Raw genomic sequence first — 72,089 nt, 5'->3', positions numbered from 1 at the left:
GATGTGGACAAGTCGGACACATTGCAATCGGATGCAGGGTAATGATGAATCACAGACGCCAGGCTTTAAACTACAACAAGTCAACCCCTGGGAACGAGGAGTTGGCTCGAGGACCAAGAGTCCCAGAACGGAAATTATAGGAAAACCAAATGAGTTTACAGTTGCCATCAACGACATTCAGTGTACCGCTCTTCTAGATACTGGTGCTACCGTATCTACCATTAGTCAGTCATTTTATGATCAGTACCTTCAAGATGTAGAGTTACATCCTATTGAAGAGGCTATTAATATAGAATGTGCTGATGGACTACTGATGCCATATAGTGGTTATGTGTGTGTCAACCTAACACCATTCGGTATTCCAACATTGGACAGACTCCAGGATTGTTTATTCCTTGTTGTTCCAAATAGCAACTATAATATGCATGTTCCTGTGCTTATTGGAACTAACATAATCCAGAGTCTTATAGATGTCACAAAGGAGGAATATGGATCCAGATTTCTTCAAGAAGCAGCTTTAATGACACCCTGGTACTTAGCCTTCCGCTGCATTGCTATCAGAGAGAAGGAATTAAGTAGGAATGGATATTCACTAGGCTTAGTGAAAAGTGCAGAGACATCCAGAGTGATCATTCCTCCAAACAGCAACATTACCATTAATGGGTACATAGACAAGAACTTTCCTTACCACAGATGTTTTGTTATGATGCATGAATCTAACAAATCCTGTATTCCAAGTGATGTTGACATTGAGGCAACTCTCCATCCTTATCTGTTTGAGGATCATCAGATAATGCCAGTAACCATCAACAACGTCACAACTCAGGATACCACCAAATAGAAATCGAAGAGCGGCATAAAGAACGAACTGCATTTACTGTGGGCCCTCTTGGATTTTATGAATTCAATAAAATGAGTTTTGGCTTAGCTAATGCACCTGCAACATACCAGCGTTTACAAGAGCAATGCTTAGGTGATTTACATCTTAAAATTTGTTTTATATATTTAGACGACTTAATTATTTTTTCAAAATCTTTCAGGGAACATATTAACAGATTGCAGCAAGTATTCCAGCGTATCAGAGAATATGGGCTTAAACTTTCTCCCAAGAAGTGTTCACTCTTCAAGAAGAAAGTTAGATATGTCGGACACATCGTGTCTGATGATGGGGTGGAGCCAGACCCAGACAAGTTGTCGAAAGTCAAAAAACTGGCCAGTTCCAACGAACGCAGAGGAAGTTAAGCAATTTTTAGGCTTTGCGGGTTATTACCGTAAATTTATACAGGACTTTGCAAAAATTGCCAGACCATTAATTGACATTATGGCTGTTGGAAAGAAGTCTAGAGGAAAGCAGAAACCAGACCCAAAATGGAAATGGGAACAAGAACAACAGGAGGCATTTACTTTACTTAAGGACAAGCTTACTTCACCAACTGTTCTAGGTTATCCAGATTTTACCAAACCATTTAAGTTACACACGGATGCTTGCCAGACAGGTCTTGGTGCAGTATGATATCAAGAGCAGGAAGGAAAAGATAGAGTCATTGCATACGCAAGCAGAGGATTGAGCAAGTCTGAGAAGAACTATCCAACTCACAAGCTTGAATTTTTGGCAGTGATGTGGGCGATTACTGAAAAATTTTCCGACTATCTACAAGGAAAGGAATTTACTGTCTACACTGACAACAACCCACTTACCTATGTTCTTAGTACTGCAAAATTAGATTCTACTGGACATCGTTGGATTTCTGCTTTGGCCCCCTTCAACTTCAAAATTTTATACAGACCGGGAAAATCAAACACAGATGAGGATAGACTTTCCAGACTCGACAACACAGAAACCATCGACAGCGACTCTATTAAAGCTATATGCCAAATTGGACAGCCATATGCAGAGACTTTAGCCATAGATGATGCTATTTGCCAGGTTATGCAGCCAAGTTTAGCAGATCATTTGGACATATCAGCTCTTCAAGATAAAGACCCTACTGTTTCTTTCTGGAAAACCCAAGTGGAATTAGGAACCAGACCAGATAGGGATTCTTTGAACACTGAAAATGACTTAACTTTCTACAAGAATTTTTCCAAATTCAAAGTCAAAGAAAACATTCTATTGAGAGAAGTGAAAACAAAAGATAGCACCATCCATCAATCTGTCATTCCCATGTCAACCATTTCAACTGTATTACATCACCTGCACACTAATATGGGACATTTGGGCAGAGACAAGACTATTTCATTAGTGCGACGACGATTTTATTGGCCAAAGATGCAGAAAGATGTCATCGATTGGATTGATTGTTGTGAGAGATGTATAAAGACCAAGTCAAGTGACCAGAGAGCTGAATTAGTTAACATCAAAACATCCCAGCCACTGGAACTTGTATGCATGGATTTCCTAACTTTAGAACCAGCAAAGGGAGGAGTACAAAACATCTTAGTCATTACAGACCATTTTACCCGTTTCGCTGTGGCAATACCAACTAGAAATCAGACAGCCAAAACAACTGCGGAAGCTATCTTCAATCATTTCATTTTACATTACGGAATTCCAGAAAAACTACATATGGATCAAGGAACAAATTTCTGCAGCAATATCATCAAAGAATTATGTACTCTTCTAGAAATTTCCTACATACATCAACAGTTTGAAGGAACGACTACAAGATGCATATAAACTAGCTAACACAGCAATTAAGCATTCCCAACAAAGGCAGAAGGAGAACTACAATTTAAGAGCAAGAGTGGCTACTGTACAAGTTGGAGACAGAGTATTGGTGAAAATTGTATCGTATGATGGAAAGCATAAGATCGCTGACAAGTGGGAAGATGAGCCTTATGTAGTCGTTGCTCAATCTAATAAAGACATACCTGTTTACAAAGTTAGACGAGAGGACGGTGAAGGAAGATTTAAAGTTCTACATAGAAATAATTGCTTCCAATAGGTTCCAAATTACAGAAGTATACACCTCCTCCATCAAAACCACCAAGATGTAGAAGGAAGGCAACAAAAAGAGAAGTATCAAAAGAAACAAATTCTAATGATGGTACCCATTCAGATTCAGATAGCGAATTTTCTTTTATAGAATGTTCTATAAATAATAGAATAGAAAAGAATATTCTTTTATATATAATGCAGTCAGAAAATTCATATCAAAACATCCCCAGTCAAGATGGTGACGACCATTCCTTGGCTGAGGAAGCTTTGGTTATGGCTTAAGGGGAGGACGCTGTTCACCAGGAGCCTTCTACACAAGATACCCAAGTACCAGTACCAGCACCAAGGAGATCAACTAGAAACAAAAGTAAACCACCTTGGACAAAGGACTTTGTGATGATGAGCCAGACACAGCCAGACTGGTTACAGAGAGCCAATTTTATCAAGAGTTTGATGGAACAAGGAACTTTAGAGAGTGTTGACTCCAATGTTTGCCAGTTAGCCTTGTTAAATCTTGTGTCTGCATCATCCAAGTAATGTTTTAATTGTATAATAGAGAGCTTTAGTTACTCGAATACTCCGAACGTGTACGTGTAGCATACACGTACACGTACATAACGGCAACTTTTTATGCATTTGCGTTAAGTTACGCGTACGACCGGAAGTACTTGTAGCAGACGTAAACACTGTAAACATACACAAACATGTGTGAATTAAGGTAAGTAGAAACACAAAGAGAAATGAAAAAGACAAAGTTTAAAGAAATTCAAGTGTTTTTTAATTGTTAATAAAAATCCACACAGGTTTAAATTCAATTTTACAAACTTTTAGCAATGACGACTTGCTGTTCATGCTTGATGAGAGGATCATAGATCAAGAAGAATTATTTATTTTATGGTCGTCTTTTAATTGCCGATCTCCCCAGCTTGCTCCTGATGGTCCTAGGTTAAATTTTGATGCACTAACAGATGAACAAAGTTTTTCGATGTTCAGGTACATGTGTAATAACTAACAAAGGCCTAAACATCAAAATCATAGTAAAGGGTAGATAAATTTTTAAAAACCATAATGTTTTTTGGGGGTGGGTGGGTGTTGCTTTTTCTTGAAATCTGGATCGACAGCTGTAAATTCTTGGAAATGACGAACTAAAGGTATCAGCAGACATAACATTTATTCATAGGTTTGGCAAAGATGATGTATTGCGTTTACGGACTACTTTGGATACGGTGTGTTCCCCGAACGTCTACTGGACTAAACCAACATCTAATTATCACACTCAATTAAGGGGCCCTCTAAGGGGTACATCATTTATGAACTAGCTTTACCTGTATTTAATGAAGGAGGAATTCTACAGCAACAATAAATTTTGGATCTTGAAGGCATCTCTTCTGAAAGATGGTTTCAGCATGAAAAGATTGATAAAAGATATTGTTTTACATGATTTTTTTTTCAGGGGGAATGTAAAAATCTTGAAGATTTTATCCATTAGTTTAAAAAAAAAATAAAAATAATGTGTTTTATTCTCATAAATAATTTTTAATTTAGAAAAAGCTTATCTGATTTTTCTTGACATTTTTTTTTATTAAATATTTATATTATCCATTTATTTAGAGCAAACTTTAAACTCTAAAGGATCTTATTTGCAATTAAAACATTCTTTTCATTTTCTCCCAAAAAAGCCCCCAAAATTCATAAAAATTAATTTAAACTAATATCAATCTTTCCATACTTAAGCCATATTTCAGAGGAGATGTCTTAAAGATCGGTTAAATAAAATTTCCGTGAACATGTACATGTAAGTAGCTTTCTTTCTTAAACAGGAAAAATCTATCGATCATATGTCATTTTTCTTTTCAATATAAGCATTAAATGAGTTAAATAAATGTTGCTTTAGATACTTTTATTTCATTTAGTTTTAATCACCGTTTCAAAGCATTAATTTTAAATATTGTAACAATAAATAATTTCAAAATCTTTGTAAGTTTGCATCATAAAACTCAAATCACAATATACATGTAATTTATTTTTGGTAAAAAACTATCAAGAAACGTAAGATACGATTATTTGAAGAAAAAAATATTTTGAATTTAACCCCCCCCCCCCCAAGGAAATTGGGTTTTGGACAATATTTTTAAAAGATAAGTTGCCAAAAAAAAAAAATGCCCCTCCCCCCTCTTTCAAAAACGATACAACATGTCTGTTTTTGATGTAAATAAAACGCTGCTAACTTTATATATTGCTTCCAAACAAAGAGGTAGCTATGGTTTAAACAGTGGGGGAAGGGGCAACCTCCTTAAGAAATCTGAAAAGTAAAATCAAAATAATTCAAAAAAATCCTTGAAAATTCTATTTTGTGTGTTCGTGTGTGGGGAGGGGTGGACTTTCTCTAACTGTTTGTAATTTTTTTTTTCAAGTACGAGCTGGAATTCGCCAGTGCTCGACCTTAGAGCAACAAAAAGTAAGAGGGGGCAGCATCTAAACGAAAATTTACATATTAGATCTAGAGGAATAGACTATACTACAGGAAAAGTCTATGATCAGAAAAATGTCCTCTCCCCCTTTTCATTCTATGGACCTGCAAATGCTGTGTGAAAAAAGTTCTCCATGATTAATCAGATTAATATAGATTAAACAAAGCTTAAAATGTTAAAATTTGGTGTAAGTGATGCTTCAAGTACCAAGTGTTAAGAAAAAAAAAAAAAGAAGTTATGTTTGCAAATAATTCATCACATGTTATTTGGTAATTTAAAGACGTACAACACACTGGGGGAGATAACTCTTGGGATTTCAATAAAACGTTTAACATAACGTTAAATTTGACGTTAATTACGAAGCGTCAAAATGACGAACGATACGATCCCGATGTAATTAGTGTAAAAAAAAAAAAAAAAAAAAAAAAAAAATAGAATACAGGTTTTTACTGTGGTTTCTTTAGGAATACCAAATCCTATCCTTGATCATTTGCGCAACTGCAATAAATCTCCCCCCTTCATAAAAAAGAAAAAAAAAAGACATGTTCCTTCTTTAATTCAAATTTAGTTAATTAATTCTTTCATATTGTATTTATGATATACACAAAGGCAATGTTTTAATCTAAAAATGTTAATGCTACTCTACATTTTTTTTTTCCCGTTACAATCGGCCGCATAACATTGAGAATAAATATTACCGGTATGTCTAAATATTATCATATTACGAAAATAAACATTTTCTTGTTTTTCTTTTCTTTGAAAAAAAAATGAAAATGAGTAACCGTTTTCAGAAGGTCGCTGATCAAAGAGAAACAACTCTAAAATGTAGAGGTGTATGTCTTTCCTCCCCTTAGCTGAGTTATTCCTCCTGTTTTCCGAAGAATTATGTTTTTTTTAATTTCCATCACAAATACACAGATACATTTACAGTGTGTTGCAAGAAACACAAAAAAGGAAAGCCAAAGTTTATACAAATTAAAGTAAGTATCACCAGTGAAAAATTAATAAAACGGTTGCACCCCATTGAGAAAATCTTTTACTGTAAACAGTTTCAGTTCGCATTTCCTCGAATAAAACCAAAACGATTGATAACAATGTAGATGATACCATTGTAGATGATTCAGACAAATGAATAATTTTAATATTGATAAATAATTTACAATTTGGCACAATTAAAGTTAATAAGGACGAATACACCATTTCCATTTATTGAAACAACAGAAGGATAAGATATCGTGGGGGGGGGGGGGCTCTCGTTTGAAAACAGAAATAATTTAAAACCTATACGTATATATATATTCCATGTTCATCACAAGAAAGCTGTAATACACCACTGTTGGTTCACTTAAAAAATAATAATCAATGCATGTAGAAGTCAAATAAGGTTTGAAACTGCACCCGAGTGCATGAACTCCAAACCGGACACGTGGTCATAAAATCCTTAGAAAAAATAGTTTTACTAAATATAAATCTAAAAAAAAAATAATATTTAGAATAACAAAAAATATTAGTAGTCAACATTTAATCTGTATACAAGAATGAATAACATTACTTTAGGAGTTCAATTAATATGCCAATTATATATATTATGCAGACGTAACCGATGTTGTTGTTTTTTTCAAGCTCGAATGTACTCGAATGTCCTGCATTGCAGAGAATAATAGGGGGGGGGGGGGGGGGGGCTTAAAATTTCAGATATTGCTTATTCATCTTCATTTAAATGCAGATGTAAAGTTTTATATTTGTGATAAATAATGTACATTACATTTTTTAAGTAAAAGATATTTTCCAGCTAGGAATTTTTATCTGTATTTGTAGATTCATAGCATTACTTTCGTCCCAAGTCTGAAAGACGCTGTGAGAAACGTAACTTACGGAGAGAGGGGGAGGAGAGATTTTCCGCTATAAATTCAAAACGCGTCGTTTAAAAAATTTTCAAAAAATTATCAAGAACATTTTGATCATCAGTTACAAGAAGTAATTATTTTTTTCAAAATTAAACGACAGATTTTTTCATAAAAAAAATATTTCATTTGAAAATCACGCATTTTTCAATGCAAAAATGAACCATAGTTTTTCAGTTTAAATTCTTCAAAATCGTTTTTCTCGAAGTGTATCTCTACAAATTCACTTTGTTTGCGTGTTTAATAGTTAAACGAACGATTCGGCAAATTTTGACAGCTAGGTTAACCTTAAATATTTTAAAATAAGGGATTTTATAGTTAGTTGGTTGAAATTTTTTTGTACTCGTGATCAGCCAAAGGGGGGTAACTTTAGGAACTTCCTGTCCGAATTCGGCTCGAACGATTTTGACCAAAATGTACATACACATAGTAGATATTGTCATGTATAAGATATACAAAAATAGCGAAAATTAAAAGACAGGAAATTTTTGGGGTAGGTGTGTTGTACATCCTTAAATGTCTTGTGCAGTTATGTTTCTTTTTCGAATTTTAATTGTATTTTAAATAAAAATATTTGTTACATGTACATATATATGAAAAAATATTTGTTCAGTGCCTTCAGTTATAGCAAGTATTTAATCAATAAATCTGTGCTTTAGTACACAGTTTTATCAGTAAATATTAAATTATTTACATGTAATTTTGACTACTTTGTTAAATCAAGGTAACACAGGTATACTCTACCTGGACCCCATAGAGGGCCTCTTAATTGAGTGTGATAATTAAATAGTTGTTTTAGCAAGTAGACGTTCGGGGAATAAACCCTTTGGATATCCCAGAGAAAATAATTTGCAAAAACAAATCGGTTTCCAGTAGCCTGGAAGCACTTTGTATACTTTTGCGCAGACTATAGCGTACCCTAACAGATTGGCTGATCTTGTTCCCATATTTGGAAGAAGTGAGCCCGAGATGAGCTTGATCTTTAATTCCGTAATTTCTATTTTTTTTTAATGCATATATTCCCTATAAATATTTTTTCATGGCTAAAACGTAAACGGATATTCAATCAATCTAAAGTGTAAAGTGAACTTTAAAAAAACATTAAGGATAAAAATAGACGATTTTAACAATGGATTAAGTATAAATAAATAAAGTACTTATTTTATAGACATTGGATTTCATTTACAATGTGCATGGAGATAAACTGACGTCTCTAAACCAAAGATGGATACAAAGAGATTTGCAGACTTTGATGAATTCAGTGGATAGGCTTTGTCCTCTACAAAATTGTTGGGGATTTATTGATGGGACACTACGTCCAGTATCACGACCATCTCAGTATCAAGAAACTATTTACTCAGGTATATATACAAATACTTGCTTACTCATTTCAGGAATACCGAGGTATTTCAGAACAAAAACAGAACTCTAAAACTACAGTGAAAAGTCATTTATAATTTCCAAATGATGCAGTTCACGTGCCAGTCATACTAGACGTGTATGTATGAAAACATGCACTACTCATTTTAAATAAATTTAGTTTTTTAAACATATCAACATTTACCTTCTTAAAACACAGGGCACAAGCGGACACATGAGTTGAAATTTCAATCGGTGATGGCACCAAATGGTCTGATTGCCAATTTATCAGGACCATACGAAGGAAAACGCCATGATGCAGGAATTTTTAGAGAAAGCAACCTTGCAAATGATCTCTTACGTAACATGAATTCCCCGAATGGCGAACCTTTTTGCCTATATGGCGACGCTGGATACCCCATCAACCAACATCTTCTCGGGCCCTTCAAAGGAATCAACCTTACAGCACAGGAATTGGAATTCAACAGACAAATGTCCTCCGTTCGACAATGTGTTGAATGGGGATTTAATAAAGTTTCTAAGTTATTTGCATTTTTAGACTTTAAAAAGAATCTAAAACTGTACCTGCAACCAGTAGGGAAGTATTAATTGGTTGGGGCTTTCTTGACAAATTGTCATACGTGCCTGTATGGAAGTGTCACGACTAACTATTTTGGAGTAGTACCCCCATCATTAGAGGAGTACGTTAATAACTTGTAGATTTAAACTGATTAAAGAAAAAAATTGATGAAACTTTCAAATACCCCCCCCCCCTTTCCCAAATCATTGTTGTTCATATGTATTGATTTAACTTGAACACCAGATAAGAACCATTGATAGTCATAGTTGTAATTATTTAATTCTAATATTTATGACATCAACATCATAACAACATTAATAAAAGATTTTTACAACAGAAATTACTTGTTTACTTTGTTAATGAGTTCTTTGAACAGATCAATCATTGCTTTCCTTTCTTCTTCTCCAACGCAAACCTCTCTTGGTCTAAGACCTGTCTTTTCTCCTCAACTTCTACCCGTTTATTTTCTAATTCTATCTTTTCTTTGCTTAACTGGTTCTCCGAATCAGTCTTCTTCTGCAGACACTCAACCATACTGATAGCACTATTAGAAGATCTTTTTCTTTTCAAAGCAGGCAGTTCATCGTCTTCACGAGGATCTGTAGTCAAACTGGCAGTTGCTAGAATGAAATTCAAAGGGTAATTTAGAATTATTATTAGTATGACATGATTTATGAATCTATGTACGTCGGACTCCATAAATACCTAAAGAAATTTCCTAATTTGTTTTTACTTTCGTAGTGAATTACTGTAAGAACATTTTAATTAAATCAAAATCCATCAGACATACATACATGCAGTCATGTTTTCCATAGCTTTTTTTCCGAATCAGCATCCCCTTCTTCATTCTCCTTCTGTTTCTCTTTCTTTTGCTGATGTTGTGACTCTGACAGCTCCAGAACTTCCTGCAATAATTGCTCCTTTTTACTGTAATCTTCATCGCAACCGGATCTGTGTGTATTAAAGTCAATTTTAAAAATCTTTCAACTTTAATTCCTTAATATATATTAAAAGAAAGTTTATCAAAGCCGAATGCAACAATTCATACCGGTAGAGTTTTTCCCGGTCTTCTGATTTAAAGTAGGACAATAAAAGAGAGGTCCGCTCCCTGCATCCTCTCCCATCTATGGCGACACCGTCATATATCTCCATAAAACTCTCTGCTATTTCAGACCACTTATTAGCAGCATCACCTGCATAAGGATTTAAAGCAGTCACACATATAAGGAGGTCAATGTCATGCTTCACAGAGAAGCGAAACATCTTCTTCCTTGGAGTTTCAGCTGCTGCCATGTGTCAAGGACCTGTATTGAAATCTGTTGCATTAAATATTTTGAAGACTTATTTTTATTATTTAAGGTCTTCCGCTCCAGGCGGAAGACCTTCTACTGATTCTGATGGTTAAGATTATTCTTATTATTCTTTTTTTTTTCCTAGACGCCAACTTTGAGACCTCATATCTTGCTCATTTCTCAACGGATTTTGCTCAAATTTGCAGGGTTTATAAACGTTACAAAACTCTATCAGAATGCTGTCAAACACTTCAAAAATTCACTTCCGCTTTTGGGTTATCTCCCTTTAAATGAAAATTTAGGACGCTTCATTTCCAGACAAAGGCTCAGAGACTACAAAAGCTGGAGTAGAAATTCTACCGAATTTAAATAATAGAAGCACTGAAGTTGTGCATATCGGTTTTTGTTTTTCAATTTCTGTATTCAAAATGGCGCTAGAGAGGGGTCAAAAATTAGAACGCCTAAAAGAGCGAAAATTTACACATATTTTCCTTTTTATCTTCTAAACTAAAAATATTTTGATAAAACATGTAGAATAAAAGTTGTGCACAATTTTAAGGCCTTTCATTTGACACCACTAAAAAGGGTCTAGCCCCTAAAATTAGGGATCTGGGGCCCTTTAAAGTTTTTGCTTTATAACTCAAAAACGGTAAATATTTCGAAATAGCTGCCGTAATTAAAGTTGTTATTTAACATCTTATTGATCTCAAGAAAATGTTATTTTGTTTGAGTCTTGTGTTCTAAATGAGCTAGAAGCATAACACATATACAGGTAAGTGTTTTCATTCAGCAAGTAAACAAGAGTTCTTCATGCGTGTAATTAAAATAAACTTACTATAAATAATAAACCTAGCTACATTAGATGCTAATATTCTTTAGAATCAGGTTCTTGAAGTATTTTGTGCTTTATTTCCAAATTATTTACTGACAACTTTCCCTTTTATTTCGTTTGTTTTCAAATTTGGATAAATCAGTCTACTAAACAGGGAAAAAAAGATAACCTTTTCTTCTTATCATATAAAAACAAACAATAAAGTTAGAAAATAAAACAAAACTTTAAACATAGACTATTCACAGCCATTAAGTACACGCCTTTTACATTCACTTTGTGTGTTTACAATTATGTAACCCCTCCCTCGATAGCGCGTGGCAAAGGAGGTCACCGAGGATCAATCGGCGTGTGAACCAGCGACCTAAGGTCATACACAAAACAATCCATAGAATCGCCATTCCAAATACATTTTGTTAACTAAGTGATGAGTGGATAAATATGTTGAATCTTTCAGACTATTTCGTAATATCTTTGATTAAGTCGCTAGTACATTTCAATTTACATGTTACAAGAAAGTTGCATATTTATTTTTATAAACATTGTATTTCTCGATGTTGAGATAATTGCGCTTTGTGGAAAATTACTTTAAAATCATTTCGAATCTTTCATATGATTTCGTCTTACTGTTTATCACTCGCTCGTTTTAATCAGCTAGTCTTAACTGCCTTTCACTTATTCACTTCAAATTCAATGCATTTTGAATGCCGAAAAGACCACTTTGTTTGCGTATTAAAGAAACGGTTTATTTATCTCTCTAATGTTATTATTTAACAAGTTGCTATTTCTTTCATGAACATTAAACAGCATGTATATAATTATCACGATAATTGTACGTAGAGGTCACATTTTTAATTGTCAGGAAAATCGAAAATAAAATTAAGTACTTTTGAGTTTGTATTATTTTCTTCCTAACTTACAATATTATTGCATACAAAATACTAGGTCGGACGCAAGTAAGCTAAATATTTCACTTGTATTTGAAAATTCTATCGAACGTCGAAAGAATTTTACCCGTTAAAAAGTGTACCAAAAAACCCTTCCAATGCAGTTTTCTTCGGGAATCAATTGGCTTAGATAGTTTGTTCCGACATGTGTTGACAAAATTCACGCAATGAGAAGCCATACATTTCGAACTTGTGACCTCTTGGTCAGTGCATGTGAAGATTACGCATGGCAGTTAGTGTCTGGAAAACGAAGTATGTTTTATAAATGATTTGACAGACTAAGATTTGTTCTCATTCTAAATTAAATACAAACACAAACCCGTTATTTTCTTTGTTATTTTATACCGTCCCTTATATCAGACAGATTATTTTAAAAACGTGTTGTTTAGGAAGATTAATCTTATGCATTTGTTTTATTTTATCTAATAAACTGAATTTACCCATGACACGAATTACTGGTACATGCATGTAAGTACGCGTAAATGCGGTTTTATTTGTTTGTGTGGAAGAGTGCCCAAAATAAAGACACTTCGAACTCTGGAATTTCCCTATTTTACTGTTTAAATCATAGGTCCGCTCAGCTGACGAGTTGTTTTAATAACGGTAATAAATTATATTCAAGTCCTGGCCAGCGATCGTTACGGTTGGTGACACTGCAATTAAACAGGTCGATACTCAGGTACTAAGATACTAACGGGTATATATATTTTCACCTAATATGTTTTCATTAAGTGTTTTCATAAGAAATAAATTGCTGGATGATATCATGTTCTCCCTGATCACATCGATAGTGTGTAGAAACAGCGGTACATGAACACACGCTTTTGTGTACAAAGCAAACGTGTAAACCAAAAGGATGGGGAAAAAACGACGAAATAAAAACATTTCTCTATTAACTGAAATTATTGTCTTTAGACAGATAAAAATAAATGATTATCCGCCTGAGAACATGTGAAAATTATACCCAAATACAATGTAACGAAGGATTTGGGGTTTAATCCCGAGTACACAATTATAGCAATGATGTGTACATGTACATGCAGAATACCGCTTTTTTATCCTTCGTCCATGTGTTCCTCCTTAACGGAAAAAATTATCAGTAAATTATATTATACCGAACGAGGTTGAAAAATGACGAACTTTATTTCTTAAAATTAACAGCAATTATCAGACTTTTCTCATATCACTGTAAAAATGCCCTAAAAACTAAAACCGTCTTTTTGACTTTGTCAACGCGTTTGATAGATAATGAAAAAAAAAAAAAAAAAAAAAAAACGCTGGCAGATTTAGAGGAGGTTCAGGGGGCCTGCCCTCTTTTGTATCCAAAATATACACAAGATTTAATAAATCAATTTTTTTATGTGGGTTTGGGCCCCTACCCCGACCCAAAACTGGTCGGGCCCCCTTTTCAAGACTCCTGTATCCGCCACTGAAAAAGAATGTGTTGTTCTCCTGGATGTCGATATCTGAATTATGTTTTAATTAAACACCTAGTCTAATATATCATGGGCGCCCATAATAGGACGATTATTTGTTTTTGTTTTTCAAAAAGTGGTTCTTACAGATGTTAAAAAAACTTATAAACGGCTAATTAATTATTTTATTCATCTACAACAAATGTTAGTTTAGTTCTTTGCTTACATAATCCAACTTTTATAAATTAACACGAAAGTCGTGCGATCGTATACAAATACTCAGAAGCAATCTTTCATATTTAATGAACGTATAGGTGAATAAATTTCCTCTCATCACTATACGTATACCCCCATCCTCGAAATAAATAGAAAGTTTTCCTTTCGCAGTCGGTTGGTTTTACCAGGTACATGTCAGTACAAGTGAGGATGGAGCTTTACAGAAGCAGGTGATGAATTCCGAGAGAGATAGGCACTGCCTATTTTATATACATGTACATTCCTAGGGACCTTGTTTTCTGAACCGATGTCACTGTTATTCAAAGACCTAGCTAGAAATTCTCTCTCTCTCTCTCTCTTTGAAATGCAGGCCCGTCGATTGTAAAAAAAAAATGACGAAATAATTTCAATTTTTAATAAGTATCTCACCTTCCAAGCCAAAGACCCAAGGAAGCTTTTCTGTTCATAATTCTTCATCTTTGTTTGCTTTCTTGGTGTATATGAGCGTTATCGTCGTTGTTGTTCTAAAGCTACTTGTAAATTTTTCTCATTTTTATCAAGAACCACAGGACCATAACAACGAAAATTAACACAGAATATTTTTGGTAAAGTTTTATTCAAATGAAGGGTCAAATCCTCTTTTAACGGATACATGTAGTAAAAGTTAGATGGGGTCCAGGCGCGGATCAAGGAATTTTTTCCACGGGGGGGGGGGGGGGGGGGGGAGGGGATCCCCCCCAAAAAAAAATTTCAACCCAGAAATTTCTTGACGACCCAAAAAAAGAAACTCTTTTCCCAAACGTGAAAAACCAATTTCGTGTGTGTGTTTGTGTGTGTGTATGGGGGGGGGGGGGTCGCTGACTTTTAAAGCTTCATACCTAAGACTTTTCATACCATTTTAACACAGATCCGCGTTTTCGAGGAAGGGTCCGCGTTTTCAAGGGGGGGGGGGCATGGTCACTTTTACTTGGCTTAGTATATACATTTAACTGCCCCCAAGCCCCTCTAGATCCGCGCATGGGGTCATTTGAAAATAGTATTCTCAAGAACCCCTGGACTAGAATGAGAAAATTTCCAACATAGCATACATTCATTTTTTTTTTCAAATATTGATTCCAGGGAGAAGGTTTGGGCTGGAAAGAGTGTTCATAATTTAACATAGGAATTTATATATCCCCCCAAACGAAGTGTGTGGGTTGGGGTGGAGGTGTTTTGAGTCTTCTGGAATCACACTGTTCGTCTGCCTAGCTGTCCGTCTGTACGTGATAGTTTGCCAAGGATATTATAACTTTGTTATGAAGAAACTGGAAGGTCAACTTGGTACAAAGATTACTAATGATCCGAGGGTGTGTCATGGTTTTGATCCAATATCATTCCGGCAAGTTCAAGGTTACTGGAAAAAAATAGCAAGTATCATACTTGATACAGGAATTGCTTATGACAAAATTAAATGGTTTGACACGACCTTCATCCAAGGTCATTCCTGTAAGTTCAAGGTCACTGACAGAAAAGTGTAAGATTACTGTATGTGCTATAATTTTGGAAGCTCATACTTGGAACAAAGATTGCTAATGATCCACCGGTTTGAGATAACATAGTACTAGACAGGCAGAAGAAATGGCAAAATTCGTGCCTGGATCATAAATTTATAAGGGGTGGGAAGAACGCAGGAAACTTTTTCTCAGATTGCTTTAGATGGGTTTGTCCTGACCTTGAACAAAGGTTTTTTCGGCAAGTTCAAGGTCACTGGCAGATAAATAATTTTTTTTCCCCATGCTATAACTTTGTTATATAAAATCACTGGAAGCTTTTACTTGATACAGAGATTGCTTATGATCCAAGAATGTGTTTTGACCTTGATCCAAGGTCTTTCTGGCAAGTTCAAGGTCACTGACAGAAAAGTGCAATATTCTTTTTTAGGTATATCTTTGTCATTGAGTATCACTGGAAGCTCATAATTTGTTCAAAGGTTGTTTTTGACCTTAACATAGGTCATTTAGGCAAGATCAAGGTCACTGATATAATAAGTGTAAAATTCAAAAAGGTCTAGTCGCCCACGTGGCGCAGTGGTAAGAGTGTCTGCTCTAGAGTCGTGGATTAAGGAGTTGATCCTTACGTCGCAGGTTCGAATCCCACTGTGGGATGCAGAGACCGATCCTTTGGATGAGACCGTACAAACTGAGGTCCTGTCTGGCAGTAGGTGCTGACACGAAAAAGATCCCTCACTGCTCAATGGCCATGAGTGCCGAGTATAGGTCAAATTTGGAGACCTCCATCGGCAAATGGTGGCGTCTCCATATGATTGAAGAATTCTCGAAGCTGACGTTAAACAACATACAAACAAACAAACAAAAAGGTCCATAATTTTGTAATAGAAAAAATTGCATGCATTTGCATTTCACTGAAAAGTTGATAAATATATCCAGAGTGTGTAATGGCCTTGACTTAAATTCGAGGTCACTTAGAATATGATGTTTTGGATGAATCACAGTAAGAATACGTGACTGTGATTTTTTTTTTTTATGTCGGTGACATACAGATGGTGTTTGCTCTTAACCAGCTGCAGAATTTGTCATGGCTTGACGCAAGGTTATTTGGACAAGTTCAAGTTCACTGACGGGGGAATTTTACATTCCTTAACTGTCTTTCTACTGTTGAAACATTGAAAGTTGATGCCCCTTACAGGATTGTTTATAACCTTAAAATGTTGCATGACCTTGACTCAAGGTCACTATGGCCTGTCCGGAGCTCAGACGGAAGACCTATTCGTTGCATTGCAACGAGCTCGGCTCTAGTTTATCATATTTTTAATTTTCTAAGACTAAATAGGTACGCATAGTCTTAACTAATGAAAGCGAGTTATTATTATTATTATATCATAGGAATAAATTAATGTATTGTAGATTTTTTTAATTCTGTTTAAAAACACAATGTTTAGGCCAACAATAAAAAAAAAAAAAATATTTGTCTGATGTAGTCCAACCGGGAAATGCAGATTGTTCGTTTTATTTTTTAACGTTATCACGATTAATTATCACGGTTAATTATCACGATAATTGTACGTAGAGGTCACATTTTTAATTGTCAGGAAAATCGAAAATAAAATTAAGTACTTTTGAGTTTGTATTATTTTCTTCCTAACTTACAATATTATTGCATACAAAATACTAGGTCGGACGCAAGTAAGCTAAATATTTCACTTGTATTTGAAAATTCTATCGAACGTCGAAAGAATTTTACCCGTTAAAAAGTGTACCAAAAAACCCTTCCTATGCAGTTTTCTTCGGGAATCAATTGGCTTAGATAGTTTGTTCCGACATGTGTTGACAAAATTCACGCAATGAGAAGCCATACATTTCGAACTTGTGACCTCTTGGTCAGTGCATGTGAAGATTACGCATGGCAGTTAGTGTCTGGAAAACGAAGTATGTTTTATAAATGATTTGACAGATTAAGATTTGTTCTCATTCTAAATTAAATACAAACACAAACCCGTTATTTTCTTTGTTATTTTATACCGTCCCTTATATCAGACAGATTATTTTAAAAACGTGTTGTTTAGGAAGATTAATCTTATGCATTTGTTTTATTTTATCTAATAAACTGAATTTACCCATGACACGAATTACTGGTACATGCATGTAAGTACGCGTAAATGCGGTTTTATTTGTTTGTGTGGAAGAGTGCCCAAAATAAAGACACTTCGAACTCTGGAATTTCCCTATTTTACTGTTTAAATCATAGGTCCGCTCAGCTGACGAGTTGTTTTAATAACGGTAATAAATTATATTCAAGTCCTGGCCAGCGATCGTTACGGTTGGTGACACTGCAATTAAACAGGTCGATACTCAGGTACTAAGATACTAACGGGTATATATATTTTCACCTAATATGTTTTCATTAAGTGTTTTCATAAGAAATAAATTGCTGGATGATATCATGTTCTCCCTGATCACATCGATAGTGTGTAGAAACAGCGGTACATGAACACACGCTTTTGTGTACAAAGCAAACGTGTAAACCAAAAGGATGGGGAAAAAACGACGAAATAAAAACATTTCTCTATTAACTGAAATTATTGTCTTTAGACAGATAAAAATAAATGATTATCCGCCTGAGAACATGTGAAAATTATACCCAAATACAATGTAACGAAGGATTTGGGGTTTAATCCCGAGTACACAATTATAGCAATGATGTGTACATGTACATGCAGAATACCGCTTTTTTATCCTTCGTCCATGTGTTCCTCCTTAACGGAAAAAATTATCAGTAAATTATATTATACCGAACGAGGTTGAAAAATGACGAACTTTATTTCTTAAAATTAACAGCAATTATCAGACTTTTCTCATATCACTGTAAAAATGCCCTAAAAACTAAAACCGTCTTTTTGACTTTGTCAACGCGTTTGATAGATAATGAAAAAAAAAAAAAAAAAAAAAAAAAAAAACGCTGGCAGATTTAGAGGAGGTTCAGGGGGCCTGCCCTCTTTTGTATCCAAAATATACACAAGATTTAATAAATCAATTTTTTTATGTGGGTTTGGGCCCCTACCCCGACCCAAAACTGGTCGGGCCCCCTTTTCAAGACTCCTGTATCCGCCACTGAAAAAGAATGTGTTGTTCTCCTGGATGTCGATATCTGAATTATGTTTTAATTAAACACCTTGTCTAATATATCATGGGCGCCCATAATAGGACGATTATTTGTTTTTGTTTTTCAAAAAGTGGTTCTTACAGATGTTAAAAAAACTTATAAACGGCTAATTAATTATTTTATTCATCTACAACAAATGTTAGTTTAGTTCTTTGCTTACATAATCCAACTTTTATAAATTAACACGAAAGTCGTGCGATCGTATACAAATACTCAGAAGCAATCTTTCATATTTAATGAACGTATAGGTGAATAAATTTCCTCTCATCACTATACGTATACCCCCATCCTCGAAATAAATAGAAAGTTTTCCTTTCGCAGTCGGTTGGTTTTACCAGGTACATGTCAGTACAAGTGAGGATGGAGCTTTACAGAAGCAGGTGATGAATTCCGAGAGAGATAGGCACTGCCTATTTTATATACATGTACATTCCTAGGGACCTTGTTTTCTGAACCGATGTCACTGTTATTCAAAGACCTAGCTAGAAATTCTCTCTCTCTCTCTCTCTTTGAAATGCAGGCCCGTCGATTGTAAAAAAAAATGACGAAATAATTTCAATTTTTAATAAGTATCTCACCTTCCAAGCCAAAGACCCAAGGAAGCTTTTCTGTTCATAATTCTTCATCTTTGTTTGCTTTCTTGGTGTATATGAGCGTTATCGTCGTTGTTGTTCTAAAGCTACTTGTAAATTTTTCTCATTTTTATCAAGAACCACAGGACCATAACAACGAAAATTAACACAGAATATTTTTGGTAAAGTTTTATTCAAATGAAGGGTCAAATCCTCTTTTAACGGATACATGTAGTAAAAGTTAGATGGGGTCCAGGCGCGGATCAAGGAATTTTTTCCACGGGGGGGGGGGGGAGGGGATCCCCCCCAAAAAAAAAATTTCAACCCAGAAATTTCTTGACGACCCAAAAAAAGAAACTCTTTTCCCAAACGTGAAAAACCAATTTCGTGTGTGTGTTTGTGTGTGTGTATGGGGGGGGGGGGGGGTCGCTGACTTTTAAAGCTTCATACCTAAGACTTTTCATACCATTTTAACACAGATCCGCGTTTTCGAGGAAGGGTCCGCGTTTTCAAGGGGGGGGGGGCATGGTCACTTTTACTTGGCTTAGTATATACATTTAACTGCCCCCAAGCCCCTCTAGATCCGCGCATGGGGTCATTTGAAAATAGTATTCTCAAGAACCCCTGGACTAGAATGAGAAAATTTCCAACATAGCATACATTCATTTTTTTTTTCAAATATTGATTCCAGGGAGAAGGTTTGGGCTGGAAAGAGTGTTCATAATTTAACATAGGAATTTATATATCCCCCCAAACGAAGTGTGTGGGTTGGGGTGGAGGTGTTTTGAGTCTTCTGGAATCACACTGTTCGTCTGCCTAGCTGTCCGTCTGTACGTGATAGTTTGCCAAGGATATTATAACTTTGTTATGAAGAAACTGGAAGGTCAACTTGGTACAAAGATTACTAATGATCCGAGGGTGTGTCATGGTTTTGATCCAATATCATTCCGGCAAGTTCAAGGTTACTGGAAAAAAATAGCAAGTATCATACTTGATACAGGAATTGCTTATGACAAAATTAAATGGTTTGACACGACCTTCATCCAAGGTCATTCCTGTAAGTTCAAGGTCACTGACAGAAAAGTGTAAGATTACTGTATGTGCTATAATTTTGGAAGCTCATACTTGGAACAAAGATTGCTAATGATCCACCGGTTTGAGATAACATAGTACTAGACAGGCAGAAGAAATGGCAAAATTCGTGCCTGGATCATAAATTTATAAGGGGTGGGAAGAACGCAGGAAACTTTTTCTCAGATTGCTTTAGATGGGTTTGTCCTGACCTTGAACAAAGGTTTTTTCGGCAAGTTCAAGGTCACTGGCAGATAAATAATTTTTTTTTCCCCATGCTATAACTTTGTTATATAAAATCACTGGAAGCTTTTACTTGATACAGAGATTGCTTATGATCCAAGAATGTGTTTTGACCTTGATCCAAGGTCTTTCTGGCAAGTTCAAGGTCACTGACAGAAAAGTGCAATATTCTTTTTTAGGTATATCTTTGTCATTGAGTATCACTGGAAGCTCATAATTTGTTCAAAGGTTGTTTTTGACCTTAACATAGGTCATTTAGGCAAGATCAAGGTCACTGATATAATAAGTGTAAAATTCAAAAAGGTCTAGTCGCCCACGTGGCGCAGTGGTAAGAGTGTCTGCTCTAGAGTCGTGGATTAAGGAGTTGATCCTTACGTCGCAGGTTCGAATCCCACTGTGGGATGCAGAGACCGATCCTTTGGATGAGACCGTACAAACTGAGGTCCTGTCTGGCAGTAGGTGCTGACACGAAAAAGATCCCTCACTGCTCAATGGCCATGAGTGCCGAGTATAGGTCAAATTTGGAGACCTCCATCGGCAAATGGTGGCGTCTCCATATGATTGAAGAATTCTCGAAGCTGACGTTAAACAACATACAAACAAACAAACAAAAAGGTCCATAATTTTGTAATAGAAAAAATTGCATGCATTTGCATTTCACTGAAAAGTTGATAAATATATCCAGAGTGTGTAATGGCCTTGACTTAAATTCGAGGTCACTTAGAATATGATGTTTTGGATGAATCACAGTAAGAATACGTGACTGTGATTTTTTTTTTTATGTCGGTGACATACAGATGGTGTTTGCTCTTAACCAGCTGCAGAATTTGTCATGGCTTGACGCAAGGTTATTTGGACAAGTTCAAGTTCACTGACGGGGGAATTTTACATTCCTTAACTGTCTTTCTACTGTTGAAACATTGAAAGTTGATGCCCCTTACAGGATTGTTTATAACCTTAAAATGTTGCATGACCTTGACTCAAGGTCACTATGGCCTGTCCGGAGCTCAGACGGAAGACCTATTCGTTGCATTGCAACGAGCTCGGCTCTAGTTTATCATATTTTTAATTTTCTAAGACTAAATAGGTACGCATAGTCTTAACTAATGAAAGCGAGTTATTATTATTATTATATCATAGGAATAAATTAATGTATTGTAGATTTTTTTAATTCTGTTTAAAAACACAATGTTTAGGCCAACAATAAAAAAAAAAAATATTTGTCTGATGTAGTCCAACCGGGAAATGCAGATTGTTCGTTTTATTTTTTAACGTTAAAGCTATATATGGCGTATCTGATCTAAAAAATAAAAAATAAAAATACGAGATTGAGTGAACATGATAAATTGTTATTTACGTTCAAATTAAAATTTTCACCGATTTTGAGTTTGAATAACCCCATGTTTCTATTGTTAGATTGACTTTAAACTGTGTCTGATATTTAAATGCGGAGTCGGTGCTACACACGGTTAATTGCTTCTGCTTTGGATGTGTAAGCAAAAAATATATATGATTGATTTAGATTGTAATGTTTTCTTTGACACTGGGAACTTAGGCTTTATAAATCTTTATAACTGTTTTTAAAAAACATCTAGGTATAAAGGGGACGACCAGTTGATTCTGATGGGAAAATGGGGGAAGGGGGTGGATTGGGTGGCAAATTTTGTCAAGAAAGATTATTTATTAATTATGCCCAAGATGACCAGATACAGATTAACTCTTCTTTCTTTGGAAAAGCTACCCCCCCCCCCAAAAAAAAAAAACCGCACAAAACAAAACAAACAAACAATGAAACTTCTTTCGTCAACACATCATATTTTGCATCAGTCAATGTGATACTGTTTATTTTGTTAAAGATGGAAGACATATTATTTATTTTCAACATTACTTATTTCCAAAATTGAAATCTGCCAGCCCCCTCCCCCCCCCCCCCCCACACACACACACACAAACAACTCCCAACACATAGGTCTAATGACACATACAGTTTCGTATTAAATAGCAGCTACGAAAGTTGTGAAAAAAAATCTTATTGCATACATTATTATATAAATTTTCATTGAGCCAACCGACTTTCCTCAATTTCAGGTTTTTCTCTACTTTCAAGTTTTGCATGATAGCGAGTGTCGGTGCACTACAGACAGAATTTGGTCCCTTTGTGAATGAAAATGCATATGATTCTTATGTAATATATGCTTATTTAATCATTTATATTAACATCATTTGTTAAAACTCTCAGAAAATTGCATAGACTTGAAATAAAATTACAAGTTATTTACTTACGTGTAAATCAAACGCAACACGTTCAATACGGGTAACTACACGTCACAAGATTGCGAAGGAACTTCAAAGTACACACATTCTGATGACGTCATACGTACAAGGTCGCTATAAACTTGTAACTAAAGCTCTCTATTATGTATTTTTATGCTTTATATTTCAGGATTATAGTTTCCCATTTGAATGACGTGGACGTCATTCCGCGACCGGGGGGAGATTGTAATAGTGTTGGATTTGTACAAAAATAAAGTAACAGAACTTGCCAGAATATATATTTTAACTTTTATTTAAATTTGTTATTCAAAACCTAGATCCACCCCTTAGTTCTCCCTTACCTGTACATACTTATATATATACCTAAGGGCATTGGTCAGGTGTTTTGGAAGTGGTTATTGTTATTTTGGTTTTTATTAGTTATTGATTTGAAAGGTCTAATTCTATTGGTTTTATTGACTGGGTTGGAGTTTTCCCGCTTTATTATGAGTATTCTTTGTTCAGTGGTTGATTTGACCAGACTATATATATTCATAAAAGACATTTTTGACTTTGGACAGATTTCCATTTCTGATCACCATTCATTTAGATACATGTATAACAATTTGTGGGATAGTGCAAACCAAAAATAAATAAACAAAAACGAAATTATTAAATAAAGAAAAACGAAATTATTAAATAAAGAAAAACGAAATTATTAAATAAAGAAAACGAAATTATTAAATAAAAAGCAAACGAAATTATTAAATTAAGAAAACGAATTTATTAAATTCAGAAAACGAAATTATTAAATAAAGAAAACGAAATTATTAAATAAAAAACTGAAACTAAAATACGGAATTTATAGATGTGCATGGTAAGGGCCTGAACCCATGAATCATTCCATAAAGCACACGTGTTCTATGACCTGATTTTGTTTCGACATTAAAACAAGTGTGATATTTGCATTTACACTCAGCTATTCCCGTATCGATAACATAATAACCAGTTGGAGTTGACAATCATAATAGATGAATAGGGGAGAATTTTACCTTTGGTTATCCAATATGCTTAGATCTATGTTTTTATCTTACATTAACAAGATTAATGTGAATTTAATTTGACCAGTCTCATGAATTGGCCAGTGATGACAAGTTTACGTTAGTATTAGCTTTCTTAAACCCTCAACACAGAAGGTCTAATTATTAGCAAACAATGAATCTGGACATAAAACATCAAAGAGATTATGCTAATAAATTGCACAAATATTTAAGATATACATGTCTGTTAAGATTCCGTTGTTTACCACTTCTGAACCTTATAACATTTAGGAAATTCCCATGGTTATACATCTTTTTTTCAATTATAGCACAGTACAAAAAATGCTGTAAAATGATACGTTACCGATCGGAACCCATTATAAATTATTGTTTAAAGAGAGCAAGTGCAAAAATTAAACAAGACAAAGTTGTTACAATGAGTAGATTTTAAATAATGATTGCTTACTTTATTAAAAATTAAGCAAAACACCTCTAATTTCTTGCACAGGCGCTCCCCATGTAATTCTGTAAATGACGAATGATAAGTATATATATATATATATATATATATATATATATATATATATATATATATATATATATATATATATATATATATATATATATATATATATATAGGTCTACCCCTCACTACCCCTCAATACTTTAAAATCAGATTGAGGGGTAGACCTATATATATATACTTATCATTCGTCATTTACAGAATTACATGGGAGCGCCTGTGATTTCATGGTCATTTATCAAAGCATAATCAGAAGTGATGCACTAACTATTTGTTCTCACATATTCTAAATGACAAATTCTCAGTCTGTATTTATAAGTCAGTGATAGTTTGAACAAACAATGCACACACTTGCATAACAAATCCAACAAGTATTCAAATCATTCTCTTTATTGTTTCAACAACCTAAGATTTATGGGTACACAGATAGGGCACTAGGTTTAGTTCGGGGGGAATTCAGCGATACGATACGCAAGGCCTTGACCTTTCAGCGATTCATGAGCTCTTTTGGAATGTCATTAATTTTATGTAAGCAGAAACAGCCATCCTCGCTACGTCCAGTCTTACAGGCTCAAACTTTGACGTTGTGGGGATACGACACAGCATCAAATTCCCGTAAACAAAATTGAACAGTTATTAATCATTTACTTTACAAATGCGAATTATAGGCTGTGAGCACATAATGTTTTTCTACGTTTGTCAATTTGACATTTATCTAAGTTTTTTTTTTTTTTCATTTCCCCCACACTTGTTTCAATGTCGAAACAAAATCAGGTCTATAGAATTACTAAGTGATGCTTTATAACACGTGCGCTTTATGAAATGATTCATGGGTTCAGGCCTTTACCATGCACATTTATAAATTCCGTATTTCAGTTTCAGTTTTTTATTTAGAAATTTCGTTTTCTTTATTTAATAATTTCGTTTTCTTTATTTAATAAGTTCGTTTGTCTTTTATTTAATAATTTCGTTTTCTTTATTTAATAATTTCGTTTTCTTTACTTAATAATTTCGTTTTCTTTATTTAATAATTTCGTTTGTCTTTTATTTATTAATATCGTTTTCTTTATTTAATAATTTCGTTTTCTTTATTTAATAATTTCGTTTGTTTCTTTATTTAGTAATTTCGTTTTCTTTATTTAATAATTCCGTTTTTTATTTAATAATTTCGTTTTTTATTTAATAGTTTCGTTTTCTTTATATAATAATTTCGTTTTTTTGTTTCTTATTTTTTTTTGGTTTGCACTATTGGGCTTCCGTAGGAAAGCCTATTCCCATAGAATGGGCATACACAATATACTACATATTATAACTATCACTCCACTGTGCAATAAATCATTGAAGAACCCTGACAGGATTGTTCAATTGTATTTGCTCCCATAGTGATACTCCTGTTACAATTTGATCCAGGGTATTTAGTTTAGATGACACATATTCAAATTTGTTATATATCACTGATGGAGTTTTGCGCATATCAATACTCTGAGGGACAGTGTTCGGTTGGTTTTGTATTGGCGACAGATAATCTGCAAATTGTCCTTCTGGATTTTGGATTTTGTACATGTACAGTGTACTTGGTAACCTTGAAACTGTATGCTAGGGGACGAGATTTGAAAAATCCTGTTGGTTCCACTGATCACTCCATTGTTGAATGACTGATCCATGCCAAGTGTGTTTTCTGAAATTCGTATACGTGGTATGGCAATGGCTGACTGGGTTGAATTCACTCGGACTTTTTGTTCACTTTTACCATTTGTATACAGCGTTTTGTTTTCCCGTTTTTTTGTTTGTTTTTTTTTTTTATTTTTTTTTTCTCTCGATTTTCCTGTTTTTTTTTTTTTCATCTTCTCCCATTACATATCATAATAGAAAAATCACTGCATAATGTTTTTAAAGACGAGAAAACTGAGAAAAAATATCCAAAAATATACAGATCGAAAATGTGTGGCTCCTCTATTTCTCCTCTATTTCTAACGCATGCGCTTCATACAGCAGGGTTTTTGACTGCTAGCCTCATTCAGATATAAGCAACGGCGTGTGGTAACAATGTAGATGCGGAACATTTTGTGACGACAAGGTAGTTATTTCTAGTTTGCAAACTTATTTTTTCTAAAATAAGCCTGGCACGAATATGCATTTTCTTAGTCCTTTCCCTAAGGTTATTCAATTTTGGTATGTGCTGGTTTTGCCTTGAGATTTTTAATGCATCATTTTAGTTTTGTTTAACATATATTCAGTGTTTCAATTAGTTCTGTTTGTTTAGACTAAAGTTAACATTTCTATTTTCTCACGGAAAATTTAAAATAAGAAATTATTTCACAAGCTAAGGGCACATGTGCAAGAATACTGATATTACACTGAATTATATGTCATGATAAGATATTTTGCAATATATCTAAATAGAGAGGCACAGTGCAAATGATAACTTGGGGATATAATAAGTTTCTCTCTGATAACTTGTAAAAAAGCAATCGACTTAATCTTAAACAAAACTGTGTGTGTGTGTTTCTAACACTTGGGAGAGTTAAATTATAGTATTCCACCAGTTCTTCTCACAACCCACTCTTGACCCAGAAAATGTTACTAACGTGAAAACAATTGTTTTATTATGAGAATTGCTTACATGTATATTGTATATTTTCCGTCCTACGCACTGGAATAATAGAAAGTCCCTGAAAATCATTTACACATCTGAAATTCAAAATTAACAAAGATCTCAAAAAACATGAACCTTGAAAGTACACGGTAAAAAGGTGTAAGAACTTTCAATATATGTGGAAAATCACAAATGGTGTTAATCACTTTCAATTTCTTAACGCTATATATTTGAGATAAAAATATAAATGCGCAATTTTTTTTATGATTTTTTCCAATTCTTTTAATATCCCCCCAGTTTTCTTCAAGGAAAGCTCGAACAAAATATTAAGTAAGTTTTGCATTTTTTTTTCTCCAGCTCCACTTCCCTGTCTCAATTTACATTTCCTTAATTGTTCGAACAGAAGCCAGATATTAAAGATAGATTAAAAGGATTCTTTTTAAATACATATTTTCTCCAGTTTAAGATTTTCGATGCATTTTCAATCTTCTTTGACTATTTCTATATCACTATTTTAAAACTCCCTTAGAGGAATTTTTCGTTAAATTCATAGGTATATAGGACATAAGCCACGATTTGCAATTAATTGTCATACCTTTAAACTATGCTGACAGATTTTCTCATTTTTTTTAGTTAAGTTTAAATTGATTCTAAAGGAAGTAAAAACAACAACAAATTATACCGAATATATTTAGCCGGTCAGAGATGAGCATGTTGATGACGACAAATATTTTAAACCTTACCAGGAAAAATAATAAAAGTTAATGGAAAAAAATCCATATATTGACATGTATTTTATGCCATTAAAAAATCCTCAGTAAGATAAAAGTCATATATATCTGCTTCTTGATTTATTATTTCAAATGTCGCAAGCTTCAGTGTACCGGTACATGTAAATTGGAAATTCTTGATGCTTTCAAGGAATGTATGTTTCAATAATTCTAGCTGGAATTCATCTTATGATGAAATTATACAATAAAATTTATAATATATAAGCTTTGAAAAAAATGTATTTAGGTATATTACCACTACAGGTAGGACACCCCCCCCCCCCAAAAAAAAAAAAAAAAAAAAGATCAATTCTATTAATTTTGGTATTATTTTCCGTTATTTTAGTTTGAAAATTCGGATTCGCGTACTAGATTTGAAACCTTGCTTTTCATTTTATGAACTGTGCAAAAGTTCATACTTTCTCTTACTTAAAGATAACAATTTTAACAGGAAATGAATTGCAATGTGCCTAACGCTGATGTAAATTATGATTTGTCGTGTTATTATGGCACTTACAGATAAGTGGAAAAAGTACATATCGAAATGGTAAATGTAGTGTATCCTCATTAAAAGTCACTGTAACCCATGTCTACGTAGTAAAATAATGACAATGTTTTCTAACAATTGAGACACTTGAAGTTCATCCGTCTAATACTTTCGTATGAAACTTTACTTAAAATATCTAAATGTATTCTTCAAAAGTTTGTCTTCCGCTTTTTATATCGGTATTTTTGTTGACCGCGATAGACACGTTGGCTCCAATTTAACCTAAAAAATATGAAATGTCAAATTTAACCAAAAAGTTCAAGTGTAACGCAACAAAAAGTACCACTATGTTTGAATGTGTCCTTTAGTATCTATACTAAATAAAAATGTTCTTCTTAAAGCCATATTTTTTATATGATCTAGTTATTGAGAAAAAAATATATATACAAGTATTAAAAAGTATTTTTCACTTTTCCTAGGAATTAATAAATTACGCAATGAACCTCAAGCACCATGCAATAAAATAATCAATAGGAAGATAAATCTACCTCTTGGTTTGCTCCTTAACCTTTGAATTTATTTATCTCAATATCGGAATCTTGAAAATTCCTTCTTATTATATATTATACAGTACCAACCAGACCCAACCTGACACAAAGCAGTCCCAGAGCAGTCCCGGGGACTGCTTTCTGGGACTGCTCTGGGACTGCTAAAGCAGTCCCAGAGCAGTCCCACAGCGGTCCCAGAGCAGTCCCACAGCGGTCCCAGCAGTCCCAGCGGTCCCAGAAAGCAGTCCCAGCAGTCCCAGAAAGCAGTCCCAGCAGTCCCAGTGGGCGGGGTTAATTAATTTAATGGGCGGAGCTTACTCAGAAATGAGATTACCAATAAACAATGTAACTATAAAAGGCAGTTGAAATTGATGATCCATTTCTTTCTGAGCAGTATCAATTCTCATGCGACAGTCATTTTTTAACTGTTAAGAAAATCACACCACGCGTATAGAAACAAATAATAAATATTGAACAAAGAAGACATTCACACCTATAAATAACATGAATATTCAAACACAGTTTTGTGGTATATTAATTTTTCACCAAAATTAATCAATTTCTAAATTACTGTGATTGATATTGGTTTCCATATTTATTTATTTATTTTTTTTATGGATAATTAAGCTTGAGTTATTTATTTTCTATCAAAACTAGCTCTAAATAGGCCTTATAATTATAGAGCAAGGCCGATTTCCATACTACATGTATACTCTGAATGCAGTTTTCTTAAGTATACTGGAGCTTTTGAAAAATTCTTTGTGTATTATATTTCAGTCATGATTATTTTCACTGACTTGCCAATTTGATTATCGTTAAATTATCTATGTAACAGAAAACAATAATACTTTTATTATATAAACGTTTGAGTGTACATCTGTAAATCACGCGAATGGAACCCTCAGATTATGTTCAAAATTAATTAATCCCGAAATAAATTTATACACATTTATTGAAACGAAGATTTTTTGCAGTACATAGATTGAAATTAGTGTCATTGTTGACCAGCATGTTCAGCGATGTGTACATGTAACACTGATACCCAAATAACATGCATTGACTTTCTGCTAATCATGCCCGAAGGCGATTGAAACTTCAGGTGTTGACACCATTTTATACATTTGTATTGCTTTTTATTAGTCGGCCAGGAAAACACAAACAAAACAAATAAGAAATAAGTCACAATCCCCAACATTTTAAAATGTTTATAAATTTACTCTTTTAATTACTTGTTTATAAATCAAAAACAAATTCATAAATAAATCCCCCAATAATTGTTCACAAATATAATGTTTTAAATGACTGAAGAATGGTAGAATAATTTTATTTCATGGTCATTTAATAAATTATTAGGTTTTATTTGAGGGCGGTAAAAAATAGCATGGAATGCTCTTTTTTAGCATGCATATAGTTTAAGCTTTTTCAATTTAAAAAAAAAATCCAGTACAGTACGTCCCTCTGAATGTCTTATTGTAATGACAAGTTTGTTTGTTTTTTTGTTTGTTTGTTTGTTTTTAAATAGTGCTAATGCAAACTTTGAGTACATTCCGTAACTTGACAGCATTAATTAATTAAATATATAGGCCTCGATATTTTTTTTCAAACACCTGTATTAAAGTTTTAATTAACATTAATTAATTAAATAGGCCTAGATATATTTCTTTTTTCAAACACCTGTATTAAAGTTTAATTTAAAGGATAAAAGTCATCTCCTGACTTCCCTTTTAACTACTTTAATTTTTTTAAAATTAATTCTACACTACAATTGTGTAAATTTACAACCTCTGAAGACATTTAGTAATTACATGTATATCTATCTCTTCTTATTAAAATGTTGTAAAAAAAATTCCTTGTTTTTTTTTTATTCTTTATCTTAAACACCTCTCTGCTGAAAGTAAACAAAACAACAACAGGAAGCCTGCAAATTCAGAATACACAAGGGGCGGAGCTATCATGTCACTCAGAACCTTTTTCATGCATGAGTGAACAAAGCAGTCCCAGAAAGCAGTCCCAGGGACTGCTGGGACTGCTGGGTCTGCTTTCTAGAGCAGTCCCAGAGCAGTCCCACAGCAGTCCCAGAGCAGTCCCACAGCGGTCCCAGAGCAGTCCCACAGCAGTCCCAGAGCGGTCCCAAAGCAGTCCCGGGGACTGCTTTCTGGGACTGCTTAGGTGTCAGGTTGGGTCTGGTTGGTACTGTATATGCAGTTTTCAAACACACTTGATCTAAGCTAGCACAGGAGATAAGTATTTGGTACCTGTTTGAGTTTTTATCTCTCAAATGTGAACAACGTTATACCTACAAAATGTGCTACGCTTTATTTACCTAATAAACGTGAACAAAACGGTAAGCTTATAGAAATTCCTAACTTAACTCAGTTTTGTATATCTTCTTCCGTTCCATACACCACATTAGATGTTGCTGATACCTTCCACATTTTCTCGAATATATAGGCTATAGTATATATAACCATATAACAATACAGTTTCAAGATAATGTCCCAACATAAGTAATTAATTAGACTGAAAGTGTTAAAAATAAGAAAAGTTTCACCCATTTCCACTTAACGTGTAGTAGTCCCCAACCAATATTTTGAGAAAGTATTTGATCCATTAACTTCCAAATTTAAGAGAAATCCAGATGAATCTAGATGGTGAATTTCCTTACTTAGTGAGGCTTTTAAATGTTCCAAAACACTACACCAAAATGGAGTTACTTCATGGTATTCGTGTATGTTAAACTTCTTACTTACCATATTGATATTAAACTTAGTGATGTTTTAGGTATGTCACTACCACCGTTTAAAATAAACTTGAAAAGAATATTACTCAACTTCTATAAAATTACATGGGAAAAAGACAGGAATTTACATAAAGATGATAAATTTTCTACCGTCACCTGCCTAAAGACTAGATTTTGTTTTGAACCCTATCTAGATATTTTAACAAACAATCAATATAGATCAGTCATAACAAGGTTACGAATATCAGCTCACAGGCTTAAAATTGAAATTGGACGATATCAGATAAGCGAATTTGATCACAAGGAGATTCAGGCTGAAATTCATTTTCTCCTTGTATGTCCTGATTTTAGTGTACAAAGACTTGAACTCATAAAAATTTGTAATAATAAATATAAAAATTTTCAGTCTCTCTCATATGATAATCAATTTCATCGGCTCATGACTAATAACGACCCCGAAATCTTAAGATCACTTGCTAGATTCCTTGATAACCTACCTTAACTGAAAAAATTAAATATATTTGGGGATGTATATTCACGTACATGTATGGCAATATATCATCTCTTCTGTTCTTTGATATACATATATGTTTCTTTCCAGTTACTTGACTATATATTATTATAACATATACAATATGTATATTCAGTATATCTCTTGTAGATGCATTTATCATTGATTATACAAATAAGCATTGCTCATTATATTTAAGATCAGGTTTGTTCTATCATTTGGATCTTCCTCCTTCTTTTGTTTCATGTTTGTAAATCTTTTTTGCTCCTCCGGGGGCCCAAATTGGACTAATAAAATCTTGTATCTTGTGTACCCCTTCCCCTCCCATACACACATGATAAAAATAGATTTCTCTACAAGGATGACTTTATTTCTATAATGAAATTTCCTCAGAGGCTATCAAAAATAGTGTACTGTTAAGGGATTCTAGCTAAATATAAATTACAGAATGATGTGAGAACACTTGTACTAATATATGTCCTCCTTTCAGCAGAATCATAGTTCCTTTGAGAAAAGGATAATGATACATGTATATATACATGCTCGTTAAAAAAGGTGTATGCATCTGACTTTTCTTTACTAGGATATTGTAGCAAAAATCACATTTAGAGGTGTTTCCTTATTTGTTCCCCGTTTTGATTAACTACATGTATCAACCCTTTACATTAAGGTAGTAGAAAACAGGTACGCCAATTTGTTCCTCAAATTCAATTCATTTGACACTTTGAAACTCTCTTTATCTGTTAATGATTAACATGAAAGAAAGAAATTCAGAAACACGTTTTTGCTCACATAGTTTGATATATGATTGTCAGCATTCTGTGTAAAAGGAAAGGAGAAACTGTATGGCTGGACCGAGAATCGAACCCGAGATCCCTGCATCACTAGTCATGTGTTGTACCGACTGAGCTACCCAGGCCAATATCTACGGCCAAAAACATTAGATTCCACACTCCTTAAATTGTCTTCGCCCCCGAAGACACAACCCTTATTATTGCCCCTGGCAGGACCTTCAGCTGCAAGTCCAGCAGTGGTCAACGGGACCAAATTATGGAACAGGAAAGGAGAACATGTATGGCTGGACCGCGATCGAACCCGGGGCCCCTGCATCACTAATCATGTGCGGTGCTCTACTGACTGCGCTACCCAGGCCAATATCTACGGCCCTAACCATTACACCTGTAAGAAAAGGATGAGATCAGACATTCTTAATTAAAATGAGCATTGTTTAAAAATGACCATTTGATATATAATAATAAATGTGTGCGTTGTTGTTTATATAATCAATTTTTTGGTCTGATACCAGAATACTTAAGTACTCTGTGATGTATAAATTGATCATATATACCTCGGAAATAAGAAATTCACATGGAGCTATGTTTCACTTAACGATCTATTTGTACGATTATGAAGTTGCATAATTCAAATTTCGGAAAAAAAAATCAAGAGAAGAGTTTAATAAAACAATGATTGAATGTTGAATGGCATAAATTGAACCATGAGTTTCAGATATTTGGAGTTAAAAAAATAATGCAAAAAAAAAAAAAAAAAAAAAAAAAAAAAAAAATTAATATGGAATCATTTATGACTAAATAATAGACATGCGACCCCTAAACATTGCCCTGACCTTTATTGTACATACTGCATGGAGACTCTTTATGCATTTGTCAAAATATCAGGCCCCCTATACTATGAAGCAATCAGTGTTACACGTTAGTTTGTAAAAGATGGTTAAATAGTATTTAGACGACATAAGCACCTTTCAAAGGTAGGTTCAATAACGTCCAATATATATAAAAGAAATCTCTAATATTTTACAGAAAGGAGGCATAGTTCAAAGTTTTTCTTGTACATGTAATAATTAATGATTATTGACATAAAAGGGACTCCATTTTTTTTTCTCGTGTGCTTTAGAAGAAATAATTTCAAACCGATTTTGCAGGTGTTTTGTTCCGTGTTGCAGTAGATGCTGGCACAAAAAAGGACCCCTTACGTGACCGTACGTGCCAAGTGCAGGTCTAAATTTGCAGCCCTCTTACCGCACGTGTTGGCGTCTCAAAATGAGTAAAATATTCTCGAAGGGAGGTCAAACAAACAAACAAACAAACATTGTTTTTTATAAGTATGGCACATAAGTAAGTCGAGTATGCAAATGAAATTAAGCGTTTTGTTTTGTTGTTGTTTAACGTCCCGCTCGAGAATTTTCACTCATATGGAGACGCCACCACTTGCCGGTGGAGAGCTGCAAATTTTGACCTATATTCGGCACTTAGGGCCATTGAGCAGTGAGAGATCTTTTTCGTGCCAGCACCTATTGCGACACGGGACCTCGGTTTATACAGTCTCATCCGAAGGACCGGTCTCCACGTCCCACAGTTGGATTCGAACCTGCGACGTAAGGATCAATTCACTACTCCGGGACTCTACAGCAGACCCTACATGTACCACTCCGCCACGCGGGCGACAAATGAAATTAAGTATCTCTTACCATATGTTTGAAATCATCACCTTATCCAAAACGACATATAAGTAGATTTTGGTGATACACTGTAGATATAATAAATCACCGTTTTCATTATTGTATCATTGTGATGTCATAATGATCCCTCTAGTAAATCAAAGTTTCTCAATGATCTCCATAGTAAGTGAAAGTATTAAAGGTACATGTATTACTAAAGTTAAAGTTTTCTTATTGCCAAAATTATCACTACAGTTAACTAGAGTTTACTTTTTATACGGTCCTAGCGATACCATATTTAATTCTTGTAAATATAGCATTTAAATTAAGATCTTTTGTACAAGTACCTGTTACTTACACAGCAATATCACTGCTTGAGTGGTAATGATGATAATTTTTTAATAATGTTAAAATTCATTACATATTAACTATACAAAAATATACATTTGTATATAAATTTTCCCTCTCTTTAGCCAGACCAGCAAATGACAATTTGAAAACGGAATGGAGGGGGGTGAGGGGGGGGTGCGAAAAGTAGAGGGAGGACAAGCCTTCCGTTTGAGTATTTGACAAAATATAAACTTATTTTTTATATAAAAAAATGGGTATACTTCCACTCCTTTCGCCTACAAATGTTGCTTTGGAATGATTATTATGCGTAATCAAGCATATGTCCCTTACAAATCCGATGAGGTAGTCATATCATAATGCATAATATTTTGTACAAGTCATTGATAGTTGTGTTTTTTATATTTTTCAGCATTTATTTAACATATAAATTTACATTTTCTGTGGTCGATCAAACGACCTTATCTACAAAACAATCTAATAGTATCATTAAGTTGAATGCTGGCTGACGATTTTCATACTAATTGTTAAGCCATATTATTATACCTCATCATGATTATTCGACACAACACGTTATCTGATTGGTTCTGGATTATCACGTGATCGGCCCATAAAACTTCATATTTCACGGTCGTCGGCATGCTTTTCATCATATTCCCCCTCTCCGGATACCTAGTGCATTTTCCAGCAATAGTTAATACCAATTCTCTGTAACCACTTAAACTTCTTTGCCACGCATGGTCACCGATTTTGATGAAACTTTGCCCATTATTACAACTTGACACCAGAAACATATATCAAATAAAATTTTGTTGCTATGTGTCTTGGTTGCCATGGTAACAGCCAGAAAAGTTAGAAAAATTGAGATTCTCAGCTACTTTGAATCTTTATTAAGCCTTAATAAAGACTAAGAAAAACAAACAAACCATTCTCACAAAAACCTGACACCTTGTTGCCACTTATGCTATAAAGAAACTATTTAGAATTTATCTCTAAGTAAGTGGTAACCATGGGTACATTTGGAATACATTTTAGATGCTGAAAAATGCAGAAAAATGCTCAATATTCACTAATGATAGGTGTTAAATGACCAAACTCAATCAATAACCTAAGGAAAAAACAATAAAAATATTTGACCTTAAGTAATTAGGTATTGGCAATATTATTCTAAAAATTACTTTCATGGTTGCCATGGTAACACAGTGTAACCATGCAAAATATGTTGCTAAGATTGGGTTAATGCTACTATCTTCAGGAAAAACAATAACATTCATGACTGGCACATATACATCCTTAAGACCTTGCAACACCGACAAAATAAGAAAAATTGGGATTAATTGTTACTTTGCAGTGTAACCATGGAAACAATGTACCAGTTGTTTAAAGTGATATTTTTTTTGCTGCCTTAGGAATTTTCTTACCTTTTATTCAAGAAACATATTATTTGACTCACCTTGAATAGTACTTATCTGGAAGAACTAAAGTTGAATATCATATATTGATAACGTTTGTTGAAAAATACAACACTGTTGCTATGGTAACCAAGAAGGGAAAATGTTCGATTTTGTTAATTTTATATCAATATTAAACCCTATGTGCCAGCTTTTTGCATCCAGTTAGAGATTGGGTGGCAGTCAAAATTTAAAGTCAGGTTAGTTGTTCATAATTATCAATCATAAAAGTTTTGGGAATCTACATACAAGGGTACGTATCCAAGGAAACAGAATATTTTTCAGATTTTTATGCATATTTTTTCGGCTTATTTCCATAGCAACGCTCTATTTAAAGAATTGAATTTGAATTTTTTGAAATGTGAAAATTAGGGTCACATGAACGTCTTTAAAAATTGTTCATTAGTTATTTAGAAATATGCTTTTTAAAAAGATAGGATTAGATTTAAACACTAAGAGAGTAAATTGAAAATCCCTTCTTGGTGTTAAAACCATGGCAACCATTGCCAACCTATAAGAAATACCATATTTCTTCCTTGGTATATGTTACAAGGATCTCTTGTCTATTATTTGCTTGCATTTCAACCTATAATTTATTTTTATTCTTAAGTGTATGATCTTATAAAATTAAATGAGCAAAATTATTACTTGAATACTTTGTTTCCATAGTAACGTATGTAATAGTTGATTTACCAAACATGTTTATCATGCATTTAAGACATCAGGCCTTCAACTTTCAGAAACAATCATTGCCACTTGTTTGCTTTTCTGCAAACGTTAACTGTGGGGCTCTGAACATGTTGAAAAATGCCATTTTTCAAACTTTAGGACATGTTGCCATGGTAAACATGACACGTAGCAACCAATTTTTGCCTGATTTGAGTTTACGGTATAAAAGACTTTTATCGTAGAGAGTTTGGAGAAATTCTGAGACTATGCGTGCCACATTTCCTTTATAAAAGTTCAAGTCGTTACAGAGAATGGCTCTTAAATCGTTCGTTGAAAGAAAACTCCCGAGAGTAGAAGACGTCACAATAGCCTGGTGTACGTCACAAAATTGATGATTAGTGATGTGTCAAAGGGTTTCAGTAACTTTACGTTAAAAATGAAAGTGAATTTAAGAGCGATGTCGAATTTGAAAGTTTATTTTTATTTCAAAGTTTTTGCTTGTTTCGGTATAATAAACAATTCATTGCATGAATGTTCGGGAAACATGAAGATTTATTCAGCCAAGAAATATCATATTCCCCTGGGGCGAAGCCCTCGGGGAATATGATATTTCTTGGCTGAATTAATCTTCATATTTCCCTCACTATCATGCAATAAATGTATAATATAAACACTGAATTATCTACGGGTTTTTCCGTTTGCCCGATAATGACAAGGGATTTGGCTCTGATCCAAATTTGTATTTTTTCAATGGACTTTTGAGATTTATTTCTGTTCGTTATCTTCATATTTCATAATTGAATTGAAATGAAAGAACAAAAACGGGCCAGACACTGAATGTTACATAAAATACATTTTTTTCTTTATTTGGGATTGGAATTATGATTGCTGTCAAATTAACTTGACTCGATTTGAAATGTTGTAAAGTGTGGGGATTGGTGTAGACCCCAAAATTTATACCTATTATAAGCCTGAGAATAGACCATTAAGGACATACGCAACGTAGTTTGAACTATATTGTCTTTTTCCCTGGAGTTGAAGAGTTCCAATACTTAAAGGAACTGTGTGCTACATTTTAATGTCTATATATGCTGTTGTACACTTATTCTAAAACAAGTTTGGGTAAACAAAACATCTAAAATATACGTTTAGTAATTTTGGTATATTTTTCTTTGAATTATACAAAAATTTCCATCAATTGACATCTTTTCAAAACCCCTGGTAATGCATGCTGATTTTTTGTCTACGAACATCTGATGGCACTATAATCTTAAATTAAGAATATCTTTAAAAATTATCAGTAAGCAAGGTACGTTGCGTATGTCCTTAAAATTACCTTCAACTCCTGTATAAATAAAGTTTGACTATGAGAAGTCTAAATGTCCTGTAGAATTATGATTAAGGGAGACTTTTTAATGTATTAATTAATGATTGATTGTATGTTGTTTTACGTCCCATTCGAGAATTTTTCACTCATATACAGACGTCACCATATACCGGTGAAGGGCTTCAAATTTTGACCTTTACTCGGCACACAGGGCCATTGAGCAGTGAGGGATCTTTATCGTGCCAACGCCTGCCGTGACACGGTGCCCCAGTTTTTAATGTCTCATCCGAAGGACCCGTAACTTTCACTTCAAAGTGCCTAGCGCATGGCGAAGGAACAGTTGCTACCCATTTTTTATCGACTTAGATCAGTCGTGGCCAAGATTCGAACTCACGACCTCCCGATCACGGAGCGAGGGCTCTACCGACTGAGCTACAGTGAACTGTCACGTATCAATTAAAGAAACTTAAAAAAAAAATCAAAATACCTTTTGTGGCCAATGTATATTTTAATGCACGGTCAAGAGCTCTACAGAATTTGTGTTATTTGTTTAAAAATCCGAATTAAAATATCAATTTCTGAATCTGATTCTGAATGCACAATAGTATAATTGACAATGCAAATTTCCAACTCAAAATTAAATATATTTATGGAATTTCTCTTTCGTCCATATATTTTTTTTTATATCTGCCACAATCATAAAATTCGGGAAGCCACCTTAACTCCCACTTTGCTATTTTGTAATTTGACATTGCTTTGCCTAATTATTTTTTTATTATGCAATCACTAGTCCTTGAAACAATAAAATATACATTTTTCATTGCAAGTACGATAACTCTTACACCAACAACAGTGCTTTTCAGTGTCCAATAATATTTTTAAAAAACAGACAACTATGTCATGTATGGTATGAAATTTTCGTCTAAAAATTGTTGATAATCTATGATTTTGCTGTCAAAGTTTGACAATTACTGAGTTTTTTGCAATTGTTTATGATCAATCTTAATATGGACTATTTTCCCTGTATTTGTACAAAGTGAGAATTACTGTTGTTTCTTTTGATAATTGCTGATAAATACAATGTTGTATTTCGCATATTGTAGGAGGGAAATATGAGCATAATTTGCCTCATATAATAAGAAAAAAAAGACTTTGTAGAAATTAGTTAATTTATTTGACATCAGCAGAACTAATTTTTTTTTTTTTATTTTAGCATGGATTTTTTAAATGCAAATATATAAAATTTATTTGTCATGATTGATGATTTTGACCAGAAAAAAAAATTGTGGCACTCAAACAAAAGAAAATTTGGATGTATTCAATGTATCCCTTTGGATTCCAAATGATAAGGAGCATGCTTCTTTAAGTAGTTTAATTGGTAATACATGAATAACACAATTCTAACAATCACAGTTTCAATGCTATATTAGTTGAGTTATATAAATCACAAATTAAATCAAGCCAGCTTGAGTACTACAATGATTTTATGATTTAATAAGCAGACAATACACTTGTTAACAGTGTAAGTGCTACATGGTTGTATATATATAGCGTACTTTTAACCACACCTGCTTTAGTGCTTAAATTTAATTGGTCAGATTTGATGTAACACAAACCACGCCAGCTGTAAGCTTTAAGTGTGACATTTTAGACCACAAATGCCACTTTGCCTATATGTCAATACTTAATTTTAACCATAAATTTTAGGAGGACTAAATTTTTTAAAATTCATTTTGTAGTTCCTGTCTCACTGTAAACGATTGAATGTTACAATAATGTGCCTTGCAATGGTAAAATATTTTTTTTCGTTCGAATTGAATTTTATATAAATTTATAAATAAAATAACCGATCAGATTGGTAATGTATATAAACACCAAGTAAATTTATATCTATATTTATATTTATCCTTACTTGTAGTTGAGTTTGTCCACGGCTACAGACATATGACGTGGAAGATCCGAACAGCGATATATATTATAGGTTTAGCAATAATAATATGTTGTCCCGACTTTATTTGGGGTGAAATAACTCATTAAAGCAATTAGGGAAGCAGTGTGTTACAACCAAGAGAGAGTGTAGCGATATTCAGATTGGTAGTAATAAATATAGTAAAAGAATTATATATTCAAGGACAATTTTCTTTCAAATCCATAAATGTGTAAACATATACAGTGAACAGCTAAATATCGAAAACCTTCTACAGAATATAATACAAATGCTTAGGTCTTAAATATGTATATATAAAGAAAACAATATCTAAAATGCAGATTAAAAAAATACACAATCTATCAAATTTTCCATTGCAAAAAGTTATATTGTTAATATAAATCTTGAATTTTCATACATGATATTTTCATTGAAATTTCAAAATCTCTTATTAAGGATAATGCTTTAATCAGAATATTAACCTACTTTGGCAGCTGAGTTACAATATATAAATCTGAAATTCATCTTAAACCAAAACTGCAGTTACCTTTACATAAAGCATGAAATTTTTTTTATAAGAAATATCAATTAAGAAATGGATATGTCCATTAACATAAAATAACCAATAAAAAGAAAAATAAATAAATAATTTTAAAAAATGTGCAAATGGAGGATTTCGTAGAATCTTGTTGCAAGGTTAATGCATTTTGAGATTATTCATGTGAAATATGTTGTAATTTAAACTCTTCTTATTTTTCAGATTTTTACTTTCCAACGCAAGGAAAACTGCCATTTCCCAATCGGCTGAGATGAGAAAATGTCATGGAATTCTCAACCATAATATTAACAATAACCAAGGAAATTTCGTTTTGTAAACGACTTCTCGTTTCACCGAGATTTTATTTCGGGTGTGTTGTCCTTCAAGTATTTATTCTTGCTATTTTTGTTTCCCTAAAGAACTCTAATAACGGGGACATGATGCTAGTCATCAAAGAACGGAAAGCTCAAGATGAGCTCTTTAATAAAACAGTGCTGAATTGTGAGATTCCTTAAATCATATTTATTTAGATTTTTTTCAGAGTATAGTTTAACGTTGGGACAGTTCAAGGTAAAAATCTTTTAAAATCCAGCCTGAAATTTTACATTTTATTCTCCATATGAATCGAAGTTACATTCTTAAATTTCTACCATAGTTTATCATACATTGTGTTTAATGTAAAAAAAAATGTGATCAGAATGATTATTGTCAAATAACATAATTTATGGAGAAATCCCTTAAAATCTTTCTTTCCTCTCAAGGTTTATCATTCAATACGTCAGAGCCACAACCAAAAAGAGAATGTCCAATAATTTCACCGTATCTGAGTAAGTACACCTTTATAATTTTTATCCTTGTGTATACCCTGCATTTCATACTTTATTTGCATACAAAACAATTGTTTCGTTTTTAAACATAATGCCAAAATTCTCCATAAATTGATATTAATATAAAATTCATTTGCATCAGAGCAAAAAGACTCGCATTAAAATTTTCGATAAACTGTTAAAAAAAATTATAAAATCAATAAATAAACAAAATAAAATTACGCTAATCGTTTTGCAATTTAATTATTTCCAGTTGGTCATAAAAAGCCTGACATCAGCGATGACTTTAGCTGGGAGGACACTCTACAGAAACACAACTCTGTCAGGTGTGGTGGACATTTCCGTCCTTCGAACTGCAAAGCACGCCAAAAGGTGGCGCTGCTCATTCCTTTTAGGAACAGATATGCACATCTAAAGATATTTATAAACCATATACACCCATTTCTGATGAGGCAGCAATTAGAATATGGAATTTATATCATTGATCTGGTAAGCAGAATAAAAAGCCAGATGCTTGGTGTTGATATGATCTAATGACAAATGAAAATATTGTGTTTATATCTTTGTGTAACTGAGGTTGAAATAGGACATATTCCTGTGCTGGAAAAAAATCATACCGCATCAATTATGAGTGGTTTCCTATGCAATACTGAAGGAATAATAATAATGTATGTATCAAATATGCTAAAATGCTTCCCGCATATTTTTATTCATTTATTTATTTATTTATTCATATTCATATATTGACTGTTTGTATTTGGAGTCCATGACGGTTGATATATGTCTACCTAAATGTGTATTTATATTGTAAGCCTATATTAACAGGACGATGAAATACAGTTTAACAGAGGTCTCCTTCTAAATGTGGCGTTTCTAGAGGCCAGTAAGGAATATGATTATGATTGTTATATTTTCCACGATGTGGATCTGCTTCCGGAAAACGATTACAATTTTTATCGCTGTTCGGATCTGCCACGTCATATGTCTGTAGCCGTGGACAAACTCAACTACAAGTAAGGATAAATCAAGATGATAGTCACAGAAATTAGTTAATCAATTGATTACTTACTTTATCGTTTGATCCTGCCTTAGTAGATGATTAACGAATGCAAATTAAATGCAAATTAATTGTGACATAAAAATCGTCACAACGGTCAAATATCTTACCAACCGGGTCAACATCTCACTGAATAGTCTAACATCGTATTTATCTGTCTGTATAGAAAAAAACTTCGGATTTCTTCATGTATTGATCCTTGTAAAATATTTTTTTAAGTTTAAATATCTGAACATTTGTACAGAATAATCTCAAAATAATGTGACCATGAGCCCATTTTGCAGACTACCATACGTTGAATTATTTGGTGGGGTGTCAGCCATGACGAAGGACCAAATATTATTTGTCAACGGATTTTCTAACAAGTTTAGCGGATGGGGAGGAGAAGATGATGACATGTTTAACAGGTCAGCATTCTAGCTGTTTAATGTTAATGAATAAGTCAGTATATTTTCTATAACGAAACATTTGCATTTTTATAGTAAAAGTTAGCATATTATAAATAATCTTTTGATCGTTTTATATAAAATCTTCATTTTTCTTGTATTAGTAACATTTGGAACTTACAAAGATTTATCCAGATTTTCTTCTCCGAATTTATCATTTTTTTCTTTTCTTTTTTTTTCTTTTGGAAAATGGGATAATTTTCAAAAAAAAAAATAAAAATAAAAAAAATAAGAATAGTTTATTATTAAAATTCTCACGAATTATCATTTTTACAGGCTTGAATTTCATCATATGACGGTCCTCAGAAGCATATACAACATCTCAAGATACATAATGCTCAAGCATACAAAAAGCCAGCCTAATCCTGCAAGGTCTGTATTCTCCGAACATTCTCTGATTTAAAAAAAGAATGTCTCTCTCTTGTTATCGTTGTTTATAAAATCTTTTATTATTTTTCATACATGCAGTTTTATGTACTATTTGTAAGTTATGTATTAAATCTACAGAAATGAAAAAAAAAAAAAAAAAAAAAAAAAACTTTTAGATATTGTCGCCAGCGTGGCGCAGTGGTTAAAGCGTCTGCACTACAGTAGCATAGTAACGAGTTGATCCTACGTCGCGGGTTCGAATCCCACTGCGGGACGTGGAGACCGGTCCTTCGGATGAGACTGTATAAATCGAGGTCCCATGTCGCAGTAGCTGCTGGCACGAAAAAGATCCCTCACTGCTCAATGGCCGTGAGTGCCGAGTATAGGTCAAAATTTGCAGCTCTCCACCGGCAAGTGGTGGCGTCTCAATATGAGTGAAAAATTCTCGAGAGGAACGTTAAACAAAAAACAAAAAAAAAAAAAAAACAAAAAAAAAAAAACAAACAAACAAACAAAAAACAAAAAAAAAAAAACAAAAAAAAAAACAAATAATCAAACAAACTTTCAGATTTTCTGCTTATGAAAACCTAAGTTTGTATTTTACTGATATTTTTCGTCAAAATGCAATATCTGTCAAATGTTTTCGTTCCTTTATTATGTCATCTTTCCTCTTACGCACCAAGTAAAGAGAGTACGAGGAACTAAAGATTTTCTCTCTTTTTTTGGCATCAGTTATTTACATAATTTATTCTATAGTATATGACAACAGCATGAGGGGTACTTCCTGCATGATATTTGGAGATTAGTGATTCCTACTGTACATCTAAAACAGTGTATCTTTTATTTTGATCTTGCGTTTATACAGTGTCTTCAAACAATTGTACAATGCATAAATGCATGGCATATTTTTTTTAAAAACAGGTTTAAACTGAAGAGCACGGGAATGAAACGGATGAGGCAAGATGGTGTCAAAAACTTGAAGTACCAAATTATGAAGAGGACAGATTATCCACTCTTTACATACATAAAAATCACATTGTAACTTTTTTTCCCTGCTTGTTCCTTTTTGTGTTCCACAGAGAAACCTTTGTTGTTTACAGTTATAGATTAACAAACGAAAATAAAATCAAAAGGAGTATGAATAAATCATAAATGATAAAAAGAATTGTGATAAGCTTCTTTGATTTCAGGAAATGAAACTCTTCTACCTCTAGTTTACTTCAATTAGATGTTCAAAGGAGGATAACAATAAAGAAACAAATATTTTGTAGCTTACCAAACACTCTCAAACATACCTTCACGCACACTAGCAGTCTGCGATAGAAAATACAAATTTTACCTCCATGAACATTTGCACGGAAAACATATTCAAGGATTGGCAATTGGGAAAAATCGGGTGGAAATATGAATACATGCAAACATGTTAACTTATTTATTATATGTTTCATTTATATTTATTTATTTACTTATTTATTATTTCCGTTTTCTCGTTTCAAAATTATATATAGTAACATCATAATCATATTAATGAAAAAAAAAGTAAATAAAAACCTCCATAAAATTCCTGGATAAATGTGTTTTGGGATAGTTTATCTATTCATAAAGTTTTCATTTTTAATACGAATTATGACACATGTAACTTAACGTTAATATTGAACTTGTAAGCCTATATAAGAATATTTTCCTACATGATTCTGAATCCGGACTACGTATTTATTTTAGCGATATCTGCAGATTTCATTAGCATACAAGTTTCCAAGACAAGTACAATTAATCCACATAAAATGTTTATTGTAAGAAATGAATTGAATCATTTTCTTTCTTTAATTTTTATTATTCTTATATTTTCAAAAAAATGAACAAAGCAAACTCCGTCTCCCTTTATTTGATAATCTCGTGTTAGATGAATATTATACACTGTGTCTGTCTTATTTTAGAATTTTCAGTCTTAAGCCTATGGATAATGTATTTGAAAATAGGAATTTATTTTTAAATGCCACGCCCATATTATTTAACAGATACGAGTTTCAAAAATAACAATAATTGTCACTTCAGTTTGTTAGGATTTAAGGATACCATTAAGATACATGCCAAGAAGCAAAAAAAATACATGTTTTTTTTCTGATACACGATCCTTTCTAAGAAAATTTCATACCTTTTCAAACACTTTTTAAAATTTTATTTTTTCTAATAAGGTAATGGGGTATAAAAAAAAATTGAGGAAATTTTCCTATAAGATTTAATTTAAATTCATTCTATTATAATAATATGATCTCATATTAAGGACCAATCCGACCCCTCAGGGGCCACTATTGAAAAGTAAGAGTATATTATCTGTCTGGAACCTTTCAAGCATGTTTTATCTTTTCTTGTCCAACGTTTCTTTAGAATAAATTAGGTGAAGGTTAAAATGTCTACAAACAAATAAACTTGTAAACTGCATGAAACACAAACTCTCCGAAATTCCAGAGTTTTGATTAGGTGCCTAGGAGGAGTAACAATCCCCTGTTGACCGGTCACACCCGCAGTGAGCCCTATGTATTGATCAGGTAGACAGAAATTCCGTTGTCAAATAAAGTACATAAATAAAAGCCAAACAATTGGTATGAAACACCTCTGCCGAAATGTGACCCATTGATATGTTTTATTTGTTAGCAACGTCACTATAACGACCGTAGAATTTACCAAATGATGGTTGTTGATATCCATGAAACATTAACTTATCTGTCAGTAGCCTGCCGCGGTTTAAAAACTGATCATTCTCAAAAAGTGCTAATGAGTATCGACTTAGGTGGGACAAGTATACACCATATGCAGGGGCAGCGGAATATGACGATATAAATAAAAGTTGATTTCGTCTCATTTGCCATACCATTAAATCGTTTGTTGGCCCTTATCATTAATAAAACATCCATCTTGGAAATAGATGTGGCGAACTATGTGGTTCTTTTATTTCAAGTTCACTGAGATATATCAATTAAACCTAAGAGTGGAAGTAACTATTGTTAAAGGAGCACAATAAGAGCCCTTCAAAATACTAACAGTTTGTTGGAAAACATGGACTCGAAAAATTACATAAATGGTCTTAGTGAGGAACTCCTGAATCCCTTTAATTTCAACTTCATAGTACGTGTGTGTAGAATTTTCTTGAAGATTACTTCCCTAAATATTCCAATGTAAAACTTTGATAATCTATTTTGGCAAAACTCTTCCCATTGTTTGTACAATGTAGAATTTACATTAAAACCCAAAATAAAATCTCGGGGATAGGAGAAGTTGTTTTCAGACAGAGGTTTTCTTTGTTACTGTTTCTTCATGCTTTGGGAATCTCATGATGTTTTATCATTTCAACTGATCGGGGACTAATACTAGTTCTCCAGATGTAAGATTGCAAGCGATATAATCATCTTGGAAAAATATGAAATGATAAATCCAAATAATACATGTAAAGTAAATTTTGCACGCTTATTTTAACACAACTTGCAGGTACAAAACTGTATATTTTACATGCAAACAGATGACTCTAATCAATTCCTCATCGATCATAATTAAATAAGGTACTAATTAATCCTCTAATTATTTTATTTGCTTATTAATTTAAGTTATATTTTCTTATTTCTGTCGTGTCAAAAAAAGTTTTTAGATGAAAAAAATATTTGTTCAAGAACATTTAATTTCGTTGTTGAATGAGAAGCAAAATACTATAATATGGAATTGAATATTTCTTGGGAAGGGAGAAGGGGTGGGGAATGAATTCGTAAATCTCTCTATACCACGAAAAGTACGCAAATTAAACATCCTCAATAATAAGAGATTTCAATGTATTTATTTATCGATTCTTTGTTTGTTTGTTTGTTGTTTTTTTTTTTTTTTTTTTTTGTTTTTTTTTTTGTTTTTTTTTTTTTTTGGTTTGTTTTGTTTTGTTGTTTTTTTTTGGTTTGTTTCTTTGATTTGTTTTTTTTTTTTTTTTTTTTTTTTTTTTTTTTTGTTTTTGTTTTTCGTCTTTCTAAAGACATTTAATCTTTTCGTCACTGCAGTATTTTATTTTGACATTCATCGAATTCTTTTTCAGTAATAAGTTACAATTCATGTTTTATCTTGGAATTTGCGTTTGAATTGGACTTTTCTTTCTTTATTCCAGCTCCTTTTATCGAGACTAATGGCTTGTGATAGTTTAGTTCTTTACTTCAATTCTCGTCAGAAGATAAATAAAAAATACGTAAAACAATTATTCTAATCAGAGAACCATAATAAGGCATTTTAATTATGTACATATTTCATATGTCATGAAGCTCAAGATGACAGAGATGAGTGAGTTGGTCAATATAGGTCTTATGTTAGTTAAAAATACAGTTGTAGTCTGTAAAATATCCCAGTATCTTTGAAATGATAGAATTCATATCAGTTCTTATTTGAATGATCATTTATATAGATAAAAAATGAATCCTTTTTAAACGCAAACTGCTATCTGAGAGTAAATAAAACTTAGGGTTTTAGGATACAAATTATTGTTTTTGAACACATATTGATCAATTGCAGACCTGATCATGAACATGAAACTTTGTAGAACCGTGTCCTTGTTCTTTTTATTAGATTGTTCCCTTTGTAAAAAAAAATGCAGTGTTCACTACCTTCCGATCTTATCAGAAATCATGCTATTGCTGTGAAAAGATCTGAGGGTATCAGAATGAATACGGAACAAAATTCGGAACAATCGATTGAAGAGGAACAAGGACATGCTTCTACATTAAAAAAAACCGTCCATGTCCAGCTAAGAGCTGTTAGAAGTGGTATACATTGCTGCATTTTCTTGAGAGTCATCATTGTTGCAAAACTAATAAGTACAAATCAAAGAAAACATTACTCATCAGGATATCTGGGCAGAAAAGTGTTTTGCTGTAGAAAGAACGCAAAAGTTCTTATAAAATCTGTATGAGGAGAGGAGGTATCCCAGAATATGTCTTGAAAGAAGGCCTGAATTTGAAATAAAAGATTTATCGCAGATACTAGGGTTGACCTAAAAGTAATTACACAATTGCCATTATTCTTTCCCAATTTTCTTATTCCTATGTTTTTAATTAATTTTCATTTCCACCTTTCGTTCACACTGCTTGCCGTGCGACAAAAGACTTAACCTAACTTCATGTAAAATATATATTCTTTTAAGTATTTTGATTTTCTTTTCTTTCTTTTTTTTTTTTTTTTTTTTTTTGAATGAATTCAACAATCAAAATAGAAAAAAAAAGTATAAGTGCGTGGTCTCTCTTTTTTCCATATTCCACAGAGTTTATTGGACTTGTAACATTGCTTTTTGATCTATATCTCATTGCAAATCAACTCTAACCTGATAGGTGAAGATAACGAGTAGTGATCCATCTCAAAATAAATAAATAAATAAATAGATAAAATAATTAAAAAAAACTATAAACAATAAAAATCGTGAAAATGGCATGGACACCAATTTTACTGCTCTTGCGACAAATCTTAGGTTCCCCAAAGAACCTTTAAAATATTTCACTTAATTTATTTCTATGAAAATTGCCATAGGCTAACTTTTTGTTTATTTTTTATATTCTTAAAGTATATTTTTTATTTCCTATTTTGTATCTTGTTTAGCTCAGTGAAAATTTTAGGCAAAATTCACGAAAAAAAAAAAGGTATTAGTACATTGAATTTTGTTCCTGTGTTCCAATTGTCAAAGATTTAATAGCACATGTAACATTGCTTTTGGATTAACCCCCATATCACAGTAGAGCATATACAATTCACCTTTAACTAAGAATCCTTGGGAAAAGGCCAAGAAAACTATGAACAATTGGCAGGAAAACGTGAAGCCGCAAAGGAATCAGAATGTGCGAATAAGACAACAATTTACAAAATAGGAATGGTTAGACATTTTACAGGAGTAACAATTGAACAGAATAAAGAAAAACAAAAGCAAAGACCCTTACTGTGTACGCAATTAGAAGTTAGAAACAGTATTTAATATTATACCGATAAATGGATGAATAGGACTCAACATACCCAATGCTGCATTCTAGTGACAAGTACATAATTTATAGGTTTTTGAACAACCTAATGCGTGTACTTCAACGTTCAAAACTCTTACGTAAAAGGAAACTGGGGAATCAAATTCAAAATAGAGGGGGAAAGGTACATTGTTCAAAACAATCTTTGTTTAATAATAAAATTAGGAACAGCATTCAAGCTCAAAAATCCATTGAAACAATACAATGTTAAGTTGTATGAGTGGTATAAAGACTTGCAATTTACAATTTGGATATATATTGTCATGACAATATGATATATGCGATAATTAAGTTGCTTGGTGCACCAATAAATTCAACAAGTAATAAGCCTTGAGTGGTAGTTCTTAAAGTTTCTTTAAAAAAGAAAAAGAAACACTTGATTTTTCTTGAAATTCAGGAAAATACGTTGGCAATAAACTGCTGCCTCACACCGATTTTTTTAGTCTCTGCCCCAAATGAGTTGATGTAACAAGGATTTCAACAACCTCGTTTAAGGGCAACTTGTCGCAAATTCTACTGTCATTATACATGTACATGTAATGACCTTGTAATGAATTCGTTTCTAGATACAACCTGCCGTTGGTTCGTATTTTGTCTAACATGGTGCATACCATTTCTTAAATCATTGCTTTTATACCAAATTTAACTTTACAGAGTACTCAGTGTATCTGGTCAATAGAGCTCAAGGCACTTGATCCCATCTCTGGTGTTTTCAGGAGTCAGGGTTTTTTTTGACCTGTTTACGATTTGACCTGATGAGGTTGATCACTGTTCGTTATCTTCACCTTTTACAATTAAAAATAAAATACCAACATTTTTGGTATGTCATAAAAAACGTCAAATTCTTATTTCTCCGGAAAACATGAATTAGAAGAACCACTCTTCGTTAAAAAGCATTCTCAAAAGTTGCAAGTTTTCATAAAAGTTCCTACTATTAACAACGCAATAGTTATACAATATAAAACACTATTCTTGGAGTAGCAAAGACCGCTTAGATTTGAAGAACAAAATATGTGTAATGTAGAATGGACGATGTTTAGGACCTGTAGAGGTTCCAGGGGTCCAGTTTCACTGTACATAGTCGAGTATAAGGCGGTACTGCTTCTATTGTCTGTAAATGGGCAACTCGGAAGAGCTGGCATTGTCGAGTTACAGTTATATCTACATTTTTTCTGGTCTTTCTCTATCAGATTTTCTATAAAATGCAAATACAACATGTACATTCTTGGATTTTCCCCCTGAAAATTATAAGGTGAATATTATACAAGTATTGACTTTTGTTGAGGTCTACTTGTGACTATACAGACCTGGTCAGATATTGGTTGACAGCGGCCGAAGGATAAATAAACTAATACCTGATCAGATCCATATAGTCACGAGTAGACCGACTTCAAAAGTCAATAACCGTCTTATTAGATAATCAGGATTTTTACAACATTTTTGACACTTGAGTTCTTGTTACCAACACATATAAAAATACATGTACCTAATATAAGGCGTAGTGTAACAATACATTATAATTATAACAGTTTAACAAATGTTTAAAAGCGGAAAATAGTATTATAAACAATTAATACTCAAATACTTACTAAGGAAGAGTTAAGTCTCTTCGGTACTGGCGTCTGTCATGTTTATATTCACAACGACGCATGCCTAAAAACGTGCAAATTGATAGGCCGAAAAAAATGTAAGCAAATCTATGGTTGGTCAAGAGGAAAAACCCGAATAAACCTCCCAAAACTTCATTTGAGGTGAAGTCACTGTGAGGTACACCTCAGGAAAAGGCGTATAGACCAATCAGAGAGCATCATAATTCATGAGCATTTAATAAATAATAAAAGCATATGTCGGTTGTCAGATAAAACACTGTAAAAGGTTTACATGTATTTTTCCGCATTTTTCCTATAAAGTAATATGTAGTAAATTAAGAGCCTGTCGGTGGTAAGCCAACACATTGTGTTCTTTTTGATTAAGTCCGTATTTTCCCGGATTGTACGTTTGGTACCTTTTAAGACCGCGGAACATTAACTGGCAAAATTAGAAATATGCAGCTTACGTCATTTCCATCTGTTACAGTCAAAACATTTAATGATAGACAATGAAATGGGCGGGTACAATTCGACACGGACGTCCGAGAAAACATTGTGGTCTTAGTAATACTGTACCTTTTTGGATTCTTCATCTTGTGATTAAATATTTGGATTATAATCCCTTTTAATGCAGCCACTTCTAATCCCTAGTTTATCAATAGCATCCGCAGATTTTGAAGGGGATGGGGGGGGGGGGGGTACGATGAGGTTCCAGAACCACCACCCCCTCCCACAAAATAGGTTTTTCAGCGTTTGGGAAGTTGATTAGATTTTTTTTTTTTTTTTTTTTTTTTGCTTTTTAACAAACGTTAAAGTCCGATATCTGTTAGAGCTGATGTGCTTTGTCTCCCCAGCCCCCCCCCCTCCCCCCTCCCCGATCAAAATGTCTGGATCCGCTTCTAAATGCAATAAGAGGTCCCTAAAATAGAAATGAACTAAAATGTACTTTTAAAATTCTTGTTATGATTTCTTACTTTGATAATTTATATAGAAGAATATTTTGTGAGTAACCTTTGCATCTTATGATGTATTAAAAGACATAATTAAGGTTCCTATTAAGATTACGAATTTTATGATCAAGGACTTACTTCCATAGAGGTGCTAAGACATATATGTAGATTTTTGCTCAGAGGTGAGACAATATTAAAATCGACGTATTTCTTTTCTTCAGAAACGTTTACCTGAAAATTACATTCAATTCCGATAAAAAAAATCTTAATTCAACCTAGGTTTAGCCTCGACAGTATAAAATAACTACATCAAAATAGGACATATTATATAAACGTATATAAAATACAATCTATCATTTAGTCGAATGTTCGCTGACGTTTTCATACAAATTATTTCATTATTCCATTATCATTATTTTCACACTGAATTGTCTGGGGATTTTTCCGTTTGCCCGATCATGACAAAGAGCACACAGCGGTCGTGACCGGTTAACAGGGGATGCTTACTTCTACATGGCACTTGATCCCACTTGGATATATTAGGAGGGCCGTGTTTTCTCTGCTCCACTTTTGTATTGTTTCCATGGACTTCGTCTAAATTTTGTGATGCGTGTTGCGTTTAAAAGATCGAATTCATACACGTATTATTTTCTATTTTACATGTAATAAAAAAAAGTTCCTGCTGTTTCCATGCATAAAATGTTCTTTGCTCAGTCCTGCTTAATGATTGAAAATATCAGCAAGGAAGAAAAATTTAAAAGATTTCATTCAACAATATATGAAATATGATGTTTTATTTTGGCTTTTTAACGTTTAAAAAAAATCATTTTTTTAAATTAAATTGTATGGAAATTAATTTTTTTGATTTTTTTTTTCAAAAAAAAAAAAAAAAAAAAAAAAAAAAAAAAAAGGGAATGTATATCAGAAGAGAGCAGACACTCCTTACTTCTTATCCGGTAACATAATCCTTTGGCAGAAAATTATTTTAAGAATAATAATGTTCATAAGGTAATACAGATTGTGATTTAAAATTTCAAATCTTAAATTAAGATAATATGAAATTAATTTTAAAATTTTAATGTAAAACAAACACACTATATGACATTTCGCTTAAAAATACATATGTATCAGATAATGGGAAAAGTTGGGATTTTAGTGCAAGTCACTTGAAGATGAAAAATAAAAATAAAATTTGAAATTGATGATTCAAATAAATATTTCGGAAGGATAATTTACTTGTCTTCTGAACTAATCTGTTTATAAAATGAATCTGTTGAAATCCCTTAAACACGTTTTAAAGTACTATGATTCACCTGAGAAATGAAAACAACTTTACAAATAAATAAACTTGCCCAACACATTATCTGCTAGGAAAAGATAATTTTATGAAGGTTTTCTTGTTAAATGTTTTAATTAGTGTGATCATGTAACGACAGTTTACATAAGAAAGCAGAAATTAAAAAAAAAATAATTATGAAAATTTGTATTTTATATAATTTAAAATTTTATAAAATATCAGCTCTTTATTATTCTTATGCTATATGATCAAGACGGGTTTCAGTCAGTATTTAACTCTAGAGTGTCTCGTCAAGAGGGGAGTATTGAGGCAGTTGGGACGGAAATTGAGACTCAACGGTGACATTTAATGTCTTTGTCTTTAATGATAAAATGGCAAAATCATAGTTCTTTTATTTTAAATAATCTTTTATTCTTCACCGGCATATAAATTAATCTAAACGAAGAAAATTAAATGAACAAAAGCCTTAACACAGATAGTTTATTTATTTATTTTATTATTATCATTTAGACTCCTTTCGAGTTTTTTGTCATTCTACAAAAATACGGGAAAAAAAGTTCTGATGAACACAAAAAAAAAGCATGAAAAACGTTACAATGTAATTTTGACGTATGTATACAGTGGATAATCTGTCCTCTTCATAACTTTATACTTCAAGTTTTTTACTCCGTCCTTCCCCACCCGTTTCATCCCTGTGCTGATCAGTTTAAATCTGTTTAAAAACAAAATAGAAATGAGGCATACAATTATTTCACTGCACTGCTAGCTGTTGAACTGTAGCTCTTTGGTGCAGGAAATTCGGACATGCAAACTAGAGAGCTACAGATCTAAGCATTGAAAAACCTTCGATTTATGGCGACGCTTTTTTTATCGCTCGCTTCGGGTTTTATTTCTTGTATTATATGTGTTCTCCTGCTTAAAGTATTGTATCTATTAAATAGCCATATACTTTACTCCTATTCCTGATGCTTTATTTACCTTGAGTGCGCGTTATTTTAGCATGATTCCACCATAAGGACGTCAAAATGTTAATTTCGAAAGCTGACATTCTCGGCTATATAGGGGTGTTTGTACAAGTTGAAAGGTAAATAATATCAGGAAATAATATCAGAAAAATAAGGAAGCTCTAAACACTAATGAAGAATGCTTTTTGGACTTTGAGAAAACTATATCATATAAAGGAGCACATATTCAGTGTATCTAGTTCATTTTCAACTAAGGGTACCTGCCTTATTTCTGCAGAAAAAATGTTCAAAGACAAGTGAACTATTTGTGAACAGAAATCACTGTTGTTTACTTGCATCGGAAAAATTAATGGAAATTATGTATTCAGTTACTTAATCTTGGTCTAACATAACATTAAAAATACTTTAATTCATAAGAAATTGTATCATTAACTGTAGATTCCCATTTATTCTATTTTTCTTCTAAGGGCAGATCACTCTAACTCAATAAAACTACCCTACAAATAGAACTCGTTAGTGTGCAGTGTTTAGAACTTCCTTAACCTTATAACCCCCCTTTAAGCTGGGAAACGCATATAATACAAAAATAATACTTGCAGCGAGCGACAAAAAGTGTCGCTGTAAATCGTCGGTTTTACGATGCTTGAATCTGTAGCTCTCTGTTTTGCCTCACGCCTTTCCGAATTTTCCCAACCTTGGAGCTACAGTTCAGCCGCTTACTGCACTGTATAAATAAATACAGAAACAAACAAAATAAACGTTACTTTGAAGCGGCTAGAGACTGTTATTTCGTACGATAAGTATATACATTTGTAGAGTTTAAGAATTACTACTATACCGAATCCACATATACATTTAGATACAATGTAGACCACTCAAAACTAGAGGAGTCATCGTGAGGGAATTTAGGTGTACTCCCAGTGAAAGCCATAATTTTATCTCTGTCATTTATATAAATGGTACAAAAACCTGAATTATGACAGAAACTATATCGAGATTTCAACTGAATTTTCCACACTCACACACTATTAAAGTATAGAATCTACTCCAGCGAAAACGTTTTTTTTTTCACTCCTCATGTATTTTGAGTATGAGGAACGATAACTCTTGATAAATATATTGCATTTTGAAGAAAAATCATCCTACACAAACTTATATTTTCTTCCGCATATCATCTAAAAGTATGCGAAATATTTCATTTCCTTATTCATAGAACTGCATGCAAAACAAATAATTAAAGATGCGATACACTTGCAGCTAGATGTAATGACTTTTTTTCAAATGGAGAAAGTTTCAAATTTATAAATACCTTTTCGGATTAGGTGGACTTTGTTTATGCTTGAGCATCGTGTATTTTGAGACGTCGTTCATACTTCTTAAAACTGTCATATGACGAAATTTAAGCCTGTAAAAATGATTATGGGTGAGAAGTTGAATGATCTCTTCAAAGTTTCTGAAAAATTTATTTAAAAAAATTGATAATTATTCAAAAAAAAAAAAAAAAAAAAAAAAAACAGTAAATATTGTTAGAAGATTCAGATGCTACTAAATGTAAAGGAAAGCTCTCAACAAAATGCATAAGCTTTGAAAAGAGCAAATACACTGTATATTACATGTTATGCTGAAAGACAAGTTCACTACAGAAATATAAGCTGTAAGACACTGCGTAATTTGTGCATATACATTCATAATGACCTTACTCATTTATTAAACTGACCTGTTATACATATCATCATCCTCCCCTCCCCATCCGCTGAACTTGTTGGAAAATCCGTTGACAAATAATATTTGCTCTTTTGTCATGGCTGATACACCACCAAATATTTCAACATACGGCAATCTGCAATAATAAGGGCTCATGATCAGGTCATATAAAAAAAGTTTCGGAACATCAGAATGATCCTATTAACAACTATTTTAATGTTGTTAATACTTTCAAATTTAGAAATTTTGAAAATAAGGCATTGATGTTATTAATTTCTGAAAATAATTCCCCTAACCTATGTACACATTATTAGTAATGTTGACATTTAGAGGGGTAATACGGAAATATATGGGGCCCTTGAAAAAGCGCATATTAGGTTCGGCTTACTCCTCGCGCATTATGCATTTTTAACCCCTTAATGTTTTACCCCACTATGTGTCTACATATGGATTTTATCCTGTCGAAGATTTCTTAATAAAGTTCATTTAGACTTGGCCTCGTTAAGGTCAAGATCTAGTAAATGAGTTTAGATTGCCTTTTTGGTGTTAGATCCATTATGACGTCATAATTGATTTAAACTTAATTTTTCCAGTATTTTGCAGCTATAATAGAATTATGTAGAAAATAAATCATTTTCATGGAATTCAATTTGAAGTCACGTCAAAAAAACCCGATATCTATATTCAATTTAATATCATTTAAAGAAGAGACAAGATGATATAAAAAAAATGTTTTCTGAGAGACTGTAGGAAATAGTGATACATTCCCTTTTTCTGGGATGGAAAAATACTCCCATATTTATACCTGATTTCCTTCAATTTTCATTGAAAATGACAGTTTAAAGTATCTTTTTTCGTTGAGTTTACTTAAAAATTAAGTCCCGAAACACCTAATTTCGCCAAGCTATAATTGTAAACTTGTTTCCCAAATTTGAAAAATCTGAGGGCACCTTTCATTTACTAGATTTTGACCTTATGGAAGAGATTGCAAGGGTCCTTGAAAATAAATCTGCCCTATGATTTTTTTCTCATTTTTATATATAACTTGCCTTACGATAATGGTATCATAATATGAAAATATCAACCATGATCACCAGGATTATAAGGATGATATGGTTGCCATGGTAACCACAGTTTTTCAATATTTTGACATCTATGTGGTGAAATTTTACAGTGTAAGCATGCCATACAGATATCAAAATTGAAACAAATTAAATAATTTTCACCAGATATTAAATAATGTGCTTTATATTTATTGAAAAAAAAATTGTATTGGAAACTATTGATAGATGCAGTGTTGCCACAGTTCCTTAGGGGAGTAGTCATTGTAAATTTGCTGTTATATTTTCACCCCAAGAACAGTTTTCAACGTTTGACAAAAAATTGCCCAATTAATTTTCCTAAAACTAATATATTTTGTAATAATTATTATAAGTGACTTATGGTTAAAATACGAAATGCGACGTCGTTTGATGCTTATGTGACGTCAGTTATTAGACTCCTTGCGTGTTCGAATGAAGACAACATAATAAATGAATATCATCTGATCATCTGGCTCTGGGGCCAACATTTTTTTTTTGGAAACAAGTAAAAATTTATTAGAAATCGTTTAAAATGTGATGGAAGCACTCATGTTGGAAAGACTTATAGGTGTAAGATTCATAAACTTTAAAGTGGCATTAACAGGTAAAAATTGGTCCTTTTAATTCATAAACTAGATGCAATAACTAATTTTTGTGAATATGACGTATCTTTATTCTTACTTGTAGTTGAATTTGTCCACGGCTACAGACATATGACGTGGCAGATCAGAACAGCGATAAAGATTGTAATCGTTTTCCGGTAGCAGATCCACATCGTGGAAAATATAACAATCGTAATCAAATTCCTTACTGGCCTCGAGAAACGCCACATTTAGAAGGAGACCTCTGTTAAACTGTATTCTCTCATCCTGGTAAGAGATTTACGAAAAAAAAGAAAAGTATTATGTAAAAGACAATATGACCTTAAAAAAACTCCTCTATTGATTCCGGGCTCGAAAGGTCAAATGTGAAGGTCAGAAATTTATATGTATGCATACACAGTTTTCTAGTGATAACTTTTATTATTCGTAAGCTCCGCAATGGAAATTATGTCACGAATTTCTTTAGTTTAAAAAAAGACCTTAATTGACTTTAAAACTAAAAAAACTGAAAAGTCAAGGTTGAACTTTTCTGCATCAGCATATTTTTTCAGTTCTTCTACCCTCTTCTTTTTTTTCCTAAAGTGGGGATAAAAACTCTCTAAATTACATGTAGCTTGCTTCATTTACCACTGATCATTTGAACAACATACATCAGTCCTCCATAACTCAGGATTTATTTTAACTTACCAAATCAATTATATAAATTCCATATTCTAATTGCTGCCTCATCAGAAATGGGTGTATATGGTGAATAAATATTTTCAAATGTTCGTATCTATCCCTAAAAGGAATAAGCAGCGCCACCTTCTGTCGTGCTTTGCAGTTCGAAGGGCGGAAACGTCCCCCACACCTGACAGAGTTATATTTCTGTAGCGTGTCCTCCCAGTTGATTTCATCGCTGATAACAGGTTTTCTATAACCAACTGGAAATTATTAAATTACAAATTACATTATAAGTTGTGTTAGATTTATCTACCATGCGATATTTTTATGCGAATTTAAGGCTTACACTTGCATAAATTTCAAGGGATTTTATTGGTTTACTGGAAAGGTTGAGAAACTCTGCTTACTGCTCATAATTAACTATATGTTTGAAAAGAAAATAATAATAAAAAAAGACGACTGTACTTAGATACGGTGAAATTATGGCACATTTTGTCTCTGGTGCTGGCTCTGACGTATTCCATGCTAAACCTAAGACAAAAAATGAAGAATTTTAAAATAGATGACAATACTACGACTTTCATTCTTGTAATGGAATATAGATATGTCAGTTGCACACATTATTAAACAGAGCTGTAAAAGAGTTCATATACGATTATTTTAGGTTCTAATGGGACATAAATTTAAAGCTGGATTTCACAAGTTGTGCCCCTTTATCTTGAAACTTAAACTGTCTTGAACATCACAACACTCTTATAAATACGTTTTAATAAACTCACAATGTTCCCCTGTATTATTAAACAGTTCCTCTTGGACTTTCTGATCTTTGATAACTAACATTGGATCATAATTGGTGAAGTTCCGTGTGGAAATAAAAGTTGCAAGAATAAAAACTTGGATGAAAAGAAACGCAAAATAAAATCTCGGGGATACGAGAAGTTGTCTCCAGAACGAGGCTTCCTTTGTTACTGTAACTTCATGCTTGAGAATCTCATGATGTTTTATCATTTCAGCTGATCGGACAATGATGGATGTTCCCCAGGCGAAATATTTCGAGAAATATATAATTATTTGGCAAATCTGCAATTATATATTAAAAATGCGAATTATAAAAGTAAATTATGAATGTTACTTTTAACAAACTACCTGTACATAAGTAGATAAAACATACCACAATATATATGTATTTGAAATGAGTCCTCCATTTAATACCGGTAGGAATAAATTTCATTTATAAATTTAATAATTTATTTATTGATTTATACATGTACATTGTTTTAAACATATATTTTGTCATTTTTAGATATTTCTTCTTAAACTCTTAAATTTGGTCATTAATTCATTAATAACTATGCAATATCAGGTACATGTAACTTTATTTCAATTCTTTTGAGATAAATTTGAAGTTTTTACAGGTAATCCATTCTAGCTATTTTTAATGAGACCGATATCCTTAAAATAATAAACAAAAATAAACAAATTCCACACTAAGGAATCGGCAGACCTACCCTTTGTTTGTCCTATCCGGTAACCTAAAAATTACGACATACCTTCACTGATTTTCATCTGGTCAAAAAATACTATGTATGTGTATGTAATTAATATTGTTTATTTATAAATATATACATACATACAAACATACATACATACATACATATATATATATATATATATATATATATATATATATATATATATATATATATATATATATATATATATATATATATATATATATATATATATATATAAAACTTATTTTATTTATTAGTTCATACAGACCATTATAGGTAATTTGACTTTGAAGCAGTCCTTTAAAGGCGCTTGAAATTGCCTAAAGTTTTCATGGGAAATTATTTTAAGAGCTAGAATCACGATATGCTTAATACGCCTCATAATAAATAATTGACTAACACCCTTTATTCAAGTTTTAAAATTCATATATATAGTAGAACTTTAGTGCTTTCATTTCCTAAAGTAAAGTTTCCTTTGAGAGCCTGTTGTTGGGGAAAATATGTGAAATTGTGCAGGAAACATAAGAAAACAGGTGTATTTAAATACTTTCATCCCCGAAAAAAGCACATTCCTCATTACAAAAAACATAAACAATAAAAATGGATTCAGTTGCCCCCTCCCTCCCCCAAAAAGATCACAAACAAAGCAAATCTAAATAAATAAATAACAAGAAAACATTGATGTAACCATCAATTGTCGCCCGGGAAATAAATAAAGTAAACAATGGAAATGAGTCTTGATCATCAAACCGCTTCGATATGTGTGAAAAAGGCATGCGTCTAAATGATGGAGACGAAAGTCGAGAATATTTTGAAAACCTATAGTCGGATGAAAATCGAACAAAAACGATATCCTTTTAAACTTTATCAATTCCTCAAGTAAATGTTGGCTGCATAAAATATAAATTGAAACCAGACACATGCATCACCTATTTTCAAAAATGTCTATCACTTTAAGAATATAAAACACGAACTGTGTAAAGTACGTTTTTACGTTTTTATGCGATAAGTAAAATTCGATGTTCTAAAAAAAGGGACCGGTCGTTTTTTCGATAGTAAATGATAAGCAACTTTATATATTAAATATGAAAAACATATATATTTTTACAGATTCACTTTATGGAAGTAAATATAATGTGTATCTCGTAATTTATAAAGGGAAAGAACATTCTGATTAACAATCTTTTTAATGTTTAGAAAACCTTTAATTCTGAATAACTTCTCCCACCTCAATCCCCATATACCAACACTTAAACTTATATGTATAGAGCAGCCCGGTCCTCCGGGCTGCAATAATATGAAAATAAACAAAAACAAAACAAACAACCAAAAAAAAAAATAGTTGTAAAATTACTTAGATTGCACAAGAGATGTATTCATTGACGGGTGATTATCACATTATTTGCTGGCAATGAGTACAATGTAAACTACATGTATTATTTAAGCGGGAAATAATCCATCATTGAGTTCCAATTTCATGCTTATGGATAAAATGTACATTTTTCCTGAAGAACACACAAAAATGTATGCGTACAATTGTGTGGATATATTTTGCCTTTTATAAGTAATTATTTATTTCATGAATCCCCGCTTTTAATATAAAGCTATTTTGTTACACGATATATGTATATATGTCAACAGTTTTAATTTATCGTTCCTCTTACGGAGCGTTAATACCGCAGTAAATATACTTTTTGTTAGATTATAATTTTATTGTATTAGGGTATTAATTTATTGTTCAAAACATTATTATATGTCTCCCTCCAAATCTTCGTCTGTATAAATAGCTTTAATAAAATTAATTATCATGCAAACTACTCTTGACCCTCAAGGCTTAATGAAATCAAAATACACAGAAAGCTGAACACGTCCACGGGGCAATTGTTTTCAGTTTAGTCTTTAAATCATTAAGATTTATAACCATAGTATTAGTGATTATTGCAAGTTAACTGAAGAAAAAGGAACCTGATTCAATTATATCGCAAGAGGTTCTCATTGGGGTTAACTAAAAATCTAAAGATATACCGAAAACTCAACAAGAATTTAATTTTGGCTTCTTGGCTATTATAGGAAAAAAAATAATTAAAAAAGCATACCCTTCATTTGTGGTTATTCCGATTAATTGAAATGTTCTAGATCTCTTAAAAACTCCAAAGAAAAATCACGAGATTATGTGTGTCATATTGCTTTTGTCTGCATAGATATTACTACACGTTGACAAACCGCCCGAGGGCAAAAGGAAATAAATCTAGCGCAACAGATCCATAGAGGACACACGTGTTTTACCGGTAATTTCTCGTTTTAATTATTCAGCTAATTGTTGTATATCGTTTGTTTCTAGATAATCTGTACTGAAAACTAAGCAAACTGGGAGGCAGTAGGGGAAGTTTTACATAGAATTAAACTTCGTTCTTCCTTTTTGGGATGCAAAATTTTTAGCGATATTTATATCTATATGCATGTTCATGTAAATATATTTGTTATTTGGAATTAGGTGCATGTACAGAAACAAGACACCCTCTTATATCTTAGAATATATATATATAAATGATGGAAATGTGTAAATAAAATATAAATATTCTATCAAATATATGCAGAATCAACCTTCTTTAATCAGGCATCCTGTGTGTCCGTATTGTTCTGAAAATTTATCTTCAGTTTAAACAGGTAAATCCGAACAAATTCTTCGTCAGTAAAAATGTATGTTCTTAGATCTATGAATGGCTTAATTTGACTTTTGAAAAATGAAACCATTTCGCAGATGAAATGTATTATTGAAAGATATATAAAGTTATGGAATGGGGTTAGAACATAATAATATGAAAGCTTGTTTAAAATATATTAACTCATGGGATGGGGTTAGAATATGTCAATGGCATCATTAGATGACATCCCGGCGTCATTATTTAGTTAAGTATAGTCTTTTTTCATGTTTATTTGTCACCAACATACACAATGACAAAATGAGAGATAAATGATGTTGAAGTAATTCGCATTGTAAATGCATTTAACATTTACATTTTTTCTCTCTTTTTTTTTTTTTTTTTTTTTTTTTTTTTAATCAAAATAGACTATGAAATCAAATGCTGTTTTATTTTATATATCTTGAATAGACAGATTAAAATTGAGACAAAGAAAATGTGTTTAATTATATGTTCTTCGAATAATCAATTATTCCATCTTTTGGCATTTAAAATTTCACAAATAACTATATTTTCTAAAAGTCTTAAGATTTTCCAGAATTTATTTTGGGAGTTTGGTCAGAATTATTATATACCAAGAATAGAAAATTGAAAGTGGGGTCTATAATTCTTGACTTTCACAATGTATGTTTGTCACAATATGGTTATAAAATTGTGAAGGTTAAGTTAATTTAATTATAATTTCGGACCAACCAAACATATCTTACAAAACAAAATAACTGTGTGTGCAGCCTGCATGGAAAAATAGGAAATCCAAACCGAACAGTACTGTAAATGTCTCAAAAGAGGAAAATTGATCATTTTGCCTCAGAAAAATTTCTGCAACATAATACAATTTTTTTCTTAATGCTTTTTGTCTGGAATTTCATCGTGGGTTTTTAACTGAATATATTTTGACAGTGTAGAATTAGCATTTATTGTTAAAAAAAAACAACTAAAATAGATGCAGGCTTAAGGAATAAAAGTCAAAAAAAAAAAAAAAACGCACAAAAACTTAGTACTGAATCTCCTGAAATTTCATCTTGCAATACTGTACACTATAATTTCGCTAAATATGTTATGACGTTGCGCTCTACGTGTGTAATTCCTTAATAAATGCTACAGTAAGGTTTCTTCAGAGATAATTTTGCAAATTTTAGTATATGAAGTATTTTATATCAATGGCAAGGGAATTTATAAATAAAGGCAATTACATATATGTATTAAAATATTTTTAAGACATACGCTCTTATTTACGGTGATATCGACATTTCTGTATGTCCAATATTACAGGAAATGCATGGTCATGCCCTTTTTTCTACAATTTTGAATTTCAACATATTTAAAATCAAATAATGATACAGTGTATATATGATTCTCATTTAATGAGGAGCTATATCAAACACCAACATTCTATATACATCTTCTTTTCAAATGTCATACAGTCGACTGTAGTCCTGTGAACCTGTTGACATTTTTACTTGTCGACCTGCATTCTCTCCGACATGTAAAATTGTCGACCTGTCTACTTGTGACCTGTAGACCTGGCGACCTGTATACTTTTTCATACTGTCGACCAGAGACTTTGTTTTTTGTTTTGTTACGTGGTAAAAATTAATATCATAATGTACATGACATTATAATATTGTATTGCTATTGTAATATATGCAAAAACTGTGTGTATTTATATAAATTACTATGGCATAAATGATGAATTAATTTACATCGTCTTAATTTGTTATTCGTTATACTCTAAATGTTAAGAACTACTTTTGCCTTATTCTATATTTGCCCACTGTTCTTTGTTGCAAACTTTTATGTGACAATCATAATTTTTATCAGTATTTGATTTTTATATCAAATACATGTAAGGTACTAAACTCAGTCCTTCACATACCTTTTTATTTATTATTATTATAGTCACATTTTTTCTCGTTGCAATATAAGTACAGTGTCGCATTTTGTCAAAGCTGAAAATTCTGAATATTTACATATCTGGCGGTGATTCACTTTTGTCACAACATTTTCTCAGATGAAGAAGTTCGGATGCAGAGTCTCTGTTGGTCATTAAGTTATACAAATACGATAAAGATTTTGGTGTCTCTACGGATGCAGAGTCTCTGTTGGTCATTTAATTATACAGATACGATATAGATTTTGGTGTCTCTATGGATAAGTCATTATGCGAAATCTCATTTCATAATTACATAATTCATAATGCTGGTTAATGGTTGTACGGTTGGCCGATTGTTGGCGTTAGGCATACATTTTTGGGCCAACGTCGGATCAACCTTACCATGTCAATCATCTCTTGGGATTCTTAAGCTGGTCCTGCGTTCGTCAAACGTTAACCAGCTCCGTTTTGCTATATTTTCAGACTGAGGAAGTTGGGAGTCCGAAGTTGGCTTTCTGTTGGCCCAACGTTTGTAATGTAACCTTATCGAAGTTGCTTATTTAATCTGGTAACAGTATGTTTGTCCAACGTTGACCTAATGCAAGCTTGAGTGTTAATTTGTTTCCGTGTTCTCTAAGTTGGAGTAAGTACATTGGTCCAACGTTGACCCGGTGTTTGTTATACCATAGGTCTTAGTGAAGATTATAATTAAAGCTGGTAAGACTACGTAGGCCCAACGTTAATCTAGTGAATTACATGTATATAGAGGTAACAAACAGTATTCAAGCTCGAAAGTCCATCAAACAATACACATTTTGGAGCAGAGCAAACACGAACCTCTAAAAAATCACAGGTGGGATTAGGTACCATGGAAGAGAGAGCATCCCTTGCAAACCGGTCACACCCGCTGTGTGTTCCTTGTAATGATCGGGTAATAACGGGAAAAAAAATCCCTCGACAATTCAATGTGTAAATAATGGCCTAACAATTAGTTTGAAAAAAAAAGTCAGTCAGCATTTGACAAGGGTAAATTGTATTTGCTTACAAGGTCATTGTATCGACCATAGAACTTACAAAATGACGACTTTAATCGAGACTTCTGATATTCTTGTGTAAGCTTGAGTGTTTTTTTTTTCAAGTGTTCTTTAAGTTGGAGTGAGTACATCGGTCTAACGTTGGCCCAGTGTTTGTTATACAATACGCCTAAGTAAAGATGTTAAGACTACGTTGACCCATCTTTGGTCTCATTTTAGTGCAAGCGTCCTCTACTACGTTGGGATGAGTATGCCCAACAGTTGTTTTGCAAGTGTTGATTGCATAATGTTTATAATCTTAATAAAGCATACCGAATTTTAGAAGATTTAGACTCTGAGGTTAGAGTGCAACCTTTGTCCGTGCAATTATGCAAGCTTCTTCCATAGCAGTGAGAATGGTCAGAATATAGATGTTCAGCTTCCTCGTTATGTACTTATCAAAGGGTTTTTTCTCTCTGTTCTTCAAGCAAGTCATCATTAGTTTTAAAATCTCAATTAAGCTTTATATTTGAGAATAATCAATTGACTTCTTTCATGAGTGTAACATGAACGAAAATTTATTATAATAGGAGACTGAATAGAAGTTTTACGTCAGTATAATAAAGAAACTAAAAGTTCCTAGGGACAAGATGTTAACAACGCTTATATATACAAAAATCAAGATAACCCAGGCAGTTTTAAAATTGCATTCAAAGAAAAGTTAGGCGAGTGACCAAACTGGAAGAGTCGCATCAATTTATACACCAAACTGTGTTGTGAACTGTCAAAACAATTACTCACAGGTGGCTGATCGACTCAAAATGCAGAACAAGTAAAGAGTGGGACTTTTTACTAAAAAAAAAGGTATTCAACAACCACGTGGAATATGTGATGTATGTATATTATCGAATTTTTAAACTAGTATACTTCTAGTATAAATTGATTCAGCTAATATGAAATTACATAGTATCTAATACTTTGACTTGAAGGGAAATGGATAAGAAAATTTAAAATCATCCATTTATTGATATTTTTGGTTTTTAATTAAATAAGAAAAAGCCGTAAAAACTAATTGAAAAAATAAATAAAATTTTCCACGAATACACCTGTATATACATTTACAGTCAGACTGGCCTGATGAACTCGAGAACTGAAAATTAAAAAAAATAAAAATTATAAATTATAAAAACATAAAAAGCCTAGAGAGAAAAATAAAAGAAGATATGAAACAAATTGATTTTGATTACTTACAGTTTGTAAAAAGGTATTTTATTTAAGTTTTAATATCTACATAATTTGTTATGAGTATTATTTACATAATTAAATGTTGTAATCCAACGGATGAGACCTTTAAATCCGAGGTCCCGTGTCATGGTAGGCGTTGATACGATAAAGAACCCTCACTGTCCGATGGCCCCAAGTGTAGAGTATAGGTCTAAATTTGAAGCATACAGTGAGGTCTCTAAATGAGTGAAATATTCTCGAATGGGACGTTAAATAAAAATCAATCAATCAATCCTCCAGGAAAAGGCTTAAGTTGTCATATAAAATTAAAATGTTCTTAATCTTAGACAATCTTTTTCTCTTCACCTGTACATTTTGAAGATAAAATGAGTAAAAATTAATGTGCTTCCTGTTAGATAATTGTATTCTCTATTCATTGGGAGATTATTTAGAAGATGTACTGACTACGTGCATGGAAAGAATTTAAAATTTCTATAATTATGAAATCATTGGTCCCTGATTTCTTGACTCATGTTTCAGGTTGGGGCTAAGTTGCTTCCATATTTAAGATTCATTACATTTTATGAAATTGTAATCTGTAGTTATGGAGATCTAACAAGCATATTGTTTGCATAATTACAATTCAGTAGTACTTAACATCAATTCTCTGTAAGGATCAAAAATGCTTGGCCACGCACTACCATGGGATTTAATTTTATCATTATAATATTCAAGAGTGTCCGATATAAAGACTATTGGTGAGTAAATTTTGGACAGTACCTCCTTGGTTTCCATACCAAGGACTTTGAAATATTTTGCTAGTGCGAATATGACCTGTTTGTCATCACCATGTAAAATGATTCCGTGCTTCATTAATGTATGAAAGTTATGAACATAACATGGGTTTCATTTTATAGCCAAGTAATCAAAGTTTTTGTACATCTGAATTTTATTCAATCTAACCCGAGGTTTGTAATATGACACAGATCAATTTACAAGAATTTTTCATAAAAATTAATCAAAGGTGCCTATTTCTTGATATGCATATAATTTTTTTGCAAACAATTGAAACTTGAATAAATATCTTTATAGAAAGATCAAACTTTGATCTAAAATATGCAAAAAGATTTGAGGTGGGGGAAATCAGTTAAAAATCATAATCCAATCCTCTCAAATTATAACTTTTCCTAAACATTAACCTAGAGTTGTTTTTCTGGATCCAGTTGCACGAACGTTAGGTACATTGTAAATTTAACTGGCCGTTACCTTTGCTTTAACCCGATGTTAAATTTAACGGCAAGTTAAACCGGTTGCACAAAAGTTAACTAACAGTTAAAGCCTAATTCTTTTTTTCTGATTTAACTAACAGATTTAACTGAGGTTACCTAGGTACATTAAATATCAAATTAAACATTAAAATCAAAATCGCGGACTTGTTATCATTTCAAAACTTGTTTGCGGGGAACAAAGAACTTATAGAGATACAATATATGTGTTGCAGATGTATGTTGCGATATTATCTACAAAGAGCAAGATGAAATCATTCGAAATGAGTGGAGATGTAGTACTTTTTTATCTGGTTGTGCATACAATAAATGCCATTATATTTTATCAAAAAGATTATAATTAAAAGAAATAACCTCGGACAAGTTACTGAAAAGTACAGTGCCGACCGGACACAACCTAACACCAGAGCGAACCCAAAGCGCACCCTGGGTTCGCTTCCTGGGTTTGGTCGGGGTCCGCTGCGGGTCCGCTTTCAGAAAATTTGGGACCGCTCTGGGTGCGCTTCGGGTTCGCTCTGCGTTCGCTCGGGGTCAGCTCTGGGTCCGCTAGAGCGAACCCGGGGTTCGCTTTCCGGGTTCGCTTTACGCACTCATGCGTGAAGCGGACCCCGCTTTAATCTTGCCGCCAGTAAGCCCCGCCCCTTGTATATTCCAAATACAGTAGTGAAATCGATCATTACTGTTTTCATGGCGATCGAAACATGTACATGTAAGTGACAATATGGAGAACGTTGATAAATTTTCAAGAATTTCACCATACATTCGACGTAGAATTATCACTTTTATTTTTCCTAACTTACAAGCTAAGTATATCTCGAAAGAAAAAAGAGAAAAGGTGTTAAATTTATTTTCGATGTATCGGATGGAGTGAAATTGATGAGTATCTTAATAAAAAAAAAAAGCTTTCATGGGTTTTAAAATAACTAGGAACTTCCATTATTGTAATTGCAATTGCTAAATCGTAATTTAAATGTTTGAAAGACAAACAACTGATTTATGATCTTATCTATGAAATAGCTGAGACATACTGTACACGTAAAATGCTAAGTTTCCATATTTAGCAGTTTACATTTAAGCTAGGTTGTCGTCTATTACATGTATATGTAGGTCGTGATAATCACTACAAATTCTCATACAGTGTAACTTGAGTTTCGTTTTACAGATCATTAATTTTATAATTTACTTCCATGCTATAAATCATTGTTTTATAAGGCGAGTTTAACGGAAGACATAAAAAAAGAACAACAATCAAAAATCCAAAACAAACAAACAAAAACTAATAACTGGTCCACTGATAAAAATGTATTATTTTTTCAAGTTGTTTTCAAATACATGTAAATTTGTGTTCCTTACTGGTTCACCCCCCCCCCCCCCCAATACATACATATACATACTGGAGCGGCATGTTAACAAACAAAATTCTAAATGTTTAAAAATGAATAAAAACAAGAACGAAAACAAACAAAACAAGAATTCAGTAACTGTAAACTCGCATGATTAAGTAGATGAAATTAAGATAATAACGCCCGATGTATTTTTTATTATTGTTTTATTTCGATGAGCCCCCACCCCTCTCCGTATTCGAATTGTTTTCTATGGGCCGGTTGTAGCGATTTTAATTTCAAATAATAGACAGTTATCTCTCACTTTCTCTCTCTCGTAAAGCTATTTTACTGATTTTAAGCATTTAGGTGGCAGCAAATTTCATGAATATGTACTCTTCATCCAACGTACCAAAGAACTATGACGTTTCCAAATTCAAAAAAAAAAAAAAAAAAAAAAAAAAAAAAAAGAATAATTGAATTTCTCATTGATAATGTGCCCAGACGAGGTACATGTAACTTAAGGAGCATCGAATGTAGGGGGAGTATATACTCAGGTATACCGTGACCATGGAGACAGTATACATCCAGCTAACAAGTGTCAATTAAAGAAACCCACCGCAATTGCTCTTAGCACCCGCAATATCTTCGAAACAGGTGGATGATTACCGACACGTGATGACCTTGACTTCACTTTGAAACTATAATTATTAAAGTGTTAGAATTAAATAATTATGACAATTACAAAAGTTCAAATACAGGTACCTATGTAATGAAAAAAAAATATATGTACGTTTTCGTATTACATGAAAGGTATCTTTGCAAGTTCAATTTACTAATGCGGGAATTACGTGCACTTTTCATGCACAAATACAAAACGTACCCGTCTAGTAATATCCATATAAAGTATTTCGAAAATTACATGTAGTACATGTAAGAGGTTTGTGAACATGTAAACCTGTATATATGTATATATCGACGCGAAGGAAAGTGATAACCATTTTTGCGTTTTGTTTTTTTTTTTTTGACTGACTTGCAAGTAGTTATAAAAATTCAAAAACATACAATGTAAGGTCTACATGTAGGATAATTAGAATTGACAAAATAATCTTTCCCTATATACATGTACTTAAATCAAGCTACATTTCTTTACTAAATTTTCGTAAAAGATTAATTTTTAAAAAAATATCATAGTATTTAAAAAAATGAAATTTTTTCTCCAATTTACGTATTGACATAAAGTACATTTATACTGTACAATGTACATTTAATTTTTTTTTATGATCAATAATTAGGATCGATAATTTTGATGTTGATCTGGATAAATTAAAACGTGCATGTAAATTGAAATAATAAATAAAAAATAATTAAATTAAAGCACGCACATGTTCTTATACTGTATCTTGAGGTAATAAAATTCTATAATTTATCGAAGACCAGTTTTTTTAATTCTTTTTTTTTTAGTAACAATTGTTATAACCATTATTACCTTCCTTTTTCTATTATGAATTAAAGTACTTATTGTCTGATAAATTTACGCAATGTATATTTATATATTAATGGATTTTAAAAATATAAGAAAATAAATATGTAACTATACATGTAACATGCTACCTGGATAATAAAAATATATAATGTATTAATAGATTTTTAAAATAAAAAATAATGAAAATAGATGTGAAAATATAGCATGTTGTCTGGAGAATTAAATTATATAAATATAAAATCATGTTTAAAAATCATATTAATAATATTTTTACACAGTACATTCACACGGTTTGCTTGTACAATGCTTAGATTACAAACTGGCATGTTGACTGGTCGATGCGCTGATGGTCAAAGCATTTTATCCCTTATCCTGATTGACAGACCTGTTTGGCATGTTGATTGGTCGACGTGCTGATGAGTTAATCGTTAATCCTGATTGACAGCTCTGTTACGCATCACCGAACGCGCGTTAGCTTTCTGGGACCGCTACTGAATTTGGGGTACGCTTTCAGCGTTCGCTCTGGGTTCGCTTCGGGTGCGCTCCGGGTTCGCTCGGGGTCAGCACTAGCGGACCCCAAGCGAACCCGAAGCGAACCCAGAGAGCGAACCCGGGATGCGCTCTGGGTTCGCTTTCTGTTAGGTTGTGTCTGGTCGGTACTGTAGGTTAATCGTTCAATTCCACAAACTTCAGGTACGTAAAACCGGGAGGGGGTGGGTGTTCTTCTCCGACTTTTTGAGATATTTTTTAAAATTATTTTCAATTTCCCCTCCAAAAAATCAATGCCTCATGCTAGAACTTAATACAGAAAACTACATGTACATACTTTTTAGTTTCATTGTTTATGCTGCATGGAAAAATCTTTCAATGTAAACATTCATATTTGAAGTAACTATTTTTAATAATCTATTTAATACATTTTTACCAATATAAGATTAATATTTAAAGTAAATAGCCTTAGGAAATTAAGTAGCAGTCTCCGTGAGAATCATGCAAAATTCAAAATAAGTGGCATAGGGCCTAAACATAATTAAATATATATTTTAAAAGTAAATTATTTCTAGCAAAAGGGTGCTCCAAATTCATTTTTATCATTTACACGTGTTGTTTTTGTTTATTTACTTTAAATTTGGACTGTTTATTACATGAATAGCAAAATCAGATTTCCTATATAATCAATGCAAATTAAAAATGCTTAAACATTCTTTTACCACTTACACCCATAAGTTTTGTATTAAAAATCTAAATATTTCTGGCTTCATGGATTTTATGATCAAAATAGATTGTTTGGAAACTAAGCAACTCATTGTGAAGAACGTTTGTATAACTATGAATTTTAATCCCAAATTACCTCCCTTTGCGTAACTCTTCATTGTTGAAGTTACAATAGCAACAGAAACAATATGA

At 32.7% G+C, this 72,089-nt stretch overlaps 2 protein-coding genes across 3 annotated transcripts; one reads left to right on the top strand and one right to left on the bottom strand.

Moving 5' to 3' along the window:
* Positions 1 to 26,333: 26,333 nt before the first annotated feature.
* Positions 26,334 to 44,546, top strand: LOC133204118 (beta-1,4-galactosyltransferase 1-like). Its single transcript, XM_061339886.1, has 8 exons — positions 26,334 to 26,389; positions 40,905 to 41,183; positions 41,444 to 41,509; positions 41,763 to 41,998; positions 42,335 to 42,522; positions 42,851 to 42,973; positions 43,289 to 43,384; positions 44,303 to 44,546. The coding sequence occupies exons 2-8, from the start codon at positions 40,967 to 40,969 to the stop codon at positions 44,421 to 44,423; spliced, it is 1,047 nt and encodes a 348-aa protein (XP_061195870.1). The 5' UTR covers positions 26,334 to 26,389; positions 40,905 to 40,966; the 3' UTR covers positions 44,424 to 44,546.
* Positions 44,547 to 53,724: 9,178 nt separating this feature from the next.
* LOC133204115 (beta-1,4-galactosyltransferase 1-like) lies at positions 53,725 to 61,987 on the bottom strand. Of its 2 annotated transcripts, XM_061339881.1 has the most exons (8): positions 61,873 to 61,987; positions 59,042 to 59,342; positions 58,728 to 58,793; positions 58,287 to 58,522; positions 57,679 to 57,866; positions 55,929 to 56,051; positions 55,521 to 55,616; positions 53,725 to 53,958 (listed from the first exon to the last, which is right to left on the bottom strand). In XM_061339881.1, exons 2-8 carry the CDS (start codon positions 59,268 to 59,270, stop codon positions 53,838 to 53,840), a joined length of 1,059 nt encoding a protein of 352 aa, XP_061195865.1. In that variant the 5' UTR covers positions 59,271 to 59,342; positions 61,873 to 61,987; the 3' UTR covers positions 53,725 to 53,837. The 2 variants fall into 2 exon arrangements, with proteins under 2 accessions (XP_061195865.1, XP_061195866.1); XM_061339882.1 differs by lacking the exon at positions 61,873 to 61,987 and having other exon boundaries at positions 58,287 to 58,512; positions 59,042 to 59,129.
* Between the last annotated feature and the right edge of the window lie 10,102 nt (positions 61,988 to 72,089).

Source organism: Saccostrea echinata, unplaced genomic scaffold (genome assembly GCF_033153115.1).
Source record: "Saccostrea echinata isolate AGI-Se365-2 ecotype Australia unplaced genomic scaffold, CSIRO_AGI_Sech_v1 ptg000052l, whole genome shotgun sequence".
NCBI lineage: Eukaryota > Metazoa > Mollusca > Bivalvia > Ostreida > Ostreidae > Saccostrea > Saccostrea echinata.
Note: the sequence above shows the minus strand (reverse complement) of the source record. Positions and strands in the feature narration are given on the sequence as shown.

What these genes read in the sequence shown, in the direction of transcription:
- LOC133204118 (XM_061339886.1), top strand. Translation starts at nt 40,967, where the DNA reads ATGGAATTCTCAACCATAATATTAACAATAACCAAGGAAATTTCGTTT. An exon ending in TAATAAAACAGTGCTGAATT is followed by an intron (nt 41,184 to 41,443) that starts GTGAGATTCCTT and finishes TTTCCTCTCAAG; the next exon opens with GTTTATCATTCAATACGTCA. An exon ending in GATGATGACATGTTTAACAG is followed by an intron (nt 42,974 to 43,288) that starts GTCAGCATTCTA and finishes TCATTTTTACAG; the next exon opens with GCTTGAATTTCATCATATGA.
- LOC133204115 (XM_061339881.1), bottom strand. Translation starts at nt 59,270, where the DNA reads ATGATAAAACATCATGAGATTCTCAAGCATGAAGTTACAGTAACAAAG. An exon ending in TAATAATACAGGGGAACATT is followed by an intron (nt 58,794 to 59,041) that starts GTGAGTTTATTA and finishes TTTTTGTCTTAG; the next exon opens with GTTTAGCATGGAATACGTCA. An exon ending in AGTCCACCTAATCCGAAAAG is followed by an intron (nt 53,959 to 55,520) that starts GTATTTATAAAT and finishes GTTTTTAAACAG; the next exon opens with ATTTAAACTGATCAGCACAG.